The sequence below is a fragment of the Mesoplodon densirostris genome, chromosome 8 (genome assembly GCF_025265405.1).
Source record: "Mesoplodon densirostris isolate mMesDen1 chromosome 8, mMesDen1 primary haplotype, whole genome shotgun sequence".
Lineage (NCBI taxonomy): Eukaryota > Metazoa > Chordata > Mammalia > Artiodactyla > Ziphiidae > Mesoplodon > Mesoplodon densirostris.
In genome coordinates, this window is record NC_082668.1 from 52,784,659 (window position 1) to 52,856,747 (window position 72,089).

Sequence of the window (72,089 nt, forward strand, 5' to 3'; positions counted from 1 at the left end):
AAAAAGCTCCTTAAGTTTGTCTCACGACTTCTTGTTCGTTTTTTTAATTTAATTTTTATTTTTGATCACAGCAAGTTTGATTACAATGTTTGGTTTGTTGTAGGTGTGCAAGATGTGGTTCTTTTGCTCATATACATATGTCTGTTCTTCCTGGGACCCTTTTCCCATGTACGTTATGACAGAATGTTGAGTAGTCTTCTCTTGGTATTCCATAGGTGTTTGGTGATTATATATTTCACCTGTGTTTGTATATGTCTGTTAACCCCAATATCCTAATGTATCCAATCCTCACACCTTTCCAGTGGTGAACCATAAGTTTGTTTAATGAATCTGTGATTGCCCTTCTCTGTGGAAATATCTTCACTGGTATCAAGTTTTAGGTAACACCTATAAGTGATATCATACGATATGTGTCTTTCTCTTTCTGACTTACTACAAGTCACGTGATTACCTCTAGACTCCTCTACGGTGCTGCTAATGGCATTGTGTCCTTTTCTTCCTCGGCTAATATTGTGTCTGTACATGTCCCAGTTCTTCTTTGTCCACTCGTCTGTTCATGGAATTTTTGGTTGCTTCCATGTCATGGCTAGTGTAATGCTGTGGCAATGCACATTTACCTGCCTGTGTCTTTCCAATTCTGTCTTCTTAGGGTATAGGCCCAGGAGTGGGCCTGCTGGATCATATCGTAGCAAAATGTTGACCTTGTAGAGGCACCTCTATTCTGTTCGCATTAGTGGCTCTTACCAGGTTACGTGCCACTTAAAGTTTGATGTTATGCTATTCTCCACAACACCTTCAGCATTTATTCTTTGTAGTATATTTGTTGATGTTTATTCTGACGAGTGTGAGCTGACACCACTTTGTGGTTGGATTTGCATGCGTCTCATAATTCCTTGAAATTGAGCTTTCTCGCATGTCCTTATTTTCTTCAAACTGTGAGTAGAGCTTAACTCTTCAAGTTGTTTTCGTGATGTATGTGTGACATTTAGAAATATTTTGGCCATTACCTCCCTCAAGACATGTTGACGTCAGGTTTCATTGACAGCCCTCCAGTACTGGTGCATATGAAGTGACCCTTAGCACAGGTTTTAAAGCTGCTGTTGCAGGTAACGGCCAGAGGGCGGCAGCATTTCTGCTTTTCCCAATCTGGTAACTAGGGAAACAGACCATCCTGGCAGTGGTGTTCCTCGGTTATATATTAGAGTGGAATGTGCCCCCCAAAGCTGATGTCTCCTTACTTATGTTTGCTTTATGAATTGAATTTATATTTTTCTTATTGGAGTCATATTCCACTGTGTACATGGACCACTTCTTCTTTGTGCATTCCTTTGTTGATGGACATTTTCGTAGCTTCCAAGTATTGGCTATGTTAAATATTGCTGTAGTGCAGGATTGCCAGCCTGTGTATTTTTTTTTTGGCTGTACGTGGGCCTCTCATTACCGTGGACCCTCCCATTGCAGAGCACAGGCTCCGGACATGCAGGCCCAGCAGCCATAGCTCACGGGACCAGCTGCTCCACGGCATGTGGGATCTTCCGGAAGCGGGGCATGAACCCGTGTCCCCTGAATTGGCAGGTGGACTCTCAACCACTGCGCCACCAGTGAAGCCCAGCCTGTGTCTTTTTGATTCTCATCCCCTCAGGCGATAGGCCCAGCAGTGGGTATGCTTGATTGAATGGTAGCTCAGTATTTACCTTTCCAAGGCACCTCATTTTTGTTTTCATTACTGGCTCTTACAATGTCCCACGTTGAACCAAGGGTAGGCATTTCTACAAAACCCCTTCAGCATTTATTGTTGGCAGAATTTTTGCTGATGGGCATTCTGACTGGTGTGAGCTGACAGGTTTTTGTAATTTGGATTTGCATATCTTTAATTATTCCTAATGTCCAGCCTTTTTCCATGCCTTTTTAAATTTGTTGTACAGAAAAACTGAAAAAAAAACGGAGAGTACAATTAACCTCTTGAAATAGTCTTCTTGGATGGTTGCCCTCTTTTGAATTTTCTGGTCAATTTTCGACCCCAGGTTTGTTTTGGAGGGCAGGTGTCATTCACAGGCCTGCAATGAGTGTGAATATTTAGTGACCATTAGCACTGGGTTTAAAGCTGCTTTTGTGGGAAATGGCCACAAGGTGGCGGTATTTCTCCATTCCCAAATCTGGTTACTAGGGCAGCAGAGCCTTTCTGGGACCAATGGAATACAGAAGAAGGCATCATTGAAGTCTAATACAGTAAACCATGTCCTGGTGGATGGTAGGATGACCAGCAGTGTGTAGGAATTAGGAACTACTGGATGTATATCCTCGGTGATTTGACTGACTGTCCTGACATCCTTTACCAGGTCCCCAGCAGCCCACGGGGCTGACGTGGTCAGGGCAATGCCAGTTTATGGAGCTCACCTGTGCAACTACCCAGCAGCCCATGGGGTTCTCGTGGTCAGGCCCCTCCCAGGATATGGGGCTCACCTGGGTAGGTCCCCAGCAGCCCACGGGGCTCTCATGGTCAGGCCACTCCCAGGTTACGGAGCTCACCTGTGCAACTACCCAGCAGCCCATGGGGCTCTCATGATCAGGCCCCTCACAGGATATGTAGCTCCCGTGGGCAGGTAGGACAGCAGGGCTGAGAACACAGGAATCGTGTACATAGCCCTCATTTTAGAGCACCCCAGATGGCCTGTCTCAGAGCTGACACACAGCACCTCAGAGCAGGACTTGAACTAACAAACAGCATCTCTGACAGGTCTGTGACCCTGAGCGTCTCTCTGTGCGGCCTCCGTCTGCCTGGTCTTCCAGAGACTTCCACTGCAGATGGGGCACCAGGCCTCTGTCTCCACCCATCACCCCTCCTCTCCCTGACTCCTGGGTTCCTCTCATTAAGAGAGTGTCTTCTTGAAGTTGTCTCCCACTCATGGGCCACATAAAATGATTAGAAAACAAGCCGGAGCTGCAGCCCCTTGTCTATCCTGACTCTTAGGAGCCCACAGCTGTCCCTTGGACCTGGCCGGTTCAGCGAGGTCCATATTCTGCAATGTGAGCCCCTGAGGTTTGAGGATTGGCTGAGCTGGGCAGCCTGACCCTGCCGGCCAGCCCTGCCCAGGTGTGCCTGTGTTGAGGTCAATATAAACACCACTCCAGGCAGCAAGAGGCACTGCAGGTATGCCTGACGCCATATTCTCTGCCCCGTCAGCAGTCTCGGGGCTGTGCTGGTGGGAGGGTGTGAGGGGCTACGGCTTTGTGGGTGGTCCGGTGTGAGTGGGGCTCTGCTGGAGATTCTGCAGGAGTTGCCAGGCTGCCACCTGCTAAAGAAGAGGATGTGTCACCCATACCTTCCGCTGGAATTTCTCCCCGGGCAGAGGTGAGGAAGGAAAAATGCAGTGGGGGCTGGGACAGGAGGGGTGTCTCAGGCAGGGAAATGGAAAGCTTCCAGAAGAGCGCCCGGGACCAGGAGCATCCTGGCTGGCCTGCAGGCACCAAGTCGGCCTGCGTGCTGTCGCTGGTGTGGCTCCACGACCCTTCCTCTAGGCTTTCAAGTCCTTGTACATATTCAGGTGTTTTACCTGGGAAGGGTGGGAACAGTTCAGCAGCAGCTGACCTGGGGCTCCCCTCACGTTTACGCACAGACGCCTCGGCACGGTCCCCCAGGTTTGCAATGAGGACGCTTCTTGCGGGGGGCCTGCTGGCTGCATGGTAGATGATTCCCCACCTCTGACCAACTTCAGAATTGTTTACCACTGGAGCAAGTGCGCTGATAGCGTTTTCCACAGTATAACTGGTGTGTTCTGTGTTTTTTTTTTCTTTTTTGGTTCAAGTTAGATATTATTTCTCTTTTATGTATTTATAGATATAAGCATGGAAATAATTCATTCCTATAAATACATCTGTGTGAAGTGAAGAACTTTTTTCTGTTTTATTTTTAAATTTTAGTTTTGGAAATTTTGAAATTTAATTTAATTTATTTTTTTATACAGCAGGTTATTATTAGTTATCTCTTTTATGCATATATATATATACAGGTCAATCCCAATCTCCCACCTCACCTCACCACCACCACCCCATGGCTTCCCCCACTTGGTGTCCATACGTTTGTTCTCTAGCTCTGTGTCTCTATTTCTGCCCTGCAAACCAGTTCCTCTGTACCATTTTTCTAGATTCCACATATATGCATTAATATACAATATTTGTTTTTCTCTTTCTGACTTACTTCACTCGGTATGACAGTCTCTAGATCCATCGACGTCTCTACAAAAGACCCAGTTTCATTCCTTTTTATGGCTGAGTAATACTCCATTTTATATATGTACCACATCTTTATCCATTCGTCTGTCTGTGGGCATTTAGGTTGCTTCCATTACCTGGCTATTGTAAATAGTGCTGCAATGAACTCTGTGGTGAATGTGTCTTTGATTTATGGGTTCCTCTGGGTATCTGTCCAGAAGTGGGATTGCTGGATCCTATGGTAATTCTATTTTTAAGGAACCTGCATACTGTTCTCCATAGTGACTGTATCAATTTACATTCCCACCAATGGTGGAAGAGGGCTCCTTTTGTCCACACCCTCCCCAGCATTTGTTGTCTGTAGATTTTCTGATGATGCCCATTCTAACAGGTGTCAGGTGATACCTCATTGTAGTTTTGATTTGCATTTCTCTAACAATTAGTGATGTTGAGCAGCTTTTCATGTGCGTCTTGTCCATCTCTGCACCTTCTCTGAAGAAATATCTATTTAGATCTACCCATTTATGTATTGGGTAGAAATAGATATATAAAATAAAATAATAATATTTTTTAATATTAAGCTGCATGAGCTGTTTATATATATTGGAGATTACACCTTTGTCCATTGATTCGTTTGCAAATATTTTCTCCCATTCTGAGGGTTGCCTTTTTCCATTCCCGTATTTTAGCAAAAAAAAAAAAAATAAAGAAAGAAAAAGAAGCAGAACAGAGATGTGCATAAAATATGCCTCTTGAAACTGTCGTTTTGAAATATCGACGTCTTTTAAAATTTTGGGTCGATATAAGAACCCAGGATTTGTTTTGAGGGCAGGTGTCATTTACAGGCCTGCAATTATTTTGAATATCAACTGACCATTAGCGCTGGGCTTACAGCTGCTGTTGTGTGAAACGGCCACAAGAGGGCAGCAGTTCTCCTTTACCAAATCTGGTTACTAGGGCAACAGAGCCTCAATGGAAGTCGTGTTCTAGGTCGTAATTTCGAATGGAATGTGCCAGGAAAAAGCTCCTTAAGTTTGTCTCACGACTTCTTGTTCGTTTTTTTAATTTAATTTTTATTTTTGATCACAGCAAGTTTGATTACAATGTTTGGTTTGTTGTAGGTGTGCAAGATGTGGTTCTTTTGCTCATATACATATGTCTGTTCTTCCTGGGACCCTTTTCCCATGTACGTTATGACAGAATGTTGAGTAGTCTTCTCTTGGTATTCCGTAGGTGTTTAGTGATTATATATTTCACCTGTGTTTGTATATGTCTGTTAACCCCAATATCCTAATGTATCCAATCCTCACACCTTTCCAGTGGTGAACCATAAGTTTGTTTAATGAATCTGTGATTGCCCTTCTCTGTGGAAATATCTTCACTGGTATCAAGTTTTAGGTAACACCTATAAGTGATATCATACGATATGTGTCTTTCTCTTTCTGACTTACTACAAGTCACGTGATTACCTCTAGACTCCTCTACGGTGCTGCTAATGGCATTGTGTCCTTTTCTTCCTCGGCTAATATTGTGTCTGTACATGTCCCAGTTCTTCTTTGTCCACTCGTCTGTTCATGGAATTTTTGGTTGCTTCCATGTCATGGCTAGTGTAATGCTGTGGCAATGCACATTTACCTGCCTGTGTCTTTCCAATCTGTCTTCTTAGGGTATAGGCCCAGGAGTGGGCCTGCTGGATCATATCGTAGCAAAATGTTGACCTTGTAGAGGCACCTCTATTCTGTTCGCATTAGTGGCTCTTACCAGGTTACGTGCCACTTAAAGTTTGATGTTATGCTATTCTCCACAACACCTTCAGCATTTATTCTTTGTAGTATATTTGTTGATGTTTATTCTGACGAGTGTGAGCTGACACCACTTTGTGGTTGGATTTGCATGCGTCTCATAATTCCTTGAAATTGAGCTTTCTCGCATGTCCTTATTTTCTTCAAACTGTGAGTACAGCTTAACTCTTCAAGTTGTTTTCGTGATGTATGTGTGACATTTAGAAATATTTTGGCCATTACCTCCCTCAAGACATGTTGACGTCAGGTTTCATTGACAGCCCTCCAGTACTGGTGCATATGAAGTGACCCTTAGCACAGGTTTTAAAGCTGCTGTTGCAGGTAACGGCCAGAGGGCGGCAGCATTTCTGCTTTTCCCAATCTGGTAACTAGGGAAACAGACCATCCTGGCAGTGGTGTTCCTCGGTTATATATTAGAGTGGAATGTGCCCCCCAAAGCTGATGTCTCCTTACTTATGTTTGCTTTATGAATTGAATTTATATTTTTCTTATTGGAGTCATATTCCACTGTGTACATGGACCACTTCTTCTTTGTGCATTCCTTTGTTGATGGACATTTTCGTAGCTTCCAAGTATTGGCTATGTTAAATATTGCTGTAGTGCAGGATTGCCAGCCTGTGTATTTTTTTTTGGCTGTACGTGGGCCTCTCATTACCGTGGACCCTCCCATTGCAGAGCACAGGCTCCGGACATGCAGGCCCAGCAGCCATAGCTCACGGGACCAGCTGCTCCACGGCATGTGGGATCTTCCGGAAGCGGGGCATGAACCCGTGTCCCCTGAATTGGCAGGTGGACTCTCAACCACTGCGCCACCAGTGAAGCCCAGCCTGTGTCTTTTTGATTCTCATCCCCTCAGGCGATAGGCCCAGCAGTGGGTATGCTTGATTGAATGGTAGCTCAGTATTTACCTTTCCAAGGCACCTCATTTTTGTTTTCATTACTGGCTCTTACAATGTCCCACGTTGAACCAAGGGTAGGCATTTCTACAAAACCCCTTCAGCATTTATTGTTGGCAGAATTTTTGCTGATGGGCATTCTGACTGGTGTGAGCTGACAGGTTTTTGTAATTTGGATTTGCATATCTTTAATTATTCCTAATGTCCAGCCTTTTTCCATGCCTTTTTAAATTTGTTGTACAGAAAAACTGAAAAAAAACGGAGAGTACAATTAACCTCTTGAAATAGTCTTCTTGGATGGTTGCCCTCTTTTGAATTTTCTGGTCAATTTTCGACCCCAGGTTTGTTTTGGAGGGCAGGTGTCATTCACAGGCCTGCAATGAGTGTGAATATTTAGTGACCATTAGCACTGGGTTTAAAGCTGCTTTTGTGGGAAATGGCCACAAGGTGGCGGTATTTCTCCATTCCCAAATCTGGTTACTAGGGCAGCAGAGCCTTTCTGGGACCAATGGAATACAGAAGAAGGCATCATTGAAGTCTAATACAGTAAACCATGTCCTGGTGGATGGTAGGATGACCAGCAGTGTGTAGGAATTAGGAACTACTGGATGTATATCCTCGGTGATTTGACTGACTGTCCTGACATCCTTTACCAGGTCCCCAGCAGCCCACGGGGCTGACGTGGTCAGGGCAATGCCAGTTTATGGAGCTCACCTGTGCAACTACCCAGCAGCCCATGGGGTTCTCGTGGTCAGGCCCCTCCCAGGATATGGGGCTCACCTGGGTAGGTCCCCAGCAGCCCACGGGGCTCTCATGGTCAGGCCACTCCCAGGTTACGGAGCTCACCTGTGCAACTACCCAGCAGCCCATGGGGCTCTCATGATCAGGCCCCTCACAGGATACGTAGCTCCCGTGGGCAGGTAGGACAGCAGGGCTGAGAACACAGGAATCGTGTACATAGCCCTCATTTTAGAGCACCCCAGATGGCCTGTCTCAGAGCTGACACACAGCACCTCAGAGCAGGACTTGAACTAACAAACAGCATCTCTGACAGGTCTGTGACCCTGAGCGTCTCTCTGTGCGGCCTCCGTCTGCCTGGTCTTCCAGAGACTTCCACTGCAGATGGGGCACCAGGCCTCTGTCTCCACCCATCACCCCTCCTCTCCCTGACTCCTGGGTTCCTCTCATTAAGAGAGTGTCTTCTTGAAGTTGTCTCCCACTCATGGGCCACATAAAATGATTAGAAAACAAGCCGGAGCTGCAGCCCCTTGTCTATCCTGACTCTTAGGAGCCCACAGCTGTCCCTTGGACCTGGCCGGTTCAGCGAGGTCCATATTCTGCAATGTGAGCCCCTGAGGTTTGAGGATTGGCTGAGCTGGGCAGCCTGACCCTGCCGGCCAGCCCTGCCCAGGTGTGCCTGTGTTGAGGTCAATATAAACACCACTCCAGGCAGCAAGAGGCACTGCAGGTATGCCTGACGCCATATTCTCTGCCCCGTCAGCAGTCTCGGGGCTGTGCTGGTGGGAGGGTGTGAGGGGCTACGGCTTTGTGGGTGGTCCGGTGTGAGTGGGGCTCTGCTGGAGATTCTGCAGGAGTTGCCAGGCTGCCACCTGCTAAAGAAGAGGATGTGTCACCCATACCTTCCGCTGGAATTTCTCCCCGGGCAGAGGTGAGGAAGGAAAAATGCAGTGGGGGCTGGGACAGGAGGGGTGTCTCAGGCAGGGAAATGGAAAGCTTCCAGAAGAGCGCCCGGGACCAGGAGCATCCTGGCTGGCCTGCAGGCACCAAGTCGGCCTGCGTGCTGTCGCTGGTGTGGCTCCACGACCCTTCCTCTAGGCTTTCAAGTCCTTGTACATATTCAGGTGTTTTACCTGGGAAGGGTGGGAACAGTTCAGCAGCAGCTGACCTGGGGCTCCCCTCACGTTTACGCACAGACGCCTCGGCACGGTCCCCCAGGTTTGCAATGAGGACGCTTCTTGCGGGGGGCCTGCTGGCTGCATGGTAGATGATTCCCCACCTCTGACCAACTTCAGAATTGTTTACCACTGGAGCAAGTGCGCTGATAGCGTTTTCCACAGTATAACTGGTGTGTTCTGTGTTTTTTTTTTCTTTTTTGGTTCAAGTTAGATATTATTTCTCTTTTATGTATTTATAGATATAAGCATGGAAATAATTCATTCCTATAAATACATCTGTGTGAAGTGAAGAACTTTTTTCTGTTTTATTTTTAAATTTTAGTTTTGGAAATTTTGAAATTTAATTTAATTTATTTTTTTATACAGCAGGTTATTATTAGTTATCTCTTTTATGCATATATATATATACAGGTCAATCCCAATCTCCCACCTCACCTCACCACCACCACCCCATGGCTTCCCCCACTTGGTGTCCATACGTTTGTTCTCTAGCTCTGTGTCTCTATTTCTGCCCTGCAAACCAGTTCCTCTGTACCATTTTTCTAGATTCCACATATATGCATTAATATACAATATTTGTTTTTCTCTTTCTGACTTACTTCACTCGGTATGACAGTCTCTAGATCCATCGACGTCTCTACAAAAGACCCAGTTTCATTCCTTTTTATGGCTGAGTAATACTCCATTTTATATATGTACCACATCTTTATCCATTCGTCTGTCTGTGGGCATTTAGGTTGCTTCCATTACCTGGCTATTGTAAATAGTGCTGCAATGAACTCTGTGGTGAATGTGTCTTTGATTTATGGGTTCCTCTGGGTATCTGTCCAGAAGTGGGATTGCTGGATCCTATGGTAATTCTATTTTTAAGGAACCTGCATACTGTTCTCCATAGTGACTGTATCAATTTACATTCCCACCAATGGTGGAAGAGGGTTCCTTTTGTCCACACCCTCCCCAGCATTTGTTGTCTGTAGATTTTCTGATGATGCCCATTCTAACAGGTGTCAGGTGATACCTCATTGTAGTTTTGATTTGCATTTCTCTAACAATTAGTGATGTTGAGCAGCTTTTCATGTGCGTCTTGTCCATCTCTGCACCTTCTCTGAAGAAATGTCTATTTAGATCTTCTAGCCATTTTTGTATTGGGTAGAAATAGAAATATAAAATAAAATAATAATATTTTTTAATATTAAGCTGCATGAGCTGTTTACATATATTGGAGATTAAACCTTTGTCCATTGATTCGTATGCAAATATTTTCTCCCATTCTGAGGGTTGCCTTTTTCCATTCCCGTATTTTAGCAAAAAAAAAAAAAAATAAAGAAAGAAAAAGAAGCAGAACAGAGATGTGCATAAAATATGCCTCTTGAAACTGTCGTTTTGAAATATCGACGTCTTTTAAAATTTTGGGTCGATATAAGAACCCAGGATTTGTTTTGAGGGCAGGTGTCATTTACAGGCCTGCAATTATTTTGAATATCAACTGACCATTAGCGCTGGGCTTACAGCTGCTGTTGTGTGAAACGGCCACAAGAGGGCAGCAGTTCTCCTTTACCAAATCTGGTTACTAGGGCAACAGAGCCTCAATGGAAGTCGTGTTCTAGGTCGTAATTTCGAATGGAATGTGCCAGGAAAAAGCTCCTTAAGTTTGTCTCACGACTTCTTGTTCGTTTTTTTAATTTAATTTTTATTTTTGATCACAGCAAGTTTGATTACAATGTTTGGTTTGTTGTAGGTGTGCAAGATGTGGTTCTTTTGCTCATATACATATGTCTGTTCTTCCTGGGACCCTTTTCCCATGTACGTTATGACAGAATGTTGAGTAGTCTTCTCTTGGTATTCCGTAGGTGTTTGGTGATTATATATTTCACCTGTGTTTGTATATGTCTGTTAACCCCAATATCCTAATGTATCCAATCCTCACACCTTTCCAGTGGTGAACCATAAGTTTGTTTAATGAATCTGTGATTGCCCTTCTCTGTGGAAATATCTTCACTGGTATCAAGTTTTAGGTAACACCTATAAGTGATATCATACGATATGTGTCTTTCTCTTTCTGACTTACTACAAGTCACGTGATTACCTCTAGACTCCTCTACGGTGCTGCTAATGGCATTGTGTCCTTTTCTTCCTCGGCTAATATTGTGTCTGTACATGTCCCAGTTCTTCTTTGTCCACTCGTCTGTTCATGGAATTTTTGGTTGCTTCCATGTCATGGCTAGTGTAATGCTGTGGCAATGCACATTTACCTGCCTGTGTCTTTCCAATTCTGTCTTCTTAGGGTATAGGCCCAGGAGTGGGCCTGCTGGATCATATCGTAGCAAAATGTTGACCTTGTAGAGGCACCTCTATTCTGTTCGCATTAGTGGCTCTTACCAGGTTACGTGCCACTTAAAGTTTGATGTTATGCTATTCTCCACAACACCTTCAGCATTTATTCTTTGTAGTATATTTGTTGATGTTTATTCTGACGAGTGTGAGCTGACACCACTTTGTGGTTGGATTTGCATGCGTCTCATAATTCCTTGAAATTGAGCTTTCTCGCATGTCCTTATTTTCTTCAAACTGTGAGTACAGCTTAACTCTTCAAGTTGTTTTCGTGATGTATGTGTGACATTTAGAAATATTTTGGCCATTACCTCCCTCAAGACATGTTGACGTCAGGTTTCATTGACAGCCCTCCAGTACTGGTGCATATGAAGTGACCCTTAGCACAGGTTTTAAAGCTGCTGTTGCAGGTAACGGCCAGAGGGCGGCAGCATTTCTGCTTTTCCCAATCTGGTAACTAGGGAAACAGACCATCCTGGCAGTGGTGTTCCTCGGTTATATATTAGAGTGGAATGTGCCCCCCAAAGCTGATGTCTCCTTACTTATGTTTGCTTTATGAATTGAATTTATATTTTTCTTATTGGAGTCATATTCCACTGTGTACATGGACCACTTCTTCTTTGTGCATTCCTTTGTTGATGGACATTTTCGTAGCTTCCAAGTATTGGCTATGTTAAATATTGCTGTAGTGCAGGATTGCCAGCCTGTGTATTTTTTTTTGGCTGTACGTGGGCCTCTCATTACCGTGGACCCTCCCATTGCAGAGCACAGGCTCCGGACATGCAGGCCCAGCAGCCATAGCTCACGGGACCAGCTGCTCCACGGCATGTGGGATCTTCCGGAAGCGGGGCATGAACCCGTGTCCCCTGAATTGGCAGGTGGACTCTCAACCACTGCGCCACCAGTGAAGCCCAGCCTGTGTCTTTTTGATTCTCATCCCCTCAGGCGATAGGCCCAGCAGTGGGTATGCTTGATTGAATGGTAACTCAGTATTTACCTTTCCAAGGCACCTCATTTTTGTTTTCATTACTGGCTCTTACAATGTCCCACGTTGAACCAAGGGTAGGCATTTCTACAAAACCCCTTCAGCATTTATTGTTGGCAGAATTTTTGCTGATGGGCATTCTGACTGGTGTGAGCTGACAGGTTTTTGTAATTTGGATTTGCATATCTTTAATTATTCCTAATGTCCAGCCTTTTTCCATGCCTTTTTAAATTTGTTGTACAGAAAAACTGAAAAAAAACGGAGAGTACAATTAACCTCTTGAAATAGTCTTCTTGGATGGTTGCCCTCTTTTGAATTTTCTGGTCAATTTTCGACCCCAGGTTTGTTTTGGAGGGCAGGTGTCATTCACAGGCCTGCAATGAGTGTGAATATTTAGTGACCATTAGCACTGGGTTTAAAGCTGCTTTTGTGGGAAATGGCCACAAGGTGGCGGTATTTCTCCATTCCCAAATCTGGTTACTAGGGCAGCAGAGCCTTTCTGGGACCAATGGAATACAGAAGAAGGCATCATTGAAGTCTAATACAGTAAACCATGTCCTGGTGGATGGTAGGATGACCAGCAGTGTGTAGGAATTAGGAACTACTGGATGTATATCCTCGGTGATTTGACTGACTGTCCTGACATCCTTTACCAGGTCCCCAGCAGCCCACGGGGCTGACGTGGTCAGGGCAATGCCAGTTTATGGAGCTCACCTGTGCAACTACCCAGCAGCCCATGGGGTTCTCGTGGTCAGGCCCCTCCCAGGATATGGGGCTCACCTGGGTAGGTCCCCAGCAGCCCACGGGGCTCTCATGGTCAGGCCACTCCCAGGTTACGGAGCTCACCTGTGCAACTACCCAGCAGCCCATGGGGCTCTCATGATCAGGCCCCTCACAGGATACGTAGCTCCCGTGGGCAGGTAGGACAGCAGGGCTGAGAACACAGGAATCGTGTACATAGCCCTCATTTTAGAGCACCCCAGATGGCCTGTCTCAGAGCTGACACACAGCACCTCAGAGCAGGACTTGAACTAACAAACAGCATCTCTGACAGGTCTGTGACCCTGAGCGTCTCTCTGTGCGGCCTCCGTCTGCCTGGTCTTCCAGAGACTTCCACTGCAGATGGGGCACCAGGCCTCTGTCTCCACCCATCACCCCTCCTCTCCCTGACTCCTGGGTTCCTCTCATTAAGAGAGTGTCTTCTTGAAGTTGTCTCCCACTCATGGGCCACATAAAATGATTAGAAAACAAGCCGGAGCTGCAGCCCCTTGTCTATCCTGACTCTTAGGAGCCCACAGCTGTCCCTTGGACCTGGCCGGTTCAGCGAGGTCCATATTCTGCAATGTGAGCCCCTGAGGTTTGAGGATTGGCTGAGCTGGGCAGCCTGACCCTGCCGGCCAGCCCTGCCCAGGTGTGCCTGTGTTGAGGTCAATATAAACACCACTCCAGGCAGCAAGAGGCACTGCAGGTATGCCTGACGCCATATTCTCTGCCCCGTCAGCAGTCTCGGGGCTGTGCTGGTGGGAGGGTGTGAGGGGCTACGGCTTTGTGGGTGGTCCGGTGTGAGTGGGGCTCTGCTGGAGATTCTGCAGGAGTTGCCAGGCTGCCACCTGCTAAAGAAGAGGATGTGTCACCCATACCTTCCGCTGGAATTTCTCCCCGGGCAGAGGTGAGGAAGGAAAAATGCAGTGGGGGCTGGGACAGGAGGGGTGTCTCAGGCAGGGAAATGGAAAGCTTCCAGAAGAGCGCCCGGGACCAGGAGCATCCTGGCTGGCCTGCAGGCACCAAGTCGGCCTGCGTGCTGTCGCTGGTGTGGCTCCACGACCCTTCCTCTAGGCTTTCAAGTCCTTGTACATATTCAGGTGTTTTACCTGGGAAGGGTGGGAACAGTTCAGCAGCAGCTGACCTGGGGCTCCCCTCACGTTTACGCACAGACGCCTCGGCACGGTCCCCCAGGTTTGCAATGAGGACGCTTCTTGCGGGGGGCCTGCTGGCTGCATGGTAGATGATTCCCCACCTCTGACCAACTTCAGAATTGTTTACCACTGGAGCAAGTGCGCTGATAGCGTTTTCCACAGTATAACTGGTGTGTTCTGTGTTTTTTTTTTCTTTTTTGGTTCAAGTTAGATATTATTTCTCTTTTATGTATTTATAGATATAAGCATGGAAATAATTCATTCCTATAAATACATCTGTGTGAAGTGAAGAACTTTTTTCTGTTTTATTTTTAAATTTTAGTTTTGGAAATTTTGAAATTTAATTTAATTTATTTTTTTATACAGCAGGTTATTATTAGTTATCTCTTTTATGCATATATATATATACAGGTCAATCCCAATCTCCCACCTCACCTCACCACCACCACCCCATGGCTTCCCCCACTTGGTGTCCATACGTTTGTTCTCTAGCTCTGTGTCTCTATTTCTGCCCTGCAAACCAGTTCCTCTGTACCATTTTTCTAGATTCCACATATATGCATTAATATACAATATTTGTTTTTCTCTTTCTGACTTACTTCACTCGGTATGACAGTCTCTAGATCCATCGACGTCTCTACAAAAGACCCAGTTTCATTCCTTTTTATGGCTGAGTAATACTCCATTTTATATATGTACCACATCTTTATCCATTCGTCTGTCTGTGGGCATTTAGGTTGCTTCCATTACCTGGCTATTGTAAATAGTGCTGCAATGAACTCTGTGGTGAATGTGTCTTTGATTTATGGGTTCCTCTGGGTATCTGTCCAGAAGTGGGATTGCTGGATCCTATGGTAATTCTATTTTTAAGGAACCTGCATACTGTTCTCCATAGTGACTGTATCAATTTACATTCCCACCAATGGTGGAAGAGGGTTCCTTTTGTCCACACCCTCCCCAGCATTTGTTGTCTGTAGATTTTCTGATGATGCCCATTCTAACAGGTGTCAGGTGATACCTCATTGTAGTTTTGATTTGCATTTCTCTAACAATTAGTGATGTTGAGCAGCTTTTCATGTGCGTCTTGTCCATCTCTGCACCTTCTCTGAAGAAATGTCTATTTAGATCTTCTAGCCATTTTTGTATTGGGTAGAAATAGAAATATAAAATAAAATAATAATATTTTTTAATATTAAGCTGCATGAGCTGTTTACATATATTGGAGATTAAACCTTTGTCCATTGATTCGTATGCAAATATTTTCTCCCATTCTGAGGGTTGCCTTTTTCCATTCCCGTATTTTAGCAAAAAAAAAAAAAAAAAATAAAGAAAGAAAAAGAAGCAGAACAGAGATGTGCATAAAATATGCCTCGTGAAACTGTCGTTTTGAAATATCGACGTCTTTTAAAATTTTGGGTCGATATAAGAACCCAGGATTTGTTTTGAGGGCAGGTGTCATTTACAGGCCTGCAATTATTTTGAATATCAACTGACCATTAGCGCTGGGCTTACAGCTGCTGTTGTGTGAAACGGCCACAAGAGGGCAGCAGTTCTCCTTTACCAAATCTGGTTACTAGGGCAACAGAGCCTCAATGGAAGTCGTGTTCTAGGTCGTAATTTCGAATGGAATGTGCCAGGAAAAAGCTCCTTAAGTTTGTCTCACGACTTCTTGTTCGTTTTTTTAATTTAATTTTTATTTTTGATCACAGCAAGTTTGATTACAATGTTTGGTTTGTTGTAGGTGTGCAAGATGTGGTTCTTTTGCTCATATACATATGTCTGTTCTTCCTGGGACCCTTTTCCCATGTACGTTATGACAGAATGTTGAGTAGTCTTCTCTTGGTATTCCGTAGGTGTTTGGTGATTATATATTTCACCTGTGTTTGTATATGTCTGTTAACCCCAATATCCTAATGTATCCAATCCTCACACCTTTCCAGTGGTGAACCATAAGTTTGTTTAATGAATCTGTGATTGCCCTTCTCTGTGGAAATATCTTCACTGGTATCAAGTTTTAGGTAACACCTATAAGTGATATCATACGATATGTGTCTTTCTCTTTCTGACTTACTACAAGTCACGTGATTACCTCTAGACTCCTCTACGGTGCTGCTAATGGCATTGTGTCCTTTTCTTCCTCGGCTAATATTGTGTCTGTACATGTCCCAGTTCTTCTTTGTCCACTCGTCTGTTCATGGAATTTTTGGTTGCTTCCATGTCATGGCTAGTGTAATGCTGTGGCAATGCACATTTACCTGCCTGTGTCTTTCCAATTCTGTCTTCTTAGGGTATAGGCCCAGGAGTGGGCCTGCTGGATCATATCGTAGCAAAATGTTGACCTTGTAGAGGCACCTCTATTCTGTTCGCATTAGTGGCTCTTACCAGGTTACGTGCCACTTAAAGTTTGATGTTATGCTATTCTCCACAACACCTTCAGCATTTATTCTTTGTAGTATATTTGTTGATGTTTATTCTGACGAGTGTGAGCTGACACCACTTTGTGGTTGGATTTGCATGCGTCTCATAATTCCTTGAAATTGAGCTTTCTCGCATGTCCTTATTTTCTTCAAACTGTGAGTACAGCTTAACTCTTCAAGTTGTTTTCGTGATGTATGTGTGACATTTAGAAATATTTTGGCCATTACCTCCCTCAAGACATGTTGACGTCAGGTTTCATTGACAGCCCTCCAGTACTGGTGCATATGAAGTGACCCTTAGCACAGGTTTTAAAGCTGCTGTTGCAGGTAACGGCCAGAGGGCGGCAGCATTTCTGCTTTTCCCAATCTGGTAACTAGGGAAACAGACCATCCTGGCAGTGGTGTTCCTCGGTTATATATTAGAGTGGAATGTGCCCCCCAAAGCTGATGTCTCCTTACTTATGTTTGCTTTATGAATTGAATTTATATTTTTCTTATTGGAGTCATATTCCACTGTGTACATGGACCACTTCTTCTTTGTGCATTCCTTTGTTGATGGACATTTTCGTAGCTTCCAAGTATTGGCTATGTTAAATATTGCTGTAGTGCAGGATTGCCAGCCTGTGTATTTTTTTTTGGCTGTACGTGGGCCTCTCATTACCGTGGACCCTCCCATTGCAGAGCACAGGCTCCGGACATGCAGGCCCAGCAGCCATAGCTCACGGGACCAGCTGCTCCACGGCATGTGGGATCTTCCGGAAGCGGGGCATGAACCCGTGTCCCCTGAATTGGCAGGTGGACTCTCAACCACTGCGCCACCAGTGAAGCCCAGCCTGTGTCTTTTTGATTCTCATCCCCTCAGGCGATAGGCCCAGCAGTGGGTATGCTTGATTGAATGGTAGCTCAGTATTTACCTTTCCAAGGCACCTCATTTTTGTTTTCATTACTGGCTCTTACAATGTCCCACGTTGAACCAAGGGTAGGCATTTCTACAAAACCCCTTCAGCATTTATTGTTGGCAGAATTTTTGCTGATGGGCATTCTGACTGGTGTGAGCTGACAGGTTTTTGTAATTTGGATTTGCATATCTTTAATTATTCCTAATGTCCAGCCTTTTTCCATGCCTTTTTAAATTTGTTGTACAGAAAAACTGAAAAAAAACGGAGAGTACAATTAACCTCTTGAAATAGTCTTCTTGGATGGTTGCCCTCTTTTGAATTTTCTGGTCAATTTTCGACCCCAGGTTTGTTTTGGAGGGCAGGTGTCATTCACAGGCCTGCAATGAGTGTGAATATTTAGTGACCATTAGCACTGGGTTTAAAGCTGCTTTTGTGGGAAATGGCCACAAGGTGGCGGTATTTCTCCATTCCCAAATCTGGTTACTAGGGCAGCAGAGCCTTTCTGGGACCAATGGAATACAGAAGAAGGCATCATTGAAGTCTAATACAGTAAACCATGTCCTGGTGGATGGTAGGATGACCAGCAGTGTGTAGGAATTAGGAACTACTGGATGTATATCCTCGGTGATTTGACTGACTGTCCTGACATCCTTTACCAGGTCCCCAGCAGCCCACGGGGCTGACGTGGTCAGGGCAATGCCAGTTTATGGAGCTCACCTGTGCAACTACCCAGCAGCCCATGGGGTTCTCGTGGTCAGGCCCCTCCCAGGATATGGGGCTCACCTGGGTAGGTCCCCAGCAGCCCACGGGGCTCTCATGGTCAGGCCACTCCCAGGTTACGGAGCTCACCTGTGCAACTACCCAGCAGCCCATGGGGCTCTCATGATCAGGCCCCTCACAGGATACGTAGCTCCCGTGGGCAGGTAGGACAGCAGGGCTGAGAACACAGGAATCGTGTACATAGCCCTCATTTTAGAGCACCCCAGATGGCCTGTCTCAGAGCTGACACACAGCACCTCAGAGCAGGACTTGAACTAACAAACAGCATCTCTGACAGGTCTGTGACCCTGAGCGTCTCTCTGTGCGGCCTCCGTCTGCCTGGTCTTCCAGAGACTTCCACTGCAGATGGGGCACCAGGCCTCTGTCTCCACCCATCACCCCTCCTCTCCCTGACTCCTGGGTTCCTCTCATTAAGAGAGTGTCTTCTTGAAGTTGTCTCCCACTCATGGGCCACATAAAATGATTAGAAAACAAGCCGGAGCTGCAGCCCCTTGTCTATCCTGACTCTTAGGAGCCCACAGCTGTCCCTTGGACCTGGCCGGTTCAGCGAGGTCCATATTCTGCAATGTGAGCCCCTGAGGTTTGAGGATTGGCTGAGCTGGGCAGCCTGACCCTGCCGGCCAGCCCTGCCCAGGTGTGCCTGTGTTGAGGTCAATATAAACACCACTCCAGGCAGCAAGAGGCACTGCAGGTATGCCTGACGCCATATTCTCTGCCCCGTCAGCAGTCTCGGGGCTGTGCTGGTGGGAGGGTGTGAGGGGCTACGGCTTTGTGGGTGGTCCGGTGTGAGTGGGGCTCTGCTGGAGATTCTGCAGGAGTTGCCAGGCTGCCACCTGCTAAAGAAGAGGATGTGTCACCCATACCTTCCGCTGGAATTTCTCCCCGGGCAGAGGTGAGGAAGGAAAAATGCAGTGGGGGCTGGGACAGGAGGGGTGTCTCAGGCAGGGAAATGGAAAGCTTCCAGAAGAGCGCCCGGGACCAGGAGCATCCTGGCTGGCCTGCAGGCACCAAGTCGGCCTGCGTGCTGTCGCTGGTGTGGCTCCACGACCCTTCCTCTAGGCTTTCAAGTCCTTGTACATATTCAGGTGTTTTACCTGGGAAGGGTGGGAACAGTTCAGCAGCAGCTGACCTGGGGCTCCCCTCACGTTTACGCACAGACGCCTCGGCACGGTCCCCCAGGTTTGCAATGAGGACGCTTCTTGCGGGGGGCCTGCTGGCTGCATGGTAGATGATTCCCCACCTCTGACCAACTTCAGAATTGTTTACCACTGGAGCAAGTGCGCTGATAGCGTTTTCCACAGTATAACTGGTGTGTTCTGTGTTTTTTTTTTCTTTTTTGGTTCAAGTTAGATATTATTTCTCTTTTATGTATTTATAGATATAAGCATGGAAATAATTCATTCCTATAAATACATCTGTGTGAAGTGAAGAACTTTTTTCTGTTTTATTTTTAAATTTTAGTTTTGGAAATTTTGAAATTTAATTTAATTTATTTTTTTATACAGCAGGTTATTATTAGTTATCTCTTTTATGCATATATATATATACAGGTCAATCCCAATCTCCCACCTCACCTCACCACCACCACCCCATGGCTTCCCCCACTTGGTGTCCATACGTTTGTTCTCTAGCTCTGTGTCTCTATTTCTGCCCTGCAAACCAGTTCCTCTGTACCATTTTTCTAGATTCCACATATATGCATTAATATACAATATTTGTTTTTCTCTTTCTGACTTACTTCACTCGGTATGACAGTCTCTAGATCCATCGACGTCTCTACAAAAGACCCAGTTTCATTCCTTTTTATGGCTGAGTAATACTCCATTTTATATATGTACCACATCTTTATCCATTCGTCTGTCTGTGGGCATTTAGGTTGCTTCCATTACCTGGCTATTGTAAATAGTGCTGCAATGAACTCTGTGGTGAATGTGTCTTTGATTTATGGGTTCCTCTGGGTATCTGTCCAGAAGTGGGATTGCTGGATCCTATGGTAATTCTATTTTTAAGGAACCTGCATACTGTTCTCCATAGTGACTGTATCAATTTACATTCCCACCAATGGTGGAAGAGGGTTCCTTTTGTCCACACCCTCCCCAGCATTTGTTGTCTGTAGATTTTCTGATGATGCCCATTCTAACAGGTGTCAGGTGATACCTCATTGTAGTTTTGATTTGCATTTCTCTAACAATTAGTGATGTTGAGCAGCTTTTCATGTGCGTCTTGTCCATCTCTGCACCTTCTCTGAAGAAATGTCTATTTAGATCTTCTAGCCATTTTTGTATTGGGTAGAAATAGAAATATAAAATAAAATAATAATATTTTTTAATATTAAGCTGCATGAGCTGTTTACATATATTGGAGATTAAACCTTTGTCCATTGATTCGTATGCAAATATTTTCTCCCATTCTGAGGGTTGCCTTTTTCCATTCCCGTATTTTAGCAAAAAAAAAAAAAAATAAAGAAAGAAAAAGAAGCAGAACAGAGATGTGCATAAAATATGCCTCTTGAAACTGTCGTTTTGAAATATCGACGTCTTTTAAAATTTTGGGTCGATATAAGAACCCAGGATTTGTTTTGAGGGCAGGTGTCATTTACAGGCCTGCAATTATTTTGAATATCAACTGACCATTAGCGCTGGGCTTACAGCTGCTGTTGTGTGAAACGGCCACAAGAGGGCAGCAGTTCTCCTTTACCAAATCTGGTTACTAGGGCAACAGAGCCTCAATGGAAGTCGTGTTCTAGGTCGTAATTTCGAATGGAATGTGCCAGGAAAAAGCTCCTTAAGTTTGTCTCACGACTTCTTGTTCGTTTTTTTAATTTAATTTTTATTTTTGATCACAGCAAGTTTGATTACAATGTTTGGTTTGTTGTAGGTGTGCAAGATGTGGTTCTTTTGCTCATATACATATGTCTGTTCTTCCTGGGACCCTTTTCCCATGTACGTTATGACAGAATGTTGAGTAGTCTTCTCTTGGTATTCCGTAGGTGTTTGGTGATTATATATTTCACCTGTGTTTGTATATGTCTGTTAACCCCAATATCCTAATGTATCCAATCCTCACACCTTTCCAGTGGTGAACCATAAGTTTGTTTAATGAATCTGTGATTGCCCTTCTCTGTGGAAATATCTTCACTGGTATCAAGTTTTAGGTAACACCTATAAGTGATATCATACGATATGTGTCTTTCTCTTTCTGACTTACTACAAGTCACGTGATTACCTCTAGACTCCTCTACGGTGCTGCTAATGGCATTGTGTCCTTTTCTTCCTCGGCTAATATTGTGTCTGTACATGTCCCAGTTCTTCTTTGTCCACTCGTCTGTTCATGGAATTTTTGGTTGCTTCCATGTCATGGCTAGTGTAATGCTGTGGCAATGCACATTTACCTGCCTGTGTCTTTCCAATTCTGTCTTCTTAGGGTATAGGCCCAGGAGTGGGCCTGCTGGATCATATCGTAGCAAAATGTTGACCTTGTAGAGGCACCTCTATTCTGTTCGCATTAGTGGCTCTTACCAGGTTACGTGCCACTTAAAGTTTGATGTTATGCTATTCTCCACAACACCTTCAGCATTTATTCTTTGTAGTATATTTGTTGATGTTTATTCTGACGAGTGTGAGCTGACACCACTTTGTGGTTGGATTTGCATGCGTCTCATAATTCCTTGAAATTGAGCTTTCTCGCATGTCCTTATTTTCTTCAAACTGTGAGTACAGCTTAACTCTTCAAGTTGTTTTCGTGATGTATGTGTGACATTTAGAAATATTTTGGCCATTACCTCCCTCAAGACATGTTGACGTCAGGTTTCATTGACAGCCCTCCAGTACTGGTGCATATGAAGTGACCCTTAGCACAGGTTTTAAAGCTGCTGTTGCAGGTAACGGCCAGAGGGCGGCAGCATTTCTGCTTTTCCCAATCTGGTAACTAGGGAAACAGACCATCCTGGCAGTGGTGTTCCTCGGTTATATATTAGAGTGGAATGTGCCCCCCAAAGCTGATGTCTCCTTACTTATGTTTGCTTTATGAATTGAATTTATATTTTTCTTATTGGAGTCATATTCCACTGTGTACATGGACCACTTCTTCTTTGTGCATTCCTTTGTTGATGGACATTTTCGTAGCTTCCAAGTATTGGCTATGTTAAATATTGCTGTAGTGCAGGATTGCCAGCCTGTGTATTTTTTTTTGGCTGTACGTGGGCCTCTCATTACCGTGGACCCTCCCATTGCAGAGCACAGGCTCCGGACATGCAGGCCCAGCAGCCATAGCTCACGGGACCAGCTGCTCCACGGCATGTGGGATCTTCCGGAAGCGGGGCATGAACCCGTGTCCCCTGAATTGGCAGGTGGACTCTCAACCACTGCGCCACCAGTGAAGCCCAGCCTGTGTCTTTTTGATTCTCATCCCCTCAGGCGATAGGCCCAGCAGTGGGTATGCTTGATTGAATGGTAGCTCAGTATTTACCTTTCCAAGGCACCTCATTTTTGTTTTCATTACTGGCTCTTACAATGTCCCACGTTGAACCAAGGGTAGGCATTTCTACAAAACCCCTTCAGCATTTATTGTTGGCAGAATTTTTGCTGATGGGCATTCTGACTGGTGTGAGCTGACAGGTTTTTGTAATTTGGATTTGCATATCTTTAATTATTCCTAATGTCCAGCCTTTTTCCATGCCTTTTTAAATTTGTTGTACAGAAAAACTGAAAAAAAACGGAGAGTACAATTAACCTCTTGAAATAGTCTTCTTGGATGGTTGCCCTCTTTTGAATTTTCTGGTCAATTTTCGACCCCAGGTTTGTTTTGGAGGGCAGGTGTCATTCACAGGCCTGCAATGAGTGTGAATATTTAGTGACCATTAGCACTGGGTTTAAAGCTGCTTTTGTGGGAAATGGCCACAAGGTGGCGGTATTTCTCCATTCCCAAATCTGGTTACTAGGGCAGCAGAGCCTTTCTGGGACCAATGGAATACAGAAGAAGGCATCATTGAAGTCTAATACAGTAAACCATGTCCTGGTGGATGGTAGGATGACCAGCAGTGTGTAGGAATTAGGAACTACTGGATGTATATCCTCGGTGATTTGACTGACTGTCCTGACATCCTTTACCAGGTCCCCAGCAGCCCACGGGGCTGACGTGGTCAGGGCAATGCCAGTTTATGGAGCTCACCTGTGCAACTACCCAGCAGCCCATGGGGTTCTCGTGGTCAGGCCCCTCCCAGGATATGGGGCTCACCTGGGTAGGTCCCCAGCAGCCCACGGGGCTCTCATGGTCAGGCCACTCCCAGGTTACGGAGCTCACCTGTGCAACTACCCAGCAGCCCATGGGGCTCTCATGATCAGGCCCCTCACAGGATACGTAGCTCCCGTGGGCAGGTAGGACAGCAGGGCTGAGAACACAGGAATCGTGTACATAGCCCTCATTTTAGAGCACCCCAGATGGCCTGTCTCAGAGCTGACACACAGCACCTCAGAGCAGGACTTGAACTAACAAACAGCATCTCTGACAGGTCTGTGACCCTGAGCGTCTCTCTGTGCGGCCTCCGTCTGCCTGGTCTTCCAGAGACTTCCACTGCAGATGGGGCACCAGGCCTCTGTCTCCACCCATCACCCCTCCTCTCCCTGACTCCTGGGTTCCTCTCATTAAGAGAGTGTCTTCTTGAAGTTGTCTCCCACTCATGGGCCACATAAAATGATTAGAAAACAAGCCGGAGCTGCAGCCCCTTGTCTATCCTGACTCTTAGGAGCCCACAGCTGTCCCTTGGACCTGGCCGGTTCAGCGAGGTCCATATTCTGCAATGTGAGCCCCTGAGGTTTGAGGATTGGCTGAGCTGGGCAGCCTGACCCTGCCGGCCAGCCCTGCCCAGGTGTGCCTGTGTTGAGGTCAATATAAACACCACTCCAGGCAGCAAGAGGCACTGCAGGTATGCCTGACGCCATATTCTCTGCCCCGTCAGCAGTCTCGGGGCTGTGCTGGTGGGAGGGTGTGAGGGGCTACGGCTTTGTGGGTGGTCCGGTGTGAGTGGGGCTCTGCTGGAGATTCTGCAGGAGTTGCCAGGCTGCCACCTGCTAAAGAAGAGGATGTGTCACCCATACCTTCCGCTGGAATTTCTCCCCGGGCAGAGGTGAGGAAGGAAAAATGCAGTGGGGGCTGGGACAGGAGGGGTGTCTCAGGCAGGGAAATGGAAAGCTTCCAGAAGAGCGCCCGGGACCAGGAGCATCCTGGCTGGCCTGCAGGCACCAAGTCGGCCTGCGTGCTGTCGCTGGTGTGGCTCCACGACCCTTCCTCTAGGCTTTCAAGTCCTTGTACATATTCAGGTGTTTTACCTGGGAAGGGTGGGAACAGTTCAGCAGCAGCTGACCTGGGGCTCCCCTCACGTTTACGCACAGACGCCTCGGCACGGTCCCCCAGGTTTGCAATGAGGACGCTTCTTGCGGGGGGCCTGCTGGCTGCATGGTAGATGATTCCCCACCTCTGACCAACTTCAGAATTGTTTACCACTGGAGCAAGTGCGCTGATAGCGTTTTCCACAGTATAACTGGTGTGTTCTGTGTTTTTTTTTTCTTTTTTGGTTCAAGTTAGATATTATTTCTCTTTTATGTATTTATAGATATAAGCATGGAAATAATTCATTCCTATAAATACATCTGTGTGAAGTGAAGAACTTTTTTCTGTTTTATTTTTAAATTTTAGTTTTGGAAATTTTGAAATTTAATTTAATTTATTTTTTTATACAGCAGGTTATTATTAGTTATCTCTTTTATGCATATATATATATACAGGTCAATCCCAATCTCCCACCTCACCTCACCACCACCACCCCATGGCTTCCCCCACTTGGTGTCCATACGTTTGTTCTCTAGCTCTGTGTCTCTATTTCTGCCCTGCAAACCAGTTCCTCTGTACCATTTTTCTAGATTCCACATATATGCATTAATATACAATATTTGTTTTTCTCTTTCTGACTTACTTCACTCGGTATGACAGTCTCTAGATCCATCGACGTCTCTACAAAAGACCCAGTTTCATTCCTTTTTATGGCTGAGTAATACTCCATTTTATATATGTACCACATCTTTATCCATTCGTCTGTCTGTGGGCATTTAGGTTGCTTCCATTACCTGGCTATTGTAAATAGTGCTGCAATGAACTCTGTGGTGAATGTGTCTTTGATTTATGGGTTCCTCTGGGTATCTGTCCAGAAGTGGGATTGCTGGATCCTATGGTAATTCTATTTTTAAGGAACCTGCATACTGTTCTCCATAGTGACTGTATCAATTTACATTCCCACCAATGGTGGAAGAGGGTTCCTTTTGTCCACACCCTCCCCAGCATTTGTTGTCTGTAGATTTTCTGATGATGCCCATTCTAACAGGTGTCAGGTGATACCTCATTGTAGTTTTGATTTGCATTTCTCTAACAATTAGTGATGTTGAGCAGCTTTTCATGTGCGTCTTGTCCATCTCTGCACCTTCTCTGAAGAAATGTCTATTTAGATCTTCTAGCCATTTTTGTATTGGGTAGAAATAGAAATATAAAATAAAATAATAATATTTTTTAATATTAAGCTGCATGAGCTGTTTACATATATTGGAGATTAAACCTTTGTCCATTGATTCGTATGCAAATATTTTCTCCCATTCTGAGGGTTGCCTTTTTCCATTCCCGTATTTTAGCAAAAAAAAAAAAAAAAAATAAAGAAAGAAAAAGAAGCAGAACAGAGATGTGCATAAAATATGCCTCGTGAAACTGTCGTTTTGAAATATCGACGTCTTTTAAAATTTTGGGTCGATATAAGAACCCAGGATTTGTTTTGAGGGCAGGTGTCATTTACAGGCCTGCAATTATTTTGAATATCAACTGACCATTAGCGCTGGGCTTACAGCTGCTGTTGTGTGAAACGGCCACAAGAGGGCAGCAGTTCTCCTTTACCAAATCTGGTTACTAGGGCAACAGAGCCTCAATGGAAGTCGTGTTCTAGGTCGTAATTTCGAATGGAATGTGCCAGGAAAAAGCTCCTTAAGTTTGTCTCACGACTTCTTGTTCGTTTTTTTAATTTAATTTTTATTTTTGATCACAGCAAGTTTGATTACAATGTTTGGTTTGTTGTAGGTGTGCAAGATGTGGTTCTTTTGCTCATATACATATGTCTGTTCTTCCTGGGACCCTTTTCCCATGTACGTTATGACAGAATGTTGAGTAGTCTTCTCTTGGTATTCCGTAGGTGTTTGGTGATTATATATTTCACCTGTGTTTGTATATGTCTGTTAACCCCAATATCCTAATGTATCCAATCCTCACACCTTTCCAGTGGTGAACCATAAGTTTGTTTAATGAATCTGTGATTGCCCTTCTCTGTGGAAATATCTTCACTGGTATCAAGTTTTAGGTAACACCTATAAGTGATATCATACGATATGTGTCTTTCTCTTTCTGACTTACTACAAGTCACGTGATTACCTCTAGACTCCTCTACGGTGCTGCTAATGGCATTGTGTCCTTTTCTTCCTCGGCTAATATTGTGTCTGTACATGTCCCAGTTCTTCTTTGTCCACTCGTCTGTTCATGGAATTTTTGGTTGCTTCCATGTCATGGCTAGTGTAATGCTGTGGCAATGCACATTTACCTGCCTGTGTCTTTCCAATTCTGTCTTCTTAGGGTATAGGCCCAGGAGTGGGCCTGCTGGATCATATCGTAGCAAAATGTTGACCTTGTAGAGGCACCTCTATTCTGTTCGCATTAGTGGCTCTTACCAGGTTACGTGCCACTTAAAGTTTGATGTTATGCTATTCTCCACAACACCTTCAGCATTTATTCTTTGTAGTATATTTGTTGATGTTTATTCTGACGAGTGTGAGCTGACACCACTTTGTGGTTGGATTTGCATGCGTCTCATAATTCCTTGAAATTGAGCTTTCTCGCATGTCCTTATTTTCTTCAAACTGTGAGTACAGCTTAACTCTTCAAGTTGTTTTCGTGATGTATGTGTGACATTTAGAAATATTTTGGCCATTACCTCCCTCAAGACATGTTGACGTCAGGTTTCATTGACAGCCCTCCAGTACTGGTGCATATGAAGTGACCCTTAGCACAGGTTTTAAAGCTGCTGTTGCAGGTAACGGCCAGAGGGCGGCAGCATTTCTGCTTTTCCCAATCTGGTAACTAGGGAAACAGACCATCCTGGCAGTGGTGTTCCTCGGTTATATATTAGAGTGGAATGTGCCCCCCAAAGCTGATGTCTCCTTACTTATGTTTGCTTTATGAATTGAATTTATATTTTTCTTATTGGAGTCATATTCCACTGTGTACATGGACCACTTCTTCTTTGTGCATTCCTTTGTTGATGGACATTTTCGTAGCTTCCAAGTATTGGCTATGTTAAATATTGCTGTAGTGCAGGATTGCCAGCCTGTGTATTTTTTTTTGGCTGTACGTGGGCCTCTCATTACCGTGGACCCTCCCATTGCAGAGCACAGGCTCCGGACATGCAGGCCCAGCAGCCATAGCTCACGGGACCAGCTGCTCCACGGCATGTGGGATCTTCCGGAAGCGGGGCATGAACCCGTGTCCCCTGAATTGGCAGGTGGACTCTCAACCACTGCGCCACCAGTGAAGCCCAGCCTGTGTCTTTTTGATTCTCATCCCCTCAGGCGATAGGCCCAGCAGTGGGTATGCTTGATTGAATGGTAGCTCAGTATTTACCTTTCCAAGGCACCTCATTTTTGTTTTCATTACTGGCTCTTACAATGTCCCACGTTGAACCAAGGGTAGGCATTTCTACAAAACCCCTTCAGCATTTATTGTTGGCAGAATTTTTGCTGATGGGCATTCTGACTGGTGTGAGCTGACAGGTTTTTGTAATTTGGATTTGCATATCTTTAATTATTCCTAATGTCCAGCCTTTTTCCATGCCTTTTTAAATTTGTTGTACAGAAAAACTGAAAAAAAACGGAGAGTACAATTAACCTCTTGAAATAGTCTTCTTGGATGGTTGCCCTCTTTTGAATTTTCTGGTCAATTTTCGACCCCAGGTTTGTTTTGGAGGGCAGGTGTCATTCACAGGCCTGCAATGAGTGTGAATATTTAGTGACCATTAGCACTGGGTTTAAAGCTGCTTTTGTGGGAAATGGCCACAAGGTGGCGGTATTTCTCCATTCCCAAATCTGGTTACTAGGGCAGCAGAGCCTTTCTGGGACCAATGGAATACAGAAGAAGGCATCATTGAAGTCTAATACAGTAAACCATGTCCTGGTGGATGGTAGGATGACCAGCAGTGTGTAGGAATTAGGAACTACTGGATGTATATCCTCGGTGATTTGACTGACTGTCCTGACATCCTTTACCAGGTCCCCAGCAGCCCACGGGGCTGACGTGGTCAGGGCAATGCCAGTTTATGGAGCTCACCTGTGCAACTACCCAGCAGCCCATGGGGTTCTCGTGGTCAGGCCCCTCCCAGGATATGGGGCTCACCTGGGTAGGTCCCCAGCAGCCCACGGGGCTCTCATGGTCAGGCCACTCCCAGGTTACGGAGCTCACCTGTGCAACTACCCAGCAGCCCATGGGGCTCTCATGATCAGGCCCCTCACAGGATACGTAGCTCCCGTGGGCAGGTAGGACAGCAGGGCTGAGAACACAGGAATCGTGTACATAGCCCTCATTTTAGAGCACCCCAGATGGCCTGTCTCAGAGCTGACACACAGCACCTCAGAGCAGGACTTGAACTAACAAACAGCATCTCTGACAGGTCTGTGACCCTGAGCGTCTCTCTGTGCGGCCTCCGTCTGCCTGGTCTTCCAGAGACTTCCACTGCAGATGGGGCACCAGGCCTCTGTCTCCACCCATCACCCCTCCTCTCCCTGACTCCTGGGTTCCTCTCATTAAGAGAGTGTCTTCTTGAAGTTGTCTCCCACTCATGGGCCACATAAAATGATTAGAAAACAAGCCGGAGCTGCAGCCCCTTGTCTATCCTGACTCTTAGGAGCCCACAGCTGTCCCTTGGACCTGGCCGGTTCAGCGAGGTCCATATTCTGCAATGTGAGCCCCTGAGGTTTGAGGATTGGCTGAGCTGGGCAGCCTGACCCTGCCGGCCAGCCCTGCCCAGGTGTGCCTGTGTTGAGGTCAATATAAACACCACTCCAGGCAGCAAGAGGCACTGCAGGTATGCCTGACGCCATATTCTCTGCCCCGTCAGCAGTCTCGGGGCTGTGCTGGTGGGAGGGTGTGAGGGGCTACGGCTTTGTGGGTGGTCCGGTGTGAGTGGGGCTCTGCTGGAGATTCTGCAGGAGTTGCCAGGCTGCCACCTGCTAAAGAAGAGGATGTGTCACCCATACCTTCCGCTGGAATTTCTCCCCGGGCAGAGGTGAGGAAGGAAAAATGCAGTGGGGGCTGGGACAGGAGGGGTGTCTCAGGCAGGGAAATGGAAAGCTTCCAGAAGAGCGCCCGGGACCAGGAGCATCCTGGCTGGCCTGCAGGCACCAAGTCGGCCTGCGTGCTGTCGCTGGTGTGGCTCCACGACCCTTCCTCTAGGCTTTCAAGTCCTTGTACATATTCAGGTGTTTTACCTGGGAAGGGTGGGAACAGTTCAGCAGCAGCTGACCTGGGGCTCCCCTCACGTTTACGCACAGACGCCTCGGCACGGTCCCCCAGGTTTGCAATGAGGACGCTTCTTGCGGGGGGCCTGCTGGCTGCATGGTAGATGATTCCCCACCTCTGACCAACTTCAGAATTGTTTACCACTGGAGCAAGTGCGCTGATAGCGTTTTCCACAGTATAACTGGTGTGTTCTGTGTTTTTTTTTTCTTTTTTGGTTCAAGTTAGATATTATTTCTCTTTTATGTATTTATAGATATAAGCATGGAAATAATTCATTCCTATAAATACATCTGTGTGAAGTGAAGAACTTTTTTCTGTTTTATTTTTAAATTTTAGTTTTGGAAATTTTGAAATTTAATTTAATTTATTTTTTTATACAGCAGGTTATTATTAGTTATCTCTTTTATGCATATATATATATACAGGTCAATCCCAATCTCCCACCTCACCTCACCACCACCACCCCATGGCTTCCCCCACTTGGTGTCCATACGTTTGTTCTCTAGCTCTGTGTCTCTATTTCTGCCCTGCAAACCAGTTCCTCTGTACCATTTTTCTAGATTCCACATATATGCATTAATATACAATATTTGTTTTTCTCTTTCTGACTTACTTCACTCGGTATGACAGTCTCTAGATCCATCGACGTCTCTACAAAAGACCCAGTTTCATTCCTTTTTATGGCTGAGTAATACTCCATTTTATATATGTACCACATCTTTATCCATTCGTCTGTCTGTGGGCATTTAGGTTGCTTCCATTACCTGGCTATTGTAAATAGTGCTGCAATGAACTCTGTGGTGAATGTGTCTTTGATTTATGGGTTCCTCTGGGTATCTGTCCAGAAGTGGGATTGCTGGATCCTATGGTAATTCTATTTTTAAGGAACCTGCATACTGTTCTCCATAGTGACTGTATCAATTTACATTCCCACCAATGGTGGAAGAGGGTTCCTTTTGTCCACACCCTCCCCAGCATTTGTTGTCTGTAGATTTTCTGATGATGCCCATTCTAACAGGTGTCAGGTGATACCTCATTGTAGTTTTGATTTGCATTTCTCTAACAATTAGTGATGTTGAGCAGCTTTTCATGTGCGTCTTGTCCATCTCTGCACCTTCTCTGAAGAAATATCTATTTAGATCTACCCATTTATGTATTGGGTAGAAATAGATATATAAAATAAAATAATAATATTTTTTAATATTAAGCTGCATGAGCTGTTTATATATATTGGAGATTACACCTTTGTCCATTGATTCGTTTGCAAATATTTTCTCCCATTCTGAGGGTTGCCTTTTTCCATTCCCGTATTTTAGCAAAAAAAAAAAAAAAATAAAGAAAGAAAAAGAAGCAGAACAGAGATGTGCATAAAATATGCCTCTTGAAACTGTCGTTTTGAAATATCGACGTCTTTTAAAATTTTGGGTCGATATAAGAACCCAGGATTTGTTTTGAGGGCAGGTGTCATTTACAGGCCTGCAATTATTTTGAATATCAACTGACCATTAGCGCTGGGCTTACAGCTGCTGTTGTGTGAAACGGCCACAAGAGGGCAGCAGTTCTCCTTTACCAAATCTGGTTACTAGGGCAACAGAGCCTCAATGGAAGTCGTGTTCTAGGTCGTAATTTCGAATGGAATGTGCCAGGAAAAAGCTCCTTAAGTTTGTCTCACGACTTCTTGTTCGTTTTTTTAATTTAATTTTTATTTTTGATCACAGCAAGTTTGATTACAATGTTTGGTTTGTTGTAGGTGTGCAAGATGTGGTTCTTTTGCTCATATACATATGTCTGTTCTTCCTGGGACCCTTTTCCCATGTACGTTATGACAGAATGTTGAGTAGTCTTCTCTTGGTATTCCGTAGGTGTTTGGTGATTATATATTTCACCTGTGTTTGTATATGTCTGTTAACCCCAATATCCTAATGTATCCAATCCTCACACCTTTCCAGTGGTGAACCATAAGTTTGTTTAATGAATCTGTGATTGCCCTTCTCTGTGGAAATATCTTCACTGGTATCAAGTTTTAGGTAACACCTATAAGTGATATCATACGATATGTGTCTTTCTCTTTCTGACTTACTACAAGTCACGTGATTACCTCTAGACTCCTCTACGGTGCTGCTAATGGCATTGTGTCCTTTTCTTCCTCGGCTAATATTGTGTCTGTACATGTCCCAGTTCTTCTTTGTCCACTCGTCTGTTCATGGAATTTTTGGTTGCTTCCATGTCATGGCTAGTGTAATGCTGTGGCAATGCACATTTACCTGCCTGTGTCTTTCCAATTCTGTCTTCTTAGGGTATAGGCCCAGGAGTGGGCCTGCTGGATCATATCGTAGCAAAATGTTGACCTTGTAGAGGCACCTCTATTCTGTTCGCATTAGTGGCTCTTACCAGGTTACGTGCCACTTAAAGTTTGATGTTATGCTATTCTCCACAACACCTTCAGCATTTATTCTTTGTAGTATATTTGTTGATGTTTATTCTGACGAGTGTGAGCTGACACCACTTTGTGGTTGGATTTGCATGCGTCTCATAATTCCTTGAAATTGAGCTTTCTCGCATGTCCTTATTTTCTTCAAACTGTGAGTAGAGCTTAACTCTTCAAGTTGTTTTCGTGATGTATGTGTGACATTTAGAAATATTTTGGCCATTACCTCCCTCAAGACATGTTGACGTCAGGTTTCATTGACAGCCCTCCAGTACTGGTGCATATGAAGTGACCCTTAGCACAGGTTTTAAAGCTGCTGTTGCAGGTAACGGCCAGAGGGCGGCAGCATTTCTGCTTTTCCCAATCTGGTAACTAGGGAAACAGACCATCCTGGCAGTGGTGTTCCTCGGTTATATATTAGAGTGGAATGTGCCCCCCAAAGCTGATGTCTCCTTACTTATGTTTGCTTTATGAATTGAATTTATATTTTTCTTATTGGAGTCATATTCCACTGTGTACATGGACCACTTCTTCTTTGTGCATTCCTTTGTTGATGGACATTTTCGTAGCTTCCAAGTATTGGCTATGTTAAATATTGCTGTAGTGCAGGATTGCCAGCCTGTGTATTTTTTTTTTGGCTGTACGTGGGCCTCTCATTACCGTGGACCCTCCCATTGCAGAGCACAGGCTCCGGACATGCAGGCCCAGCAGCCATAGCTCACGGGACCAGCTGCTCCACGGCATGTGGGATCTTCCGGAAGCGGGGCATGAACCCGTGTCCCCTGAATTGGCAGGTGGACTCTCAACCACTGCGCCACCAGTGAAGCCCAGCCTGTGTCTTTTTGATTCTCATCCCCTCAGGCGATAGGCCCAGCAGTGGGTATGCTTGATTGAATGGTAGCTCAGTATTTACCTTTCCAAGGCACCTCATTTTTGTTTTCATTACTGGCTCTTACAATGTCCCACGTTGAACCAAGGGTAGGCATTTCTCCTAAACCCCTTCAGCATTTATTGTTTGCAGGATTTTTGCTGATGGGCATTCTGACTGGTGTGAGCTGACAGGTTTTTGTAATTTGGATTTGCATATCTTTAATTATTCCTAATGTCCAGCCTTTTTCCATGCCTTTTTAAATTTGTTGTACAGAAAAACTGAAAAAAAAACGGAGAGTACAATTAACCTCTTGAAATAGTCTTCTTGGATGGTTGCCCTCTTTTGAATTTTCTGGTCAATTTTCGACCCCAGGTTTGTTTTGGAGGGCAGGTGTCATTCACAGGCCTGCAATGAGTGTGAATATTTAGTGACCATTAGCACTGGGTTTAAAGCTGCTTTTGTGGGAAATGGCCACAAGGTGGCGGTATTTCTCCATTCCCAAATCTGGTTACTAGGGCAGCAGAGCCTTTCTGGGACCAATGGAATACAGAAGAAGGCATCATTGAAGTCTAATACAGTAAACCATGTCCTGGTGGATGGTAGGATGACCAGCAGTGTGTAGGAATTAGGAACTACTGGATGTATATCCTCGGTGATTTGACTGACTGTCCTGACATCCTTTACCAGGTCCCCAGCAGCCCACGGGGCTGACGTGGTCAGGGCAATGCCAGTTTATGGAGCTCACCTGTGCAACTACCCAGCAGCCCATGGGGTTCTCGTGGTCAGGCCCCTCCCAGGATATGGGGCTCACCTGGGTAGGTCCCCAGCAGCCCACGGGGCTCTCATGGTCAGGCCACTCCCAGGTTACGGAGCTCACCTGTGCAACTACCCAGCAGCCCATGGGGCTCTCATGATCAGGCCCCTCACAGGATATGTAGCTCCCGTGGGCAGGTAGGACAGCAGGGCTGAGAACACAGGAATCGTGTACATAGCCCTCATTTTAGAGCACCCCAGATGGCCTGTCTCAGAGCTGACACACAGCACCTCAGAGCAGGACTTGAACTAACAAACAGCATCTCTGACAGGTCTGTGACCCTGAGCGTCTCTCTGTGCGGCCTCCGTCTGCCTGGTCTTCCAGAGACTTCCACTGCAGATGGGGCACCAGGCCTCTGTCTCCACCCATCACCCCTCCTCTCCCTGACTCCTGGGTTCCTCTCATTAAGAGAGTGTCTTCTTGAAGTTGTCTCCCACTCATGGGCCACATAAAATGATTAGAAAACAAGCCGGAGCTGCAGCCCCTTGTCTATCCTGACTCTTAGGAGCCCACAGCTGTCCCTTGGACCTGGCCGGTTCAGCGAGGTCCATATTCTGCAATGTGAGCCCCTGAGGTTTGAGGATTGGCTGAGCTGGGCAGCCTGACCCTGCCGGCCAGCCCTGCCCAGGTGTGCCTGTGTTGAGGTCAATATAAACACCACTCCAGGCAGCAAGAGGCACTGCAGGTATGCCTGACGCCATATTCTCTGCCCCGTCAGCAGTCTCGGGGCTGTGCTGGTGGGAGGGTGTGAGGGGCTACGGCTTTGTGGGTGGTCCGGTGTGAGTGGGGCTCTGCTGGAGATTCTGCAGGAGTTGCCAGGCTGCCACCTGCTAAAGAAGAGGATGTGTCACCCATACCTTCCGCTGGAATTTCTCCCCGGGCAGAGGTGAGGAAGGAAAAATGCAGTGGGGGCTGGGACAGGAGGGGTGTCTCAGGCAGGGAAATGGAAAGCTTCCAGAAGAGCGCCCGGGACCAGGAGCATCCTGGCTGGCCTGCAGGCACCAAGTCGGCCTGCGTGCTGTCGCTGGTGTGGCTCCACGACCCTTCCTCTAGGCTTTCAAGTCCTTGTACATATTCAGGTGTTTTACCTGGGAAGGGTGGGAACAGTTCAGCAGCAGCTGACCTGGGGCTCCCCTCACGTTTACGCACAGACGCCTCGGCACGGTCCCCCAGGTTTGCAATGAGGACGCTTCTTGCGGGGGGCCTGCTGGCTGCATGGTAGATGATTCCCCACCTCTGACCAACTTCAGAATTGTTTACCACTGGAGCAAGTGCGCTGATAGCGTTTTCCACAGTATAACTGGTGTGTTCTGTGTTTTTTTTTTCTTTTTTGGTTCAAGTTAGATATTATTTCTCTTTTATGTATTTATAGATATAAGCATGGAAATAATTCATTCCTATAAATACATCTGTGTGAAGTGAAGAACTTTTTTCTGTTTTATTTTTAAATTTTAGTTTTGGAAATTTTGAAATTTAATTTAATTTATTTTTTTATACAGCAGGTTATTATTAGTTATCTCTTTTATGCATATATATATATACAGGTCAATCCCAATCTCCCACCTCACCTCACCACCACCACCCCATGGCTTCCCCCACTTGGTGTCCATACGTTTGTTCTCTAGCTCTGTGTCTCTATTTCTGCCCTGCAAACCAGTTCCTCTGTACCATTTTTCTAGATTCCACATATATGCATTAATATACAATATTTGTTTTTCTCTTTCTGACTTATTTCACTCGGTATGACAGTCTCTAGATCCATCGACGTCTCTACAAAAGACCCAGTTTCATTCCTTTTTATGGCTGAGTAATACTCCATTTTATATATGTACCACATCTTTATCCATTCGTCTGTCTGTGGGCATTTAGGTTGCTTCCATTACCTGGCTATTGTAAATAGTGCTGCAATGAACTCTGTGGTGAATGTGTCTTTGATTTATGGGTTCCTCTGGGTATCTGTCCAGAAGTGGGATTGCTGGATCCTATGGTAATTCTATTTTTAAGGAACCTGCATACTGTTCTCCATAGTGACTGTATCAATTTACATTCCCACCAATGGTGGAAGAGGGCTCCTTTTGTCCACACCCTCCCCAGCATTTGTTGTCTGTAGATTTTCTGATGATGCCCATTCTAACAGGTGTCAGGTGATACCTCATTGTAGTTTTGATTTGCATTTCTCTAACAATTAGTGATGTTGAGCAGCTTTTCATGTGCGTCTTGTCCATCTCTGCACCTTCTCTGAAGAAATATCTATTTAGATCTACCCATTTATGTATTGGGTAGAAATAGATATATAAAATAAAATAATAATATTTTTTAATATTAAGCTGCATGAGCTGTTTATATATATTGGAGATTACACCTTTGTCCATTGATTCGTTTGCAAATATTTTCTCCCATTCTGAGGGTTGCCTTTTTCCATTCCCGTATTTTAGCAAAAAAAAAAAAAATAAAGAAAGAAAAAGAAGCAGAACAGAGATGTGCATAAAATATGCCTCTTGAAACTGTCGTTTTGAAATATCGACGTCTTTTAAAATTTTGGGTCGATATAAGAACCCAGGATTTGTTTTGAGGGCAGGTGTCATTTACAGGCCTGCAATTATTTTGAATATCAACTGACCATTAGCGCTGGGCTTACAGCTGCTGTTGTGTGAAACGGCCACAAGAGGGCAGCAGTTCTCCTTTACCAAATCTGGTTACTAGGGCAACAGAGCCTCAATGGAAGTCGTGTTCTAGGTCGTAATTTCGAATGGAATGTGCCAGGAAAAAGCTCCTTAAGTTTGTCTCACGACTTCTTGTTCGTTTTTTTAATTTAATTTTTATTTTTGATCACAGCAAGTTTGATTACAATGTTTGGTTTGTTGTAGGTGTGCAAGATGTGGTTCTTTTGCTCATATACATATGTCTGTTCTTCCTGGGACCCTTTTCCCATGTACGTTATGACAGAATGTTGAGTAGTCTTCTCTTGGTATTCCGTAGGTGTTTAGTGATTATATATTTCACCTGTGTTTGTATATGTCTGTTAACCCCAATATCCTAATGTATCCAATCCTCACACCTTTCCAGTGGTGAACCATAAGTTTGTTTAATGAATCTGTGATTGCCCTTCTCTGTGGAAATATCTTCACTGGTATCAAGTTTTAGGTAACACCTATAAGTGATATCATACGATATGTGTCTTTCTCTTTCTGACTTACTACAAGTCACGTGATTACCTCTAGACTCCTCTACGGTGCTGCTAATGGCATTGTGTCCTTTTCTTCCTCGGCTAATATTGTGTCTGTACATGTCCCAGTTCTTCTTTGTCCACTCGTCTGTTCATGGAATTTTTGGTTGCTTCCATGTCATGGCTAGTGTAATGCTGTGGCAATGCACATTTACCTGCCTGTGTCTTTCCAATCTGTCTTCTTAGGGTATAGGCCCAGGAGTGGGCCTGCTGGATCATATCGTAGCAAAATGTTGACCTTGTAGAGGCACCTCTATTCTGTTCGCATTAGTGGCTCTTACCAGGTTACGTGCCACTTAAAGTTTGATGTTATGCTATTCTCCACAACACCTTCAGCATTTATTCTTTGTAGTATATTTGTTGATGTTTATTCTGACGAGTGTGAGCTGACACCACTTTGTGGTTGGATTTGCATGCGTCTCATAATTCCTTGAAATTGAGCTTTCTCGCATGTCCTTATTTTCTTCAAACTGTGAGTACAGCTTAACTCTTCAAGTTGTTTTCGTGATGTATGTGTGACATTTAGAAATATTTTGGCCATTACCTCCCTCAAGACATGTTGACGTCAGGTTTCATTGACAGCCCTCCAGTACTGGTGCATATGAAGTGACCCTTAGCACAGGTTTTAAAGCTGCTGTTGCAGGTAACGGCCAGAGGGCGGCAGCATTTCTGCTTTTCCCAATCTGGTAACTAGGGAAACAGACCATCCTGGCAGTGGTGTTCCTCGGTTATATATTAGAGTGGAATGTGCCCCCCAAAGCTGATGTCTCCTTACTTATGTTTGCTTTATGAATTGAATTTATATTTTTCTTATTGGAGTCATATTCCACTGTGTACATGGACCACTTCTTCTTTGTGCATTCCTTTGTTGATGGACATTTTCGTAGCTTCCAAGTATTGGCTATGTTAAATATTGCTGTAGTGCAGGATTGCCAGCCTGTGTATTTTTTTTTTGGCTGTACGTGGGCCTCTCATTACCGTGGACCCTCCCATTGCAGAGCACAGGCTCCGGACATGCAGGCCCAGCAGCCATAGCTCACGGGACCAGCTGCTCCACGGCATGTGGGATCTTCCGGAAGCGGGGCATGAACCCGTGTCCCCTGAATTGGCAGGTGGACTCTCAACCACTGCGCCACCAGTGAAGCCCAGCCTGTGTCTTTTTGATTCTCATCCCCTCAGGCGATAGGCCCAGCAGTGGGTATGCTTGATTGAATGGTAGCTCAGTATTTACCTTTCCAAGGCACCTCATTTTTGTTTTCATTACTGGCTCTTACAATGTCCCACGTTGAACCAAGGGTAGGCATTTCTACAAAACCCCTTCAGCATTTATTGTTGGCAGAATTTTTGCTGATGGGCATTCTGACTGGTGTGAGCTGACAGGTTTTTGTAATTTGGATTTGCATATCTTTAATTATTCCTAATGTCCAGCCTTTTTCCATGCCTTTTTAAATTTGTTGTACAGAAAAACTGAAAAAAAAACGGAGAGTACAATTAACCTCTTGAAATAGTCTTCTTGGATGGTTGCCCTCTTTTGAATTTTCTGGTCAATTTTCGACCCCAGGTTTGTTTTGGAGGGCAGGTGTCATTCACAGGCCTGCAATGAGTGTGAATATTTAGTGACCATTAGCACTGGGTTTAAAGCTGCTTTTGTGGGAAATGGCCACAAGGTGGCGGTATTTCTCCATTCCCAAATCTGGTTACTAGGGCAGCAGAGCCTTTCTGGGACCAATGGAATACAGAAGAAGGCATCATTGAAGTCTAATACAGTAAACCATGTCCTGGTGGATGGTAGGATGACCAGCAGTGTGTAGGAATTAGGAACTACTGGATGTATATCCTCGGTGATTTGACTGACTGTCCTGACATCCTTTACCAGGTCCCCAGCAGCCCACGGGGCTGACGTGGTCAGGGCAATGCCAGTTTATGGAGCTCACCTGTGCAACTACCCAGCAGCCCATGGGGTTCTCGTGGTCAGGCCCCTCCCAGGATATGGGGCTCACCTGGGTAGGTCCCCAGCAGCCCACGGGGCTCTCATGGTCAGGCCACTCCCAGGTTACGGAGCTCACCTGTGCAACTACCCAGCAGCCCATGGGGCTCTCATGATCAGGCCCCTCACAGGATACGTAGCTCCCGTGGGCAGGTAGGACAGCAGGGCTGAGAACACAGGAATCGTGTACATAGCCCTCATTTTAGAGCACCCCAGATGGCCTGTCTCAGAGCTGACACACAGCACCTCAGAGCAGGACTTGAACTAACAAACAGCATCTCTGACAGGTCTGTGACCCTGAGCGTCTCTCTGTGCGGCCTCCGTCTGCCTGGTCTTCCAGAGACTTCCACTGCAGATGGGGCACCAGGCCTCTGTCTCCACCCATCACCCCTCCTCTCCCTGACTCCTGGGTTCCTCTCATTAAGAGAGTGTCTTCTTGAAGTTGTCTCCCACTCATGGGCCACATAAAATGATTAGAAAACAAGCCGGAGCTGCAGCCCCTTGTCTATCCTGACTCTTAGGAGCCCACAGCTGTCCCTTGGACCTGGCCGGTTCAGCGAGGTCCATATTCTGCAATGTGAGCCCCTGAGGTTTGAGGATTGGCTGAGCTGGGCAGCCTGACCCTGCCGGCCAGCCCTGCCCAGGTGTGCCTGTGTTGAGGTCAATATAAACACCACTCCAGGCAGCAAGAGGCACTGCAGGTATGCCTGACGCCATATTCTCTGCCCCGTCAGCAGTCTCGGGGCTGTGCTGGTGGGAGGGTGTGAGGGGCTACGGCTTTGTGGGTGGTCCGGTGTGAGTGGGGCTCTGCTGGAGATTCTGCAGGAGTTGCCAGGCTGCCACCTGCTAAAGAAGAGGATGTGTCACCCATACCTTCCGCTGGAATTTCTCCCCGGGCAGAGGTGAGGAAGGAAAAATGCAGTGGGGGCTGGGACAGGAGGGGTGTCTCAGGCAGGGAAATGGAAAGCTTCCAGAAGAGCGCCCGGGACCAGGAGCATCCTGGCTGGCCTGCAGGCACCAAGTCGGCCTGCGTGCTGTCGCTGGTGTGGCTCCACGACCCTTCCTCTAGGCTTTCAAGTCCTTGTACATATTCAGGTGTTTTACCTGGGAAGGGTGGGAACAGTTCAGCAGCAGCTGACCTGGGGCTCCCCTCACGTTTACGCACAGACGCCTCGGCACGGTCCCCCAGGTTTGCAATGAGGACGCTTCTTGCGGGGGGCCTGCTGGCTGCATGGTAGATGATTCCCCACCTCTGACCAACTTCAGAATTGTTTACCACTGGAGCAAGTGCGCTGATAGCGTTTTCCACAGTATAACTGGTGTGTTCTGTGTTTTTTTTTTCTTTTTTGGTTCAAGTTAGATATTATTTCTCTTTTATGTATTTATAGATATAAGCATGGAAATAATTCATTCCTATAAATACATCTGTGTGAAGTGAAGAACTTTTTTCTGTTTTATTTTTAAATTTTAGTTTTGGAAATTTTGAAATTTAATTTAATTTATTTTTTTATACAGCAGGTTATTATTAGTTATCTCTTTTATGCATATATATATATACAGGTCAATCCCAATCTCCCACCTCACCTCACCACCACCACCCCATGGCTTCCCCCACTTGGTGTCCATACGTTTGTTCTCTAGCTCTGTGTCTCTATTTCTGCCCTGCAAACCAGTTCCTCTGTACCATTTTTCTAGATTCCACATATATGCATTAATATACAATATTTGTTTTTCTCTTTCTGACTTACTTCACTCGGTATGACAGTCTCTAGATCCATCGACGTCTCTACAAAAGACCCAGTTTCATTCCTTTTTATGGCTGAGTAATACTCCATTTTATATATGTACCACATCTTTATCCATTCGTCTGTCTGTGGGCATTTAGGTTGCTTCCATTACCTGGCTATTGTAAATAGTGCTGCAATGAACTCTGTGGTGAATGTGTCTTTGATTTATGGGTTCCTCTGGGTATCTGTCCAGAAGTGGGATTGCTGGATCCTATGGTAATTCTATTTTTAAGGAACCTGCATACTGTTCTCCATAGTGACTGTATCAATTTACATTCCCACCAATGGTGGAAGAGGGTTCCTTTTGTCCACACCCTCCCCAGCATTTGTTGTCTGTAGATTTTCTGATGATGCCCATTCTAACAGGTGTCAGGTGATACCTCATTGTAGTTTTGATTTGCATTTCTCTAACAATTAGTGATGTTGAGCAGCTTTTCATGTGCGTCTTGTCCATCTCTGCACCTTCTCTGAAGAAATGTCTATTTAGATCTTCTAGCCATTTTTGTATTGGGTAGAAATAGAAATATAAAATAAAATAATAATATTTTTTAATATTAAGCTGCATGAGCTGTTTACATATATTGGAGATTAAACCTTTGTCCATTGATTCGTATGCAAATATTTTCTCCCATTCTGAGGGTTGCCTTTTTCCATTCCCGTATTTTAGCAAAAAAAAAAAAAAATAAAGAAAGAAAAAGAAGCAGAACAGAGATGTGCATAAAATATGCCTCTTGAAACTGTCGTTTTGAAATATCGACGTCTTTTAAAATTTTGGGTCGATATAAGAACCCAGGATTTGTTTTGAGGGCAGGTGTCATTTACAGGCCTGCAATTATTTTGAATATCAACTGACCATTAGCGCTGGGCTTACAGCTGCTGTTGTGTGAAACGGCCACAAGAGGGCAGCAGTTCTCCTTTACCAAATCTGGTTACTAGGGCAACAGAGCCTCAATGGAAGTCGTGTTCTAGGTCGTAATTTCGAATGGAATGTGCCAGGAAAAAGCTCCTTAAGTTTGTCTCACGACTTCTTGTTCGTTTTTTTAATTTAATTTTTATTTTTGATCACAGCAAGTTTGATTACAATGTTTGGTTTGTTGTAGGTGTGCAAGATGTGGTTCTTTTGCTCATATACATATGTCTGTTCTTCCTGGGACCCTTTTCCCATGTACGTTATGACAGAATGTTGAGTAGTCTTCTCTTGGTATTCCGTAGGTGTTTGGTGATTATATATTTCACCTGTGTTTGTATATGTCTGTTAACCCCAATATCCTAATGTATCCAATCCTCACACCTTTCCAGTGGTGAACCATAAGTTTGTTTAATGAATCTGTGATTGCCCTTCTCTGTGGAAATATCTTCACTGGTATCAAGTTTTAGGTAACACCTATAAGTGATATCATACGATATGTGTCTTTCTCTTTCTGACTTACTACAAGTCACGTGATTACCTCTAGACTCCTCTACGGTGCTGCTAATGGCATTGTGTCCTTTTCTTCCTCGGCTAATATTGTGTCTGTACATGTCCCAGTTCTTCTTTGTCCACTCGTCTGTTCATGGAATTTTTGGTTGCTTCCATGTCATGGCTAGTGTAATGCTGTGGCAATGCACATTTACCTGCCTGTGTCTTTCCAATTCTGTCTTCTTAGGGTATAGGCCCAGGAGTGGGCCTGCTGGATCATATCGTAGCAAAATGTTGACCTTGTAGAGGCACCTCTATTCTGTTCGCATTAGTGGCTCTTACCAGGTTACGTGCCACTTAAAGTTTGATGTTATGCTATTCTCCACAACACCTTCAGCATTTATTCTTTGTAGTATATTTGTTGATGTTTATTCTGACGAGTGTGAGCTGACACCACTTTGTGGTTGGATTTGCATGCGTCTCATAATTCCTTGAAATTGAGCTTTCTCGCATGTCCTTATTTTCTTCAAACTGTGAGTACAGCTTAACTCTTCAAGTTGTTTTCGTGATGTATGTGTGACATTTAGAAATATTTTGGCCATTACCTCCCTCAAGACATGTTGACGTCAGGTTTCATTGACAGCCCTCCAGTACTGGTGCATATGAAGTGACCCTTAGCACAGGTTTTAAAGCTGCTGTTGCAGGTAACGGCCAGAGGGCGGCAGCATTTCTGCTTTTCCCAATCTGGTAACTAGGGAAACAGACCATCCTGGCAGTGGTGTTCCTCGGTTATATATTAGAGTGGAATGTGCCCCCCAAAGCTGATGTCTCCTTACTTATGTTTGCTTTATGAATTGAATTTATATTTTTCTTATTGGAGTCATATTCCACTGTGTACATGGACCACTTCTTCTTTGTGCATTCCTTTGTTGATGGACATTTTCGTAGCTTCCAAGTATTGGCTATGTTAAATATTGCTGTAGTGCAGGATTGCCAGCCTGTGTATTTTTTTTTGGCTGTACGTGGGCCTCTCATTACCGTGGACCCTCCCATTGCAGAGCACAGGCTCCGGACATGCAGGCCCAGCAGCCATAGCTCACGGGACCAGCTGCTCCACGGCATGTGGGATCTTCCGGAAGCGGGGCATGAACCCGTGTCCCCTGAATTGGCAGGTGGACTCTCAACCACTGCGCCACCAGTGAAGCCCAGCTTGTGTCTTTTTGATTCTCATCCCCTCAGGCGATAGGCCCAGCAGTGGGTATGCTTGATTGAATGGTAGCTCAGTATTTACCTTTCCAAGGCACCTCATTTTTGTTTTCATTACTGGCTCTTACAATGTCCCACGTTGAACCAAGGGTAGGCATTTCTACAAAACCCCTTCAGCATTTATTGTTGGCAGAATTTTTGCTGATGGGCATTCTGACTGGTGTGAGCTGACAGGTTTTTGTAATTTGGATTTGCATATCTTTAATTATTCCTAATGTCCAGCCTTTTTCCATGCCTTTTTAAATTTGTTGTACAGAAAAACTGAAAAAAAACGGAGAGTACAATTAACCTCTTGAAATAGTCTTCTTGGATGGTTGCCCTCTTTTGAATTTTCTGGTCAATTTTCGACCCCAGGTTTGTTTTGGAGGGCAGGTGTCATTCACAGGCCTGCAATGAGTGTGAATATTTAGTGACCATTAGCACTGGGTTTAAAGCTGCTTTTGTGGGAAATGGCCACAAGGTGGCGGTATTTCTCCATTCCCAAATCTGGTTACTAGGGCAGCAGAGCCTTTCTGGGACCAATGGAATACAGAAGAAGGCATCATTGAAGTCTAATACAGTAAACCATGTCCTGGTGGATGGTAGGATGACCAGCAGTGTGTAGGAATTAGGAACTACTGGATGTATATCCTCGGTGATTTGACTGACTGTCCTGACATCCTTTACCAGGTCCCCAGCAGCCCACGGGGCTGACGTGGTCAGGGCAATGCCAGTTTATGGAGCTCACCTGTGCAACTACCCAGCAGCCCATGGGGTTCTCGTGGTCAGGCCCCTCCCAGGATATGGGGCTCACCTGGGTAGGTCCCCAGCAGCCCACGGGGCTCTCATGGTCAGGCCACTCCCAGGTTACGGAGCTCACCTGTGCAACTACCCAGCAGCCCATGGGGCTCTCATGATCAGGCCCCTCACAGGATACGTAGCTCCCGTGGGCAGGTAGGACAGCAGGGCTGAGAACACAGGAATCGTGTACATAGCCCTCATTTTAGAGCACCCCAGATGGCCTGTCTCAGAGCTGACACACAGCACCTCAGAGCAGGACTTGAACTAACAAACAGCATCTCTGACAGGTCTGTGACCCTGAGCGTCTCTCTGTGCGGCCTCCGTCTGCCTGGTCTTCCAGAGACTTCCACTGCAGATGGGGCACCAGGCCTCTGTCTCCACCCATCACCCCTCCTCTCCCTGACTCCTGGGTTCCTCTCATTAAGAGAGTGTCTTCTTGAAGTTGTCTCCCACTCATGGGCCACATAAAATGATTAGAAAACAAGCCGGAGCTGCAGCCCCTTGTCTATCCTGACTCTTAGGAGCCCACAGCTGTCCCTTGGACCTGGCCGGTTCAGCGAGGTCCATATTCTGCAATGTGAGCCCCTGAGGTTTGAGGATTGGCTGAGCTGGGCAGCCTGACCCTGCCGGCCAGCCCTGCCCAGGTGTGCCTGTGTTGAGGTCAATATAAACACCACTCCAGGCAGCAAGAGGCACTGCAGGTATGCCTGACGCCATATTCTCTGCCCCGTCAGCAGTCTCGGGGCTGTGCTGGTGGGAGGGTGTGAGGGGCTACGGCTTTGTGGGTGGTCCGGTGTGAGTGGGGCTCTGCTGGAGATTCTGCAGGAGTTGCCAGGCTGCCACCTGCTAAAGAAGAGGATGTGTCACCCATACCTTCCGCTGGAATTTCTCCCCGGGCAGAGGTGAGGAAGGAAAAATGCAGTGGGGGCTGGGACAGGAGGGGTGTCTCAGGCAGGGAAATGGAAAGCTTCCAGAAGAGCGCCCGGGACCAGGAGCATCCTGGCTGGCCTGCAGGCACCAAGTCGGCCTGCGTGCTGTCGCTGGTGTGGCTCCACGACCCTTCCTCTAGGCTTTCAAGTCCTTGTACATATTCAGGTGTTTTACCTGGGAAGGGTGGGAACAGTTCAGCAGCAGCTGACCTGGGGCTCCCCTCACGTTTACGCACAGACGCCTCGGCACGGTCCCCCAGGTTTGCAATGAGGACGCTTCTTGCGGGGGGCCTGCTGGCTGCATGGTAGATGATTCCCCACCTCTGACCAACTTCAGAATTGTTTACCACTGGAGCAAGTGCGCTGATAGCGTTTTCCACAGTATAACTGGTGTGTTCTGTGTTTTTTTTTTCTTTTTTGGTTCAAGTTAGATATTATTTCTCTTTTATGTATTTATAGATATAAGCATGGAAATAATTCATTCCTATAAATACATCTGTGTGAAGTGAAGAACTTTTTTCTGTTTTATTTTTAAATTTTAGTTTTGGAAATTTTGAAATTTAATTTAATTTATTTTTTTATACAGCAGGTTATTATTAGTTATCTCTTTTATGCATATATATATATACAGGTCAATCCCAATCTCCCACCTCACCTCACCACCACCACCCCATGGCTTCCCCCACTTGGTGTCCATACGTTTGTTCTCTAGCTCTGTGTCTCTATTTCTGCCCTGCAAACCAGTTCCTCTGTACCATTTTTCTAGATTCCACATATATGCATTAATATACAATATTTGTTTTTCTCTTTCTGACTTACTTCACTCGGTATGACAGTCTCTAGATCCATCGACGTCTCTACAAAAGACCCAGTTTCATTCCTTTTTATGGCTGAGTAATACTCCATTTTATATATGTACCACATCTTTATCCATTCGTCTGTCTGTGGGCATTTAGGTTGCTTCCATTACCTGGCTATTGTAAATAGTGCTGCAATGAACTCTGTGGTGAATGTGTCTTTGATTTATGGGTTCCTCTGGGTATCTGTCCAGAAGTGGGATTGCTGGATCCTATGGTAATTCTATTTTTAAGGAACCTGCATACTGTTCTCCATAGTGACTGTATCAATTTACATTCCCACCAATGGTGGAAGAGGGTTCCTTTTGTCCACACCCTCCCCAGCATTTGTTGTCTGTAGATTTTCTGATGATGCCCATTCTAACAGGTGTCAGGTGATACCTCATTGTAGTTTTGATTTGCATTTCTCTAACAATTAGTGATGTTGAGCAGCTTTTCATGTGCGTCTTGTCCATCTCTGCACCTTCTCTGAAGAAATGTCTATTTAGATCTTCTAGCCATTTTTGTATTGGGTAGAAATAGAAATATAAAATAAAATAATAATATTTTTTAATATTAAGCTGCATGAGCTGTTTACATATATTGGAGATTAAACCTTTGTCCATTGATTCGTATGCAAATATTTTCTCCCATTCTGAGGGTTGCCTTTTTCCATTCCCGTATTTTAGCAAAAAAAAAAAAAAAAAATAAAGAAAGAAAAAGAAGCAGAACAGAGATGTGCATAAAATATGCCTCGTGAAACTGTCGTTTTGAAATATCGACGTCTTTTAAAATTTTGGGTCGATATAAGAACCCAGGATTTGTTTTGAGGGCAGGTGTCATTTACAGGCCTGCAATTATTTTGAATATCAACTGACCATTAGCGCTGGGCTTACAGCTGCTGTTGTGTGAAACGGCCACAAGAGGGCAGCAGTTCTCCTTTACCAAATCTGGTTACTAGGGCAACAGAGCCTCAATGGAAGTCGTGTTCTAGGTCGTAATTTCGAATGGAATGTGCCAGGAAAAAGCTCCTTAAGTTTGTCTCACGACTTCTTGTTCGTTTTTTTAATTTAATTTTTATTTTTGATCACAGCAAGTTTGATTACAATGTTTGGTTTGTTGTAGGTGTGCAAGATGTGGTTCTTTTGCTCATATACATATGTCTGTTCTTCCTGGGACCCTTTTCCCATGTACGTTATGACAGAATGTTGAGTAGTCTTCTCTTGGTATTCCGTAGGTGTTTGGTGATTATATATTTCACCTGTGTTTGTATATGTCTGTTAACCCCAATATCCTAATGTATCCAATCCTCACACCTTTCCAGTGGTGAACCATAAGTTTGTTTAATGAATCTGTGATTGCCCTTCTCTGTGGAAATATCTTCACTGGTATCAAGTTTTAGGTAACACCTATAAGTGATATCATACGATATGTGTCTTTCTCTTTCTGACTTACTACAAGTCACGTGATTACCTCTAGACTCCTCTACGGTGCTGCTAATGGCATTGTGTCCTTTTCTTCCTCGGCTAATATTGTGTCTGTACATGTCCCAGTTCTTCTTTGTCCACTCGTCTGTTCATGGAATTTTTGGTTGCTTCCATGTCATGGCTAGTGTAATGCTGTGGCAATGCACATTTACCTGCCTGTGTCTTTCCAATTCTGTCTTCTTAGGGTATAGGCCCAGGAGTGGGCCTGCTGGATCATATCGTAGCAAAATGTTGACCTTGTAGAGGCACCTCTATTCTGTTCGCATTAGTGGCTCTTACCAGGTTACGTGCCACTTAAAGTTTGATGTTATGCTATTCTCCACAACACCTTCAGCATTTATTCTTTGTAGTATATTTGTTGATGTTTATTCTGACGAGTGTGAGCTGACACCACTTTGTGGTTGGATTTGCATGCGTCTCATAATTCCTTGAAATTGAGCTTTCTCGCATGTCCTTATTTTCTTCAAACTGTGAGTACAGCTTAACTCTTCAAGTTGTTTTCGTGATGTATGTGTGACATTTAGAAATATTTTGGCCATTACCTCCCTCAAGACATGTTGACGTCAGGTTTCATTGACAGCCCTCCAGTACTGGTGCATATGAAGTGACCCTTAGCACAGGTTTTAAAGCTGCTGTTGCAGGTAACGGCCAGAGGGCGGCAGCATTTCTGCTTTTCCCAATCTGGTAACTAGGGAAACAGACCATCCTGGCAGTGGTGTTCCTCGGTTATATATTAGAGTGGAATGTGCCCCCCAAAGCTGATGTCTCCTTACTTATGTTTGCTTTATGAATTGAATTTATATTTTTCTTATTGGAGTCATATTCCACTGTGTACATGGACCACTTCTTCTTTGTGCATTCCTTTGTTGATGGACATTTTCGTAGCTTCCAAGTATTGGCTATGTTAAATATTGCTGTAGTGCAGGATTGCCAGCCTGTGTATTTTTTTTTGGCTGTACGTGGGCCTCTCATTACCGTGGACCCTCCCATTGCAGAGCACAGGCTCCGGACATGCAGGCCCAGCAGCCATAGCTCACGGGACCAGCTGCTCCACGGCATGTGGGATCTTCCGGAAGCGGGGCATGAACCCGTGTCCCCTGAATTGGCAGGTGGACTCTCAACCACTGCGCCACCAGTGAAGCCCAGCCTGTGTCTTTTTGATTCTCATCCCCTCAGGCGATAGGCCCAGCAGTGGGTATGCTTGATTGAATGGTAGCTCAGTATTTACCTTTCCAAGGCACCTCATTTTTGTTTTCATTACTGGCTCTTACAATGTCCCACGTTGAACCAAGGGTAGGCATTTCTACAAAACCCCTTCAGCATTTATTGTTGGCAGAATTTTTGCTGATGGGCATTCTGACTGGTGTGAGCTGACAGGTTTTTGTAATTTGGATTTGCATATCTTTAATTATTCCTAATGTCCAGCCTTTTTCCATGCCTTTTTAAATTTGTTGTACAGAAAAACTGAAAAAAAACGGAGAGTACAATTAACCTCTTGAAATAGTCTTCTTGGATGGTTGCCCTCTTTTGAATTTTCTGGTCAATTTTCGACCCCAGGTTTGTTTTGGAGGGCAGGTGTCATTCACAGGCCTGCAATGAGTGTGAATATTTAGTGACCATTAGCACTGGGTTTAAAGCTGCTTTTGTGGGAAATGGCCACAAGGTGGCGGTATTTCTCCATTCCCAAATCTGGTTACTAGGGCAGCAGAGCCTTTCTGGGACCAATGGAATACAGAAGAAGGCATCATTGAAGTCTAATACAGTAAACCATGTCCTGGTGGATGGTAGGATGACCAGCAGTGTGTAGGAATTAGGAACTACTGGATGTATATCCTCGGTGATTTGACTGACTGTCCTGACATCCTTTACCAGGTCCCCAGCAGCCCACGGGGCTGACGTGGTCAGGGCAATGCCAGTTTATGGAGCTCACCTGTGCAACTACCCAGCAGCCCATGGGGTTCTCGTGGTCAGGCCCCTCCCAGGATATGGGGCTCACCTGGGTAGGTCCCCAGCAGCCCACGGGGCTCTCATGGTCAGGCCACTCCCAGGTTACGGAGCTCACCTGTGCAACTACCCAGCAGCCCATGGGGCTCTCATGATCAGGCCCCTCACAGGATACGTAGCTCCCGTGGGCAGGTAGGACAGCAGGGCTGAGAACACAGGAATCGTGTACATAGCCCTCATTTTAGAGCACCCCAGATGGCCTGTCTCAGAGCTGACACACAGCACCTCAGAGCAGGACTTGAACTAACAAACAGCATCTCTGACAGGTCTGTGACCCTGAGCGTCTCTCTGTGCGGCCTCCGTCTGCCTGGTCTTCCAGAGACTTCCACTGCAGATGGGGCACCAGGCCTCTGTCTCCACCCATCACCCCTCCTCTCCCTGACTCCTGGGTTCCTCTCATTAAGAGAGTGTCTTCTTGAAGTTGTCTCCCACTCATGGGCCACATAAAATGATTAGAAAACAAGCCGGAGCTGCAGCCCCTTGTCTATCCTGACTCTTAGGAGCCCACAGCTGTCCCTTGGACCTGGCCGGTTCAGCGAGGTCCATATTCTGCAATGTGAGCCCCTGAGGTTTGAGGATTGGCTGAGCTGGGCAGCCTGACCCTGCCGGCCAGCCCTGCCCAGGTGTGCCTGTGTTGAGGTCAATATAAACACCACTCCAGGCAGCAAGAGGCACTGCAGGTATGCCTGACGCCATATTCTCTGCCCCGTCAGCAGTCTCGGGGCTGTGCTGGTGGGAGGGTGTGAGGGGCTACGGCTTTGTGGGTGGTCCGGTGTGAGTGGGGCTCTGCTGGAGATTCTGCAGGAGTTGCCAGGCTGCCACCTGCTAAAGAAGAGGATGTGTCACCCATACCTTCCGCTGGAATTTCTCCCCGGGCAGAGGTGAGGAAGGAAAAATGCAGTGGGGGCTGGGACAGGAGGGGTGTCTCAGGCAGGGAAATGGAAAGCTTCCAGAAGAGCGCCCGGGACCAGGAGCATCCTGGCTGGCCTGCAGGCACCAAGTCGGCCTGCGTGCTGTCGCTGGTGTGGCTCCACGACCCTTCCTCTAGGCTTTCAAGTCCTTGTACATATTCAGGTGTTTTACCTGGGAAGGGTGGGAACAGTTCAGCAGCAGCTGACCTGGGGCTCCCCTCACGTTTACGCACAGACGCCTCGGCACGGTCCCCCAGGTTTGCAATGAGGACGCTTCTTGCGGGGGGCCTGCTGGCTGCATGGTAGATGATTCCCCACCTCTGACCAACTTCAGAATTGTTTACCACTGGAGCAAGTGCGCTGATAGCGTTTTCCACAGTATAACTGGTGTGTTCTGTGTTTTTTTTTTCTTTTTTGGTTCAAGTTAGATATTATTTCTCTTTTATGTATTTATAGATATAAGCATGGAAATAATTCATTCCTATAAATACATCTGTGTGAAGTGAAGAACTTTTTTCTGTTTTATTTTTAAATTTTAGTTTTGGAAATTTTGAAATTTAATTTAATTTATTTTTTTATACAGCAGGTTATTATTAGTTATCTCTTTTATGCATATATATATATACAGGTCAATCCCAATCTCCCACCTCACCTCACCACCACCACCCCATGGCTTCCCCCACTTGGTGTCCATACGTTTGTTCTCTAGCTCTGTGTCTCTATTTCTGCCCTGCAAACCAGTTCCTCTGTACCATTTTTCTAGATTCCACATATATGCATTAATATACAATATTTGTTTTTCTCTTTCTGACTTACTTCACTCGGTATGACAGTCTCTAGATCCATCGACGTCTCTACAAAAGACCCAGTTTCATTCCTTTTTATGGCTGAGTAATACTCCATTTTATATATGTACCACATCTTTATCCATTCGTCTGTCTGTGGGCATTTAGGTTGCTTCCATTACCTGGCTATTGTAAATAGTGCTGCAATGAACTCTGTGGTGAATGTGTCTTTGATTTATGGGTTCCTCTGGGTATCTGTCCAGAAGTGGGATTGCTGGATCCTATGGTAATTCTATTTTTAAGGAACCTGCATACTGTTCTCCATAGTGACTGTATCAATTTACATTCCCACCAATGGTGGAAGAGGGTTCCTTTTGTCCACACCCTCCCCAGCATTTGTTGTCTGTAGATTTTCTGATGATGCCCATTCTAACAGGTGTCAGGTGATACCTCATTGTAGTTTTGATTTGCATTTCTCTAACAATTAGTGATGTTGAGCAGCTTTTCATGTGCGTCTTGTCCATCTCTGCACCTTCTCTGAAGAAATATCTATTTAGATCTACCCATTTATGTATTGGGTAGAAATAGATATATAAAATAAAATAATAATATTTTTTAATATTAAGCTGCATGAGCTGTTTATATATATTGGAGATTACACCTTTGTCCATTGATTCGTTTGCAAATATTTTCTCCCATTCTGAGGGTTGCCTTTTTCCATTCCCGTATTTTAGCAAAAAAAAAAAAAAAATAAAGAAAGAAAAAGAAGCAGAACAGAGATGTGCATAAAATATGCCTCTTGAAACTGTCGTTTTGAAATATCGACGTCTTTTAAAATTTTGGGTCGATATAAGAACCCAGGATTTGTTTTGAGGGCAGGTGTCATTTACAGGCCTGCAATTATTTTGAATATCAACTGACCATTAGCGCTGGGCTTACAGCTGCTGTTGTGTGAAACGGCCACAAGAGGGCAGCAGTTCTCCTTTACCAAATCTGGTTACTAGGGCAACAGAGCCTCAATGGAAGTCGTGTTCTAGGTCGTAATTTCGAATGGAATGTGCCAGGAAAAAGCTCCTTAAGTTTGTCTCACGACTTCTTGTTCGTTTTTTTAATTTAATTTTTATTTTTGATCACAGCAAGTTTGATTACAATGTTTGGTTTGTTGTAGGTGTGCAAGATGTGGTTCTTTTGCTCATATACATATGTCTGTTCTTCCTGGGACCCTTTTCCCATGTACGTTATGACAGAATGTTGAGTAGTCTTCTCTTGGTATTCCGTAGGTGTTTGGTGATTATATATTTCACCTGTGTTTGTATATGTCTGTTAACCCCAATATCCTAATGTATCCAATCCTCACACCTTTCCAGTGGTGAACCATAAGTTTGTTTAATGAATCTGTGATTGCCCTTCTCTGTGGAAATATCTTCACTGGTATCAAGTTTTAGGTAACACCTATAAGTGATATCATACGATATGTCTTTCTCTTTCTGACTTACTACAAGTCACGTGATTACCTCTAGACTCCTCTACGGTGCTGCTAATGGCATTGTGTCCTTTTCTTCCTCGGCTAATATTGTGTCTGTACATGTCCCAGTTCTTCTTTGTCCACTCGTCTGTTCATGGAATTTTTGGTTGCTTCCATGTCATGGCTAGTGTAATGCTGTGGCAATGCACATTTACCTGCCTGTGTCTTTCCAATTCTGTCTTCTTAGGGTATAGGCCCAGGAGTGGGCCTGCTGGATCATATCGTAGCAAAATGTTGACCTTGTAGAGGCACCTCTATTCTGTTCGCATTAGTGGCTCTTACCAGGTTACGTGCCACTTAAAGTTTGATGTTATGCTATTCTCCACAACACCTTCAGCATTTATTCTTTGTAGTATATTTGTTGATGTTTATTCTGACGAGTGTGAGCTGACACCACTTTGTGGTTGGATTTGCATGCGTCTCATAATTCCTTGAAATTGAGCTTTCTCGCATGTCCTTATTTTCTTCAAACTGTGAGTACAGCTTAACTCTTCAAGTTGTTTTCGTGATGTATGTGTGACATTTAGAAATATTTTGGCCATTACCTCCCTCAAGACATGTTGACGTCAGGTTTCATTGACAGCCCTCCAGTACTGGTGCATATGAAGTGACCCTTAGCACAGGTTTTAAAGCTGCTGTTGCAGGTAACGGCCAGAGGGCGGCAGCATTTCTGCTTTTCCCAATCTGGTAACTAGGGAAACAGACCATCCTGGCAGTGGTGTTCCTCGGTTATATATTAGAGTGGAATGTGCCCCCCAAAGCTGATGTCTCCTTACTTATGTTTGCTTTATGAATTGAATTTATATTTTTCTTATTGGAGTCATATTCCACTGTGTACATGGACCACTTCTTCTTTGTGCATTCCTTTGTTGATGGACATTTTCGTAGCTTCCAAGTATTGGCTATGTTAAATATTGCTGTAGTGCAGGATTGCCAGCCTGTGTATTTTTTTTTGGCTGTACGTGGGCCTCTCATTACCGTGGACCCTCCCATTGCAGAGCACAGGCTCCGGACATGCAGGCCCAGCAGCCATAGCTCACGGGACCAGCTGCTCCACGGCATGTGGGATCTTCCGGAAGCGGGGCATGAACCCGTGTCCCCTGAATTGGCAGGTGGACTCTCAACCACTGCGCCACCAGTGAAGCCCAGCCTGTGTCTTTTTGATTCTCATCCCCTCAGGCGATAGGCCCAGCAGTGGGTATGCTTGATTGAATGGTAGCTCAGTATTTACCTTTCCAAGGCACCTCATTTTTGTTTTCATTACTGGCTCTTACAATGTCCCACGTTGAACCAAGGGTAGGCATTTCTACAAAACCCCTTCAGCATTTATTGTTGGCAGAATTTTTGCTGATGGGCATTCTGACTGGTGTGAGCTGACAGGTTTTTGTAATTTGGATTTGCATATCTTTAATTATTCCTAATGTCCAGCCTTTTTCCATGCCTTTTTAAATTTGTTGTACAGAAAAACTGAAAAAAAACGGAGAGTACAATTAACCTCTTGAAATAGTCTTCTTGGATGGTTGCCCTCTTTTGAATTTTCTGGTCAATTTTCGACCCCAGGTTTGTTTTGGAGGGCAGGTGTCATTCACAGGCCTGCAATGAGTGTGAATATTTAGTGACCATTAGCACTGGGTTTAAAGCTGCTTTTGTGGGAAATGGCCACAAGGTGGCGGTATTTCTCCATTCCCAAATCTGGTTACTAGGGCAGCAGAGCCTTTCTGGGACCAATGGAATACAGAAGAAGGCATCATTGAAGTCTAATACAGTAAACCATGTCCTGGTGGATGGTAGGATGACCAGCAGTGTGTAGGAATTAGGAACTACTGGATGTATATCCTCGGTGATTTGACTGACTGTCCTGACATCCTTTACCAGGTCCCCAGCAGCCCACGGGGCTGACGTGGTCAGGGCAATGCCAGTTTATGGAGCTCACCTGTGCAACTACCCAGCAGCCCATGGGGTTCTCGTGGTCAGGCCCCTCCCAGGATATGGGGCTCACCTGGGTAGGTCCCCAGCAGCCCACGGGGCTCTCATGGTCAGGCCACTCCCAGGTTACGGAGCTCACCTGTGCAACTACCCAGCAGCCCATGGGGCTCTCATGATCAGGCCCCTCACAGGATACGTAGCTCCCGTGGGCAGGTAGGACAGCAGGGCTGAGAACACAGGAATCGTGTACATAGCCCTCATTTTAGAGCACCCCAGATGGCCTGTCTCAGAGCTGACACACAGCACCTCAGAGCAGGACTTGAACTAACAAACAGCATCTCTGACAGGTCTGTGACCCTGAGCGTCTCTCTGTGCGGCCTCCGTCTGCCTGGTCTTCCAGAGACTTCCACTGCAGATGGGGCACCAGGCCTCTGTCTCCACCCATCACCCCTCCTCTCCCTGACTCCTGGGTTCCTCTCATTAAGAGAGTGTCTTCTTGAAGTTGTCTCCCACTCATGGGCCACATAAAATGATTAGAAAACAAGCCGGAGCTGCAGCCCCTTGTCTATCCTGACTCTTAGGAGCCCACAGCTGTCCCTTGGACCTGGCCGGTTCAGCGAGGTCCATATTCTGCAATGTGAGCCCCTGAGGTTTGAGGATTGGCTGAGCTGGGCAGCCTGACCCTGCCGGCCAGCCCTGCCCAGGTGTGCCTGTGTTGAGGTCAATATAAACACCACTCCAGGCAGCAAGAGGCACTGCAGGTATGCCTGACGCCATATTCTCTGCCCCGTCAGCAGTCTCGGGGCTGTGCTGGTGGGAGGGTGTGAGGGGCTACGGCTTTGTGGGTGGTCCGGTGTGAGTGGGGCTCTGCTGGAGATTCTGCAGGAGTTGCCAGGCTGCCACCTGCTAAAGAAGAGGATGTGTCACCCATACCTTCCGCTGGAATTTCTCCCCGGGCAGAGGTGAGGAAGGAAAAATGCAGTGGGGGCTGGGACAGGAGGGGTGTCTCAGGCAGGGAAATGGAAAGCTTCCAGAAGAGCGCCCGGGACCAGGAGCATCCTGGCTGGCCTGCAGGCACCAAGTCGGCCTGCGTGCTGTCGCTGGTGTGGCTCCACGACCCTTCCTCTAGGCTTTCAAGTCCTTGTACATATTCAGGTGTTTTACCTGGGAAGGGTGGGAACAGTTCAGCAGCAGCTGACCTGGGGCTCCCCTCACGTTTACGCACAGACGCCTCGGCACGGTCCCCCAGGTTTGCAATGAGGACGCTTCTTGCGGGGGGCCTGCTGGCTGCATGGTAGATGATTCCCCACCTCTGACCAACTTCAGAATTGTTTACCACTGGAGCAAGTGCGCTGATAGCGTTTTCCACAGTATAACTGGTGTGTTCTGTGTTTTTTTTTTCTTTTTTGGTTCAAGTTAGATATTATTTCTCTTTTATGTATTTATAGATATAAGCATGGAAATAATTCATTCCTATAAATACATCTGTGTGAAGTGAAGAACTTTTTTCTGTTTTATTTTTAAATTTTAGTTTTGGAAATTTTGAAATTTAATTTAATTTATTTTTTTATACAGCAGGTTATTATTAGTTATCTCTTTTATGCATATATATATATACAGGTCAATCCCAATCTCCCACCTCACCTCACCACCACCACCCCATGGCTTCCCCCACTTGGTGTCCATACGTTTGTTCTCTAGCTCTGTGTCTCTATTTCTGCCCTGCAAACCAGTTCCTCTGTACCATTTTTCTAGATTCCACATATATGCATTAATATACAATATTTGTTTTTCTCTTTCTGACTTACTTCACTCGGTATGACAGTCTCTAGATCCATCGACGTCTCTACAAAAGACCCAGTTTCATTCCTTTTTATGGCTGAGTAATACTCCATTTTATATATGTACCACATCTTTATCCATTCGTCTGTCTGTGGGCATTTAGGTTGCTTCCATTACCTGGCTATTGTAAATAGTGCTGCAATGAACTCTGTGGTGAATGTGTCTTTGATTTATGGGTTCCTCTGGGTATCTGTCCAGAAGTGGGATTGCTGGATCCTATGGTAATTCTATTTTTAAGGAACCTGCATACTGTTCTCCATAGTGACTGTATCAATTTACATTCCCACCAATGGTGGAAGAGGGTTCCTTTTGTCCACACCCTCCCCAGCATTTGTTGTCTGTAGATTTTCTGATGATGCCCATTCTAACAGGTGTCAGGTGATACCTCATTGTAGTTTTGATTTGCATTTCTCTAACAATTAGTGATGTTGAGCAGCTTTTCATGTGCGTCTTGTCCATCTCTGCACCTTCTCTGAAGAAATGTCTATTTAGATCTTCTAGCCATTTTTGTATTGGGTAGAAATAGAAATATAAAATAAAATAATAATATTTTTTAATATTAAGCTGCATGAGCTGTTTACATATATTGGAGATTAAACCTTTGTCCATTGATTCGTATGCAAATATTTTCTCCCATTCTGAGGGTTGCCTTTTTCCATTCCCGTATTTTAGCAAAAAAAAATAAATAAAGAAAGAAAAAGAAGCAGAACAGAGATGTGCATAAAATATGCCTCTTGAAACTGTCGTTTTGAAATATCGACGTCTTTTAAAATTTTGGGTCGATATAAGAACCCAGGATTTGTTTTGAGGGCAGGTGTCATTTACAGGCCTGCAATTATTTTGAATATCAACTGACCATTAGCGCTGGGCTTACAGCTGCTGTTGTGTGAAACGGCCACAAGAGGGCAGCAGTTCTCCTTTACCAAATCTGGTTACTAGGGCAACAGAGCCTCAATGGAAGTCGTGTTCTAGGTCGTAATTTCGAATGGAATGTGCCAGGAAAAAGCTCCTTAAGTTTGTCTCACGACTTCTTGTTCGTTTTTTTAATTTAATTTTTATTTTTGATCACAGCAAGTTTGATTACAATGTTTGGTTTGTTGTAGGTGTGCAAGATGTGGTTCTTTTGCTCATATACATATGTCTGTTCTTCCTGGGACCCTTTTCCCATGTACGTTATGACAGAATGTTGAGTAGTCTTCTCTTGGTATTCCGTAGGTGTTTGGTGATTATATATTTCACCTGTGTTTGTATATGTCTGTTAACCCCAATATCCTAATGTATCCAATCCTCACACCTTTCCAGTGGTGAACCATAAGTTTGTTTAATGAATCTGTGATTGCCCTTCTCTGTGGAAATATCTTCACTGGTATCAAGTTTTAGGTAACACCTATAAGTGATATCATACGATATGTGTCTTTCTCTTTCTGACTTACTACAAGTCACGTGATTACCTCTAGACTCCTCTACGGTGCTGCTAATGGCATTGTGTCCTTTTCTTCCTCGGCTAATATTGTGTCTGTACATGTCCCAGTTCTTCTTTGTCCACTCGTCTGTTCATGGAATTTTTGGTTGCTTCCATGTCATGGCTAGTGTAATGCTGTGGCAATGCACATTTACCTGCCTGTGTCTTTCCAATTCTGTCTTCTTAGGGTATAGGCCCAGGAGTGGGCCTGCTGGATCATATCGTAGCAAAATGTTGACCTTGTAGAGGCACCTCTATTCTGTTCGCATTAGTGGCTCTTACCAGGTTACGTGCCACTTAAAGTTTGATGTTATGCTATTCTCCACAACACCTTCAGCATTTATTCTTTGTAGTATATTTGTTGATGTTTATTCTGACGAGTGTGAGCTGACACCACTTTGTGGTTGGATTTGCATGCGTCTCATAATTCCTTGAAATTGAGCTTTCTCGCATGTCCTTATTTTCTTCAAACTGTGAGTACAGCTTAACTCTTCAAGTTGTTTTCGTGATGTATGTGTGACATTTAGAAATATTTTGGCCATTACCTCCCTCAAGACATGTTGACGTCAGGTTTCATTGACAGCCCTCCAGTACTGGTGCATATGAAGTGACCCTTAGCACAGGTTTTAAAGCTGCTGTTGCAGGTAACGGCCAGAGGGCGGCAGCATTTCTGCTTTTCCCAATCTGGTAACTAGGGAAACAGACCATCCTGGCAGTGGTGTTCCTCGGTTATATATTAGAGTGGAATGTGCCCCCCAAAGCTGATGTCTCCTTACTTATGTTTGCTTTATGAATTGAATTTATATTTTTCTTATTGGAGTCATATTCCACTGTGTACATGGACCACTTCTTCTTTGTGCATTCCTTTGTTGATGGACATTTTCGTAGCTTCCAAGTATTGGCTATGTTAAATATTGCTGTAGTGCAGGATTGCCAGCCTGTGTATTTTTTTTTGGCTGTACGTGGGCCTCTCATTACCGTGGACCCTCCCATTGCAGAGCACAGGCTCCGGACATGCAGGCCCAGCAGCCATAGCTCACGGGACCAGCTGCTCCACGGCATGTGGGATCTTCCGGAAGCGGGGCATGAACCCGTGTCCCCTGAATTGGCAGGTGGACTCTCAACCACTGCGCCACCAGTGAAGCCCAGCCTGTGTCTTTTTGATTCTCATCCCCTCAGGCGATAGGCCCAGCAGTGGGTATGCTTGATTGAATGGTAGCTCAGTATTTACCTTTCCAAGGCACCTCATTTTTGTTTTCATTACTGGCTCTTACAATGTCCCACGTTGAACCAAGGGTAGGCATTTCTACAAAACCCCTTCAGCATTTATTGTTGGCAGAATTTTTGCTGATGGGCATTCTGACTGGTGTGAGCTGACAGGTTTTTGTAATTTGGATTTGCATATCTTTAATTATTCCTAATGTCCAGCCTTTTTCCATGCCTTTTTAAATTTGTTGTACAGAAAAACTGAAAAAAAAACGGAGAGTACAATTAACCTCTTGAAATAGTCTTCTTGGATGGTTGCCCTCTTTTGAATTTTCTGGTCAATTTTCGACCCCAGGTTTGTTTTGGAGGGCAGGTGTCATTCACAGGCCTGCAATGAGTGTGAATATTTAGTGACCATTAGCACTGGGTTTAAAGCTGCTTTTGTGGGAAATGGCCACAAGGTGGCGGTATTTCTCCATTCCCAAATCTGGTTACTAGGGCAGCAGAGCCTTTCTGGGACCAATGGAATACAGAAGAAGGCATCATTGAAGTCTAATACAGTAAACCATGTCCTGGTGGATGGTAGGATGACCAGCAGTGTGTAGGAATTAGGAACTACTGGATGTATATCCTCGGTGATTTGACTGACTGTCCTGACATCCTTTACCAGGTCCCCAGCAGCCCACGGGGCTGACGTGGTCAGGGCAATGCCAGTTTATGGAGCTCACCTGTGCAACTACCCAGCAGCCCATGGGGTTCTCGTGGTCAGGCCCCTCCCAGGATATGGGGCTCACCTGGGTAGGTCCCCAGCAGCCCACGGGGCTCTCATGGTCAGGCCACTCCCAGGTTACGGAGCTCATCTGTGCAACTACCCAGCAGCCCATGGGGCTCTCATGATCAGGCCCCTCACAGGATATGTAGCTCCCGTGGGCAGGTAGGACAGCAGGGCTGAGAACACAGGAATCGTGTACATAGCCCTCATTTTAGAGCACCCCAGATGGCCTGTCTCAGAGCTGACACACAGCACCTCAGAGCAGGACTTGAACTAACAAACAGCATCTCTGACAGGTCTGTGACCCTGAGCGTCTCTCTGTGCGGCCTCCGTCTGCCTGGTCTTCCAGAGACTTCCACTGCAGATGGGGCACCAGGCCTCTGTCTCCACCCATCACCCCTCCTCTCCCTGACTCCTGGGTTCCTCTCATTAAGAGAGTGTCTTCTTGAAGTTGTCTCCCACTCATGGGCCACATAAAATGATTAGAAAACAAGCCGGAGCTGCAGCCCCTTGTCTATCCTGACTCTTAGGAGCCCACAGCTGTCCCTTGGACCTGGCCGGTTCAGCGAGGTCCATATTCTGCAATGTGAGCCCCTGAGGTTTGAGGATTGGCTGAGCTGGGCAGCCTGACCCTGCCGGCCAGCCCTGCCCAGGTGTGCCTGTGTTGAGGTCAATATAAACACCACTCCAGGCAGCAAGAGGCACTGCAGGTATGCCTGACGCCATATTCTCTGCCCCGTCAGCAGTCTCGGGGCTGTGCTGGTGGGAGGGTGTGAGGGGCTACGGCTTTGTGGGTGGTCCGGTGTGAGTGGGGCTCTGCTGGAGATTCTGCAGGAGTTGCCAGGCTGCCACCTGCTAAAGAAGAGGATGTGTCACCCATACCTTCCGCTGGAATTTCTCCCCGGGCAGAGGTGAGGAAGGAAAAATGCAGTGGGGGCTGGGACAGGAGGGGTGTCTCAGGCAGGGAAATGGAAAGCTTCCAGAAGAGCGCCTGGGACCAGGAGCATCCTGGCTGGCCTGCAGGCACCAAGTCGGCCTGCGTGCTGTCGCTGGTGTGGCTCCACGACCCTTCCTCTAGGCTTTCAAGTCCTTGTACATATTCAGGTGTTTTACCTGGGAAGGGTGGGAACAGTTCAGCAGCAGCTGACCTGGGGCTCCCCTCACGTTTACGCACAGACGCCTCGGCACGGTCCCCCAGGTTTGCAATGAGGACGCTTCTTGCGGGGGGCCTGCTGGCTGCATGGTAGATGATTCCCCACCTCTGACCAACTTCAGAATTGTTTACCACTGGAGCAAGTGCGCTGATAGCGTTTTCCACAGTATAACTGGTGTGTTCTGTGTTTTTTTTTCTTTTTTGGTTCAAGTTAGATATTATTTCTCTTTTATGTATTTATAGATATAAGCATGGAAATAATTCATTCCTATAAATACATCTGTGTGAAGTGAAGAACTTTTTTCTGTTTTATTTTTAAATTTTAGTTTTGGAAATTTTGAAATTTAATTTAATTTATTTTTTTATACAGCAGGTTATTATTAGTTATCTCTTTTATGCATATATATATATACAGGTCAATCCCAATCTCCCACCTCACCTCACCACCACCACCCCATGGCTTCCCCCACTTGGTGTCCATACGTTTGTTCTCTAGCTCTGTGTCTCTATTTCTGCCCTGCAAACCAGTTCCTCTGTACCATTTTTCTAGATTCCACATATATGCATTAATATACAATATTTGTTTTTCTCTTTCTGACTTACTTCACTCGGTATGACAGTCTCTAGATCCATCGACGTCTCTACAAAAGACCCAGTTTCATTCCTTTTTATGGCTGAGTAATACTCCATTTTATATATGTACCACATCTTTATCCATTCGTCTGTCTGTGGGCATTTAGGTTGCTTCCATTACCTGGCTATTGTAAATAGTGCTGCAATGAACTCTGTGGTGAATGTGTCTTTGATTTATGGGTTCCTCTGGGTATCTGTCCAGAAGTGGGATTGCTGGATCCTATGGTAATTCTATTTTTAAGGAACCTGCATACTGTTCTCCATAGTGACTGTATCAATTTACATTCCCACCAATGGTGGAAGAGGGTTCCTTTTGTCCACACCCTCCCCAGCATTTGTTGTCTGTAGATTTTCTGATGATGCCCATTCTAACAGGTGTCAGGTGATACCTCATTGTAGTTTTGATTTGCATTTCTCTAACAATTAGTGATGTTGAGCAGCTTTTCATGTGCGTCTTGTCCATCTCTGCACCTTCTCTGAAGAAATGTCTATTTAGATCTTCTAGCCATTTTTGTATTGGGTAGAAATAGAAATATAAAATAAAATAATAATATTTTTTAATATTAAGCTGCATGAGCTGTTTACATATATTGGAGATTAAACCTTTGTCCATTGATTCGTATGCAAATATTTTCTCCCATTCTGAGGGTTGCCTTTTTCCATTCCCGTATTTTAGCAAAAAAAAAAAAAAATAAAGAAAGAAAAAGAAGCAGAACAGAGATGTGCATAAAATATGCCTCTTGAAACTGTCGTTTTGAAATATCGACGTCTTTTAAAATTTTGGGTCGATATAAGAACCCAGGATTTGTTTTGAGGGCAGGTGTCATTTACAGGCCTGCAATTATTTTGAATATCAACTGACCATTAGCGCTGGGCTTACAGCTGCTGTTGTGTGAAACGGCCACAAGAGGGCAGCAGTTCTCCTTTACCAAATCTGGTTACTAGGGCAACAGAGCCTCAATGGAAGTCGTGTTCTAGGTCGTAATTTCGAATGGAATGTGCCAGGAAAAAGCTCCTTACGTTTGTCTCACGACTTCTTGTTCGTTTTTTTAATTTAATTTTTATTTTTGATCACAGCAAGTTTGATTACAATGTTTGGTTTGTTGTAGGTGTGCAAGATGTGGTTCTTTTGCTCATATACATATGTCTGTTCTTCCTGGGACCCTTTTCCCATGTATGTTATGACAGAATGTTGAGTAGTCTTCTCTTGGTATTCCGTAGGTGTTTGGTGATTATATATTTCACCTGTGTTTGTATATGTCTGTTAACCCCAATATCCTAATGTATCCAATCCTCACACCTTTCCAGTGGTGAACCATAAGTTTGTTTAATGAATCTGTGATTGCCCTTCTCTGTGGAAATATCTTCACTGGTATCAAGTTTTAGGTAACACCTATAAGTGATATCATACGATATGTGTCTTTCTCTTTCTGACTTACTACAAGTCACGTGATTACCTCTAGACTCCTCTACGGTGCTGCTAATGGCATTGTGTCCTTTTCTTCCTCGGCTAATATTGTGTCTGTACATGTCCCAGTTCTTCTTTGTCCACTCGTCTGTTCATGGAATTTTTGGTTGCTTCCATGTCATGGCTAGTGTAATGCTGTGGCAATGCACATTTACCTGCCTGTGTCTTTCCAATTCTGTCTTCTTAGGGTATAGGCCCAGGAGTGGGCCTGCTGGATCATATCGTAGCAAAATGTTGACCTTGTAGAGGCACCTCTATTCTGTTCGCATTAGTGGCTCTTACCAGGTTACGTGCCACTTAAAGTTTGATGTTATGCTATTCTCCACAACACCTTCAGCATTTATTCTTTGTAGTATATTTGTTGATGTTTATTCTGACGAGTGTGAGCTGACACCACTTTGTGGTTGGATTTGCATGCGTCTCATAATTCCTTGAAATTGAGCTTTCTCGCATGTCCTTATTTTCTTCAAACTGTGAGTACAGCTTAACTCTTCAAGTTGTTTTCGTGATGTATGTGTGACATTTAGAAATATTTTGGCCATTACCTCCCTCAAGACATGTTGACGTCAGGTTTCATTGACAGCCCTCCAGTACTGGTGCATATGAAGTGACCCTTAGCACAGGTTTTAAAGCTGCTGTTGGAGGTAATGGCCAGAGGGCGGCAGCATTTCTGCTTTTCCCAATCTGGTAACTAGGGAAACAGACCATCCTGGCAGTGGTGTTCCTCGGTTATATATTAGAGTGGAATGTGCTCCCCAAAGCTGATGTCTCCTTACTTATGTTTGCTTTATGAATTGAATTTATATTTTTCTTATTGGAGTCATATTCCACTGTGTACATGGACCACTTCTTCTTTGTGCATTCCTTTGTTGATGGACATTTTCGTAGCTTCCAAGTATTGGCTATGTTAAATATTGCTGTAGTGCAGGATTGCCAGCCTGTGTATTTTTTTTTGGCTGTACGTGGGCCTCTCATTACCGTGGACCCTCCCATTGCAGAGCACAGGCTCCGGACATGCAGGCCCAGCAGCCATAGCTCACGGGACCAGCTGCTCCACGGCATGTGGGATCTTCCGGAAGCGGGGCATGAACCCGTGTCCCCTGAATTGGCAGGTGGACTCTCAACCACTGCGCCACCAGTGAAGCCCAGCCTGTGTCTTTTTGATTCTCATCCCCTCAGGCGATAGGCCCAGCAGTGGGTATGCTTGATTGAATGGTAGCTCAGTATTTACCTTTCCAAGACACCTCATTTTTGTTTTCATTACTGGCTCTTACAATGTCCCACGTTGAACCAAGGGTAGGCATTTCTACAAAACCCCTTCAGCATTTATTGTTGGCAGAATTTTTGCTGATGGGCATTCTGACTGGTGTGAGCTGACAGGTTTTTGTAATTTGGATTTGCATATCTTTAATTATTCCTAATGTCCAGCCTTTTTCCATGCCTTTTTAAATTTGTTGTACAGAAAAACTGAAAAAAAACGGAGAGTACAATTAACCTCTTGAAATAGTCTTCTTGGATGGTTGCCCTCTTTTGAATTTTCTGGTCAATTTTCGACCCCAGGTTTGTTTTGGAGGGCAGGTGTCATTCACAGGCCTGCAATGAGTGTGAATATTTAGTGACCATTAGCACTGGGTTTAAAGCTGCTTTTGTGGGAAATGGCCACAAGGTGGCGGTATTTCTCCATTCCCAAATCTGGTTACTAGGGCAGCAGAGCCTTTCTGGGACCAATGGAATACAGAAGAAGGCATCATTGAAGTCTAATACAGTAAACCATGTCCTGGTGGATGGTAGGATGACCAGCAGTGTGTAGGAATTAGGAACTACTGGATGTATATCCTCGGTGATTTGACTGACTGTCCTGACATCCTTTACCAGGTCCCCAGCAGCCCACGGGGCTGACGTGGTCAGGGCAATGCCAGTTTATGGAGCTCACCTGTGCAACTACCCAGCAGCCCATGGGGTTCTCGTGGTCAGGCCCCTCCCAGGATATGGGGCTCACCTGGGTAGGTCCCCAGCAGCCCACGGGGCTCTCATGGTCAGGCCACTCCCAGGTTACGGAGCTCACCTGTGCAACTACCCAGCAGCCCATGGGGCTCTCATGATCAGGCCCCTCACAGGATACGTAGCTCCCGTGGGCAGGTAGGACAGCAGGGCTGAGAACACAGGAATCGTGTACATAGCCCTCATTTTAGAGCACCCCAGATGGCCTGTCTCAGAGCTGACACACAGCACCTCAGAGCAGGACTTGAACTAACAAACAGCATCTCTGACAGGTCTGTGACCCTGAGCGTCTCTCTGTGCGGCCTCCGTCTGCCTGGTCTTCCAGAGACTTCCACTGCAGATGGGGCACCAGGCCTCTGTCTCCACCCATCACCCCTCCTCTCCCTGACTCCTGGGTTCCTCTCATTAAGAGAGTGTCTTCTTGAAGTTGTCTCCCACTCATGGGCCACATAAAATGATTAGAAAACAAGCCGGAGCTGCAGCCCCTTGTCTATCCTGACTCTTAGGAGCCCACAGCTGTCCCTTGGACCTGGCCGGTTCAGCGAGGTCCATTTTCTGCAATGTGAGCCCCTGAGGTTTGAGGATTGGCTGAGCTGGGCAGCCTGACCCTGCCGGCCAGCCCTGCCCAGGTGTGCCTGTGTTGAGGTCAATATAAACACCACTCCAGGCAGCAAGAGGCACTGCAGGTATGCCTGACGCCATATTCTCTGCCCCGTCAGCAGTCTCGGGGCTGTGCTGGTGGGAGGGTGTGAGGGGCCACGGCTTTGTGGGTGGTCCGGTGTGAGTGGGGCTCTGCTGGAGATTCTGCAGGAGTTGCCAGGCTGCCACCTGCTAAAGAAGAGGATGTGTCACCCATACCTTCCGCTGGAATTTCTCCCCGGGCAGAGGTGAGGAAGGAAAAATGCAGTGGGGGCTGGGACAGGAGGGGTGTCTCAGGCAGGGAAATGGAAAGCTTCCAGAAGAGCGCCTGGGACCAGGAGCATCCTGGCTGGCCTGCAGGCACCAAGTCGGCCTGCGTGCTGTCGCTGGTGTGGCTCCACGACCCTTCCTCTAGGCTTTCAAGTCCTTGTACATATTCAGGTGTTTTACCTGGGAAGGGTGGGAACAGTTCAGCAGCAGCTGACCTGGGGCTCCCCTCACGTTTACGCACAGACGCCTCGGCACGGTCCCCCAGGTTTGCAATGAGGACGCTTCTTGCGGGGGGCCTGCTGGCTGCATGGTAGATGATTCCCCACCTCTGACCAACTTCAGAATTGTTTACCACTGGAGCAAGTGCGCTGATAGCGTTTTCCACAGTATAACTGGTGTGTTCTGTGTTTTTTTTTCTTTTTTGGTTCAAGTTAGATATTATTTCTCTTTTATGTATTTATAGATATAAGCATGGAAATAATTCATTCCTATAAATACATCTGTGTGAAGTGAAGAACTTTTTTCTGTTTTATTTTTAAATTTTAGTTTTGGAAATTTTGAAATTTAATTTAATTTATTTTTTTATACAGCAGGTTATTATTAGTTATCTCTTTTATGCATATATATATATACAGGTCAATCCCAATCTCCCACCTCACCTCACCACCACCACCCCATGGCTTCCCCCACTTGGTGTCCATACGTTTGTTCTCTAGCTCTGTGTCTCTATTTCTGCCCTGCAAACCAGTTCCTCTGTACCATTTTTCTAGATTCCACATATATGCATTAATATACAATATTTGTTTTTCTCTTTCTGACTTACTTCACTCGGTATGACAGTCTCTAGATCCATCGACGTCTCTACAAAAGACCCAGTTTCATTCCTTTTTATGGCTGAGTAATACTCCATTTTATATATGTACCACATCTTTATCCATTCGTCTGTCTGTGGGCATTTAGGTTGCTTCCATTACCTGGCTATTGTAAATAGTGCTGCAATGAACTCTGTGGTGAATGTGTCTTTGATTTATGGGTTCCTCTGGGTATCTGTCCAGAAGTGGGATTGCTGGATCCTATGGTAATTCTATTTTTAAGGAACCTGCATACTGTTCTCCATAGTGACTGTATCAATTTACATTCCCACCAATGGTGGAAGAGGGTTCCTTTTGTCCACACCCTCCCCAGCATTTGTTGTCTGTAGATTTTCTGATGATGCCCATTCTAACAGGTGTCAGGTGATACCTCATTGTAGTTTTGATTTGCATTTCTCTAACAATTAGTGATGTTGAGCAGCTTTTCATGTGCGTCTTGTCCATCTCTGCACCTTCTCTGAAGAAATGTCTATTTAGATCTTCTAGCCATTTTTGTATTGGGTAGAAATAGAAATATAAAATAAAATAATAATATTTTTTAATATTAAGCTGCATGAGCTGTTTACATATATTGGAGATTAAACCTTTGTCCATTGATTCGTATGCAAATATTTTCTCCCATTCTGAGGGTTGCCTTTTTCCATTCCCGTATTTTAGCAAAAAAAAAAAAAAATAAAGAAAGAAAAAGAAGCAGAACAGAGATGTGCATAAAATATGCCTCTTGAAACTGTCGTTTTGAAATATCGACGTCTTTTAAAATTTTGGGTCGATATAAGAACCCAGGATTTGTTTTGAGGGCAGGTGTCATTTACAGGCCTGCAATTATTTTGAATATCAACTGACCATTAGCGCTGGGCTTACAGCTGCTGTTGTGTGAAACGGCCACAAGAGGGCAGCAGTTCTCCTTTACCAAATCTGGTTACTAGGGCAACAGAGCCTCAATGGAAGTCGTGTTCTAGGTCGTAATTTCGAATGGAATGTGCCAGGAAAAAGCTCCTTAAGTTTGTCTCACGACTTCTTGTTCGTTTTTTTAATTTAATTTTTATTTTTGATCACAGCAAGTTTGATTACAATGTTTGGTTTGTTGTAGGTGTGCAAGATGTGGTTCTTTTGCTCATATACATATGTCTGTTCTTCCTGGGACCCTTTTCCCATGTACGTTATGACAGAATGTTGAGTAGTCTTCTCTTGGTATTCCGTAGGTGTTTGGTGATTATATATTTCACCTGTGTTTGTATATGTCTGTTAACCCCAATATCCTAATGTATCCAATCCTCACACCTTTCCAGTGGTGAACCATAAGTTTGTTTAATGAATCTGTGATTGCCCTTCTCTGTGGAAATATCTTCACTGGTATCAAGTTTTAGGTAACACCTATAAGTGATATCATACGATATGTGTCTTTCTCTTTCTGACTTACTACAAGTCACGTGATTACCTCTAGACTCCTCTACGGTGCTGCTAATGGCATTGTGTCCTTTTCTTCCTCGGCTAATATTGTGTCTGTACATGTCCCAGTTCTTCTTTGTCCACTCGTCTGTTCATGGAATTTTTGGTTGCTTCCATGTCATGGCTAGTGTAATGCTGTGGCAATGCACATTTACCTGCCTGTGTCTTTCCAATTCTGTCTTCTTAGGGTATAGGCCCAGGAGTGGGCCTGCTGGATCATATCGTAGCAAAATGTTGACCTTGTAGAGGCACCTCTATTCTGTTCGCATTAGTGGCTCTTACCAGGTTACGTGCCACTTAAAGTTTGATGTTATGCTATTCTCCACAACACCTTCAGCATTTATTCTTTGTAGTATATTTGTTGATGTTTATTCTGACGAGTGTGAGCTGACACCACTTTGTGGTTGGATTTGCATGCGTCTCATAATTCCTTGAAATTGAGCTTTCTCGCATGTCCTTATTTTCTTCAAACTGTGAGTACAGCTTAACTCTTCAAGTTGTTTTCGTGATGTATGTGTGACATTTAGAAATATTTTGGCCATTACCTCCCTCAAGACATGTTGACGTCAGGTTTCATTGACAGCCCTCCAGTACTGGTGCATATGAAGTGACCCTTAGCACAGGTTTTAAAGCTGCTGTTGCAGGTAATGGCCAGAGGGCGGCAGCATTTCTGCTTTTCCCAATCTGGTAACTAGGGAAACAGACCATCCTGGCAGTGGTGTTCCTCGGTTATATATTAGAGTGGAATGTGCCCCCCAAAGCTGATGTCTCCTTACTTATGTTTGCTTTATGAATTGAATTTATATTTTTCTTATTGGAGTCATATTCCACTGTGTACATGGACCACTTCTTCTTTGTGCATTCCTTTGTTGATGGACATTTTCGTAGCTTCCAATTATTGGCTATGTTAAATATTGCTGTAGTGCAGGATTGCCAGCCTGTGTATTTTTTTTTGGCTGTACGTGGGCCTCTCATTACCGTGGACCCTCCCATTGCAGAGCACAGGCTCCGGACATGCAGGCCCAGCAGCCATAGCTCACGGGACCAGCTGCTCCACGGCATGTGGGATCTTCCGGAAGCGGGGCATGAACCCGTGTCCCCTGAATTGGCAGGTGGACTCTCAACCACTGTGCCACCAGTGAAGCCCAGCCTGTGTCTTTTTGATTCTCATCCCCTCAGGCGATAGGCCCAGCAGTGGGTATGCTTGATTGAATGGTAGCTCAGTATTTACCTTTCCAAGGCACCTCATTTTTGTTTTCATTACTGGCTCTTACAATGTCCCACGTTGAACCAAGGGTAGGCATTTCTACAAAACCACTTCAGCATTTATTGTTGGCAGAATTTTTGCTGATGGGCATTCTGACTGGTGTGAGCTGACAGGTTTTTGTAATTTGGATTTGCATATCTTTAATTATTCCTAATGTCCAGCCTTTTTCCATGCCTTTTTAAATTTGTTGTACAGAAAAACTGAAAAAAAAACGGAGAGTACAATTAACCTCTTGAAATAGTCTTCTTGGATGGTTGCCCTCTTTTGAATTTTCTGGTCAATTTTCGACCCCAGGTTTGTTTTGGAGGGCAGGTGTCATTCACAGGCCTGCAATGAGTGTGAATATTTAGTGACCATTAGCACTGGGTTTAAAGCTGCTTTTGTGGGAAATGGCCACAAGGTGGCGGTATTTCTCCATTCCCAAATCTGGTTACTAGGGCAGCAGAGCCTTTCTGGGACCAATGGAATACAGAAGAAGGCATCATTGAAGTCTAATACAGTAAACCATGTCCTGGTGGATGGTAGGATGACCAGCAGTGTGTAGGAATTAGGAACTACTGGATGTATATCCTCGGTGATTTGACTGACTGTCCTGACATCCTTTACCAGGTCCCCAGCAGCCCACGGGGCTGACGTGGTCAGGGCAATGCCAGTTTATGGAGCTCACCTGTGCAACTACCCAGCAGCCCATGGGGTTCTCGTGGTCAGGCCCCTCCCAGGATATGGGGCTCACCTGGGTAGGTCCCCAGCAGCCCACGGGGCTCTCATGGTCAGGCCACTCCCAGGTTACGGAGCTCACCTGTGCAACTACCCAGCAGCCCATGGGGCTCTCATGATCAGGCCCCTCACAGGATACGTAGCTCCCGTGGGCAGGTAGGACAGCAGGGCTGAGAACACAGGAATCGTGTACATAGCCCTCATTTTAGAGCACCCCAGATGGCCTGTCTCAGAGCTGACACACAGCACCTCAGAGCAGGACTTGAACTAACAAACAGCATCTCTGACAGGTCTGTGACCCTGAGCGTCTCTCTGTGCGGCCTCCGTCTGCCTGGTCTTCCAGAGACTTCCACTGCAGATGGGGCACCAGGCCTCTGTCTCCACCCATCACCCCTCCTCTCCCTGACTCCTGGGTTCCTCTCATTAAGAGAGTGTCTTCTTGAAATTGTCTCCCACTCATGGGCCACATAAAATGATTAGAAAACAAGCCGGAGCTGCAGCCCCTTGTCTATCCTGACTCTTAGGAGCCCACAGCTGTCCCTTGGACCTGGCCGGTTCAGCGAGGTCCATTTTCTGCAATGTGAGCCCCTGAGGTTTGAGGATTGGCTGAGCTGGGCAGCCTGACCCTGCCGGCCAGCCCTGCCCAGGTGTGCCTGTGTTGAGGTCAATATAAACACCACTCCAGGCAGCAAGAGGCACTGCAGGTATGCCTGACGCCATATTCTCTGTCCCGTCAGCAGTCTCGGGGCTGTGCTGGTGGGAGGGTGTGAGGGGCCACGGCTTTGTGGGTGGTCCGGTGTGAGTGGGGCTCTGCTGGAGATTCTGCAGGAGTTGCCAGGCTGCCACCTGCTAAAGAAGAGGATGTGTCACCCATACCTTCCGCTGGAATTTCTCCCCGGGCAGAGGTGAGGAAGGAAAAATGCAGTGGGGGCTGGGACAGGAGGGGTGTCTCAGGCAGGGAAATGGAAAGCTTCCAGAAAAGCGCCCGGGACCAGGAGCATACTGGCTGGCCTGCAGGCACCAAGTCGGCCTGCGTGCTGTCGCTGGTGTGGCTCCACGACCCTTCCTCTAGGCTTACAAGTCCTTGTACATATTCAGGTGTTTTACCTGGGAAGGGTGGGAACAGTTCAGCAGCAGCTGACCTGGGGCTCCCCTCACGTTTACGCACAGACGCCTCGGCACGGTCCCCCAGGTTTGCAATGAGGACGCTTCTTGCGGGGGGCCTGCTGGCTGCATGGTAGATGATTCCCCACCTCTGACCAACTTCAGAATTGTTTACCACTGGAGCAAGTGCGCTGATAGCATTTTCCACAGTATAACTGGTGTGTTCTGTGTTTTTTTTTCTTTTTTGGTTCAAGTTAGATATTATTTCTCTTTTATGTATTTATAGATATAAGCATGGAAATAATTCATTCCTATAAATACATCTGTGTGAAGTGAAGAACTTTTTTCTGTTTTATTTTTAAATTTTAGTTTTGGAAATTTTGAAATTTAATTTAATTTATTTTTTTATACAGCAGGTTATTATTAGTTATCTCTTTTATGCATATATATATATACAGGTCAATCCCAATCTCCCACCTCACCTCACCACCACCACCCCATGGCTTCCCCCACTTGGTGTCCATACG